This window comes from Rhinolophus ferrumequinum, chromosome 10 (assembly GCF_004115265.2).
Source record: "Rhinolophus ferrumequinum isolate MPI-CBG mRhiFer1 chromosome 10, mRhiFer1_v1.p, whole genome shotgun sequence".
NCBI lineage: Eukaryota > Metazoa > Chordata > Mammalia > Chiroptera > Rhinolophidae > Rhinolophus > Rhinolophus ferrumequinum.
In genome coordinates this window covers 10,212,642-10,283,317 of record NC_046293.1, presented here as the reverse complement: position 1 = coordinate 10,283,317, position 70,676 = coordinate 10,212,642, and the positions used below count along the sequence as shown (strand labels likewise).

The 70,676-nt window shown below is 49.4% G+C and overlaps 1 protein-coding gene and 2 long non-coding RNA genes across 5 annotated transcripts; all 3 read right to left on the bottom strand.

Moving 5' to 3' along the window:
• Positions 1–10,333: 10,333 nt before the first annotated feature.
• LOC117029301 (uncharacterized) lies at positions 10,334–28,555 on the bottom strand. The gene is made up of 3 exons (XR_004424203.1): positions 28,440–28,555; positions 11,459–11,565; positions 10,334–10,613 (listed from the first exon to the last, which is right to left on the bottom strand). It is a non-coding gene; the product is annotated as an uncharacterized LOC117029301 (long non-coding RNA).
• A 943-nt stretch (positions 28,556–29,498) lies between these two features.
• Positions 29,499–47,292, bottom strand: LOC117028049 (uncharacterized). 2 transcript variants are annotated; one of them, XR_004424060.1, is made up of 4 exons: positions 46,872–47,292; positions 44,803–45,067; positions 39,185–39,278; positions 29,499–30,691 (listed from the first exon to the last, which is right to left on the bottom strand). It is a non-coding gene; the product is annotated as an uncharacterized LOC117028049 (long non-coding RNA). The 2 variants fall into 2 exon arrangements; XR_004424059.1 differs by lacking the exons at positions 44,803–45,067; positions 46,872–47,292 and adding an exon at positions 39,898–40,007.
• A 10,290-nt stretch (positions 47,293–57,582) lies between these two features.
• TXN2 (thioredoxin 2) lies at positions 57,583–68,473 on the bottom strand. Of its 2 annotated transcripts, XM_033118358.1 has the most exons (5): positions 68,319–68,473; positions 67,264–67,551; positions 65,306–65,429; positions 58,346–58,466; positions 57,583–57,855 (listed from the first exon to the last, which is right to left on the bottom strand). In XM_033118358.1, the coding sequence occupies exons 2-4, from the start codon at positions 67,524–67,526 to the stop codon at positions 58,353–58,355; spliced, it is 501 nt and encodes a 166-aa protein (XP_032974249.1). In that variant the 5' UTR covers positions 67,527–67,551; positions 68,319–68,473; the 3' UTR covers positions 57,583–57,855; positions 58,346–58,352. The 2 variants fall into 2 exon arrangements, with proteins under 2 accessions (XP_032974249.1, XP_032974250.1); XM_033118359.1 differs by lacking the exons at positions 57,583–57,855; positions 68,319–68,473 and adding an exon at positions 68,178–68,312 and having other exon boundaries at positions 57,914–58,466.
• Positions 68,474–70,676: the final 2,203 nt, after the last annotated feature.

Sequence of the window (70,676 nt, the reverse complement as noted above, 5' to 3'; positions counted from 1 at the left end):
TCATTTCCATTTTCTTCAGGAGCCCCAGCCTCCTAGCACCACCCTCTTCCAGGGAAATGAGGTCACTAAGAAGATGGAAGTCCTCTGTTGCCCGGGCCCTGAATTCTCTCCTTGCCATCCACTAGCCTAGATGCATCCATAACTAAGAAAGCCCTCCTACTTGCTGTCCAGCCTCACCATTCCCCCATCTCCCAAGAACCTGCACCCTTGATAGTGTCTATTCTTGTAATAGTTTAAAAAATATTTCATCTATTTTGTCTGAGTGTTAAAATAGTATTATGGTTGGTATAGAAAATACTAAAAAGAAAGAAAATAAAAATCTCCCAAACCTTACCACCACAATATAAAAATTATTAACAGTTTGTTATTTCCTTCAAATCTTTATATAACCATATTTAAAATAAAATTATACAGTCACCTGATTTATTATAAAGGTGCCCCTGCAAATAAGTATGGAAAAGATGGGTTTTTTTTGTTTGTTTGTTTTTAAAGATTTTATTGGGGAAGGGGAACAGGACTTTATTGGGGAATAGTGTGTACTTCCAGGCCTGTTTTCCAAGTCAAGTTGTTGTCCTTTCAATCTTAGTTGTGGAGGGTGCCGTTCAGCTTCAAGTTGTTGTCCTTTCAGTCTTAGTTGTGGAGGGCGCAGCTCAGCTCCAGGTCCAGTTGCCGTTGCTAGTTGCAGGGGGCACAGCCCACCATCCTTTGTGGGAGTTGAACTGGCAACCTTGTGGTTGAGAGGATGCACTCCAACCAACTGAGCCATCAGGGAGCTCAGCGGCAGCTCAGCTCAAGGTGCCTTGTTTAATCTTAGTTGCAGGGGGCGGAGCCCACCATCCCTTGAGGGAGTCGATGAATTGAACTGGCAACCTTGTGGTTGAGAGCCTACTGGCCCATGTGGGAATCGAACCGGCAGCCTTCGGAGTTAGGAGCATGGAGCTCCACCCGCCTGAGCCACCGGGCCGGCCCAAGATGGTCTTTTTAATGAATGATGCTAGGTAAACTGCACAACCACATGTGGAAACATGAATCTTGACCTCTACCCTCATACCACTGACGGAAATAGTTTACGATGGATCAGAGATATAAATGTGAAAAGTAAACAATAAAACTTCTAGAAGAAAGCATAGGAGAATATTTTCATGACCTTGAAGTAGACAAAAAATTCTTAAACAAGACCCCAAAAGTGTAAACCATAAGAGACGATTGTTAAGTTGAACTTAATGAAAATTAAGAACTCTGCTCATCAGAAGGCACATTTTAAGCAAGTGAAAAATCAAACCGCAGCCTGGGAGAAAATGCTTATAATACATAGATATAACAAAGGACACATATCTAGAATTTATCAAGATCACCTACGTTAACAAAAAGACAATCCAATTGTTTTAATGCACAAAGATTTGAATGAGCACTGTATAAAATAGAATATCTAATTAGCCAGTAAGCAAAAGAAAAAAGTGCTAAACATCATTAGTTATTAGAGAATGCAAATTAAAACCACAAAGAGATAGCACTATCCCCAACCAGAATGACTAAAATTAAGATATTATGTGTTGGCAAGAATGGGGAGCTACTGGAACTTTCATAAATTGCTTTCTACAACCACTTTGGGAAAGTGTTAATCCGTGTGGCTACTAAAGTTGAATATACGTGTAATTCCCTATGATCCAGCAATTCTACTCTTTTTTTTTTTAAACTTTTATTTATTTGTGTTTTTCCAGGACCCATCAGCTCCAAGTCAAGTAGTTGTTTCAATCTAGTTGTGGAGGGCGCAGCTCACAGTGGCCCATGTGGGGATCCACTGACAACCCTGTTGTTGAGTATAGCGCTCTAACCAACGGAGCTAACACCCACCTCCTCCCACACACACACAGCAATTCTTCTCTTGAGTCTATACCCAACAGAAACGAGTGCTTAGGCCAACTAAGGCATATACCAAAATGTTCATAGCATCTTAACGTGGCCGAAAACGAGGAGGAGAAAAGTCTATGAAGAGTAAAATGGATAAATTGAGTACGTTCATTCAACCGACTATCACACAGAAATGAAAAGAACAAACTAGTGTTATGTGTGAAAAACAGGATGAGTCAACTTTCCTTGAACTGCTGAATGGATAAACAAAATGTGGCATATCCATACAATGGAATATTATTCAGCAAATAAACAGAACGAAGTACCAATACACGCGGCAACATGGATGACCTTTCAATAACATTACGCTAAGTGAAAGGAGCCAGTCACAAAAGCCCTCATGTTGTATCATTTCATGTATTAATATATGAAATGTCCAGGGGTGTCCAGTTAGCTCAGTTGGTTAGAGCGTGGTGCTGATAACACCAAGGTTGCCAGTTCGATCCCGACATGGACCACTGTGAGCTGTGCCCTCCTTAAAAAAAAACAAAAGAAATGTCCAGAATAGGCCAATCTATAGAGACAGAAAATAGATTAGTGGTTGCGAGAGGCTAGGGAGAGGAAAGAATGAGACGTTACTGCTAAAGGGTATAAGGGATATTTTTGAGACAATGAAAATGTTCTGAAATTAGACCACAGGGATGATTTCACAACTCTGTGAATATACTAAAACAACAAACAAAACACACTGAATTGTATGTATACTTTAAAAAGTCACTTTACTTACATCCAATAAAGCTGTTATTTTTTTTTAATGGATGAATCTCAGACATACTGTTGAGTGAGAGTTTAGATATTAAAAAAAAGCAAAAGTAAATACTATATGATTCCATTTTATGCGACGTTCTAGAACAGGCAAAATCAATCTCTAGTGATAGATATTGTGCTCCTTGGTATTTCCCCAAAGGAGTTGAAAACTTATGTCCATACAAAACCCGCACAGGGATATTAATAGCAGCTTTACTCATAATTGCCAAAACTTGGAAGCAACCAAGATGTCCTTCAGTGGGTGATGGATAAATAAACTGTGGGACAGCCAGACAATGGAATATTATTCAGTGCAAAAAGGAAATGAACTATCAAGCCATGAAAAGATTGGAGGAAATTTAACTGCATATGACTAAGTGAAAGAAGCCAGTCTGAAAAGGCGACATTCCATATGTTTCCAACTGTATGACATTCTGGAAACGGCAAAACCATGGAGACAGCAAAAAAAAAAAAAATCAGTGATTACAGGGGTTGGAGGGAGAGAAGGAGGGATGAATAGGCAGAGTACAGAGGCTTTTTAGGGCAGTGAAACTATTCTATATGATACTCTAATGGCAGATATTTTTCATATTCTCCCCTCCTCATCACTAGATTTCTCCAGAGAGTGAGCAGTCTGCATCAGGTTCTCAGATACTTCACTTTGTTCTCACTCACCTCCGGCCTCTAACTCTCCATGTCACTGCTGTTCAGAGATCAGCAAGCTAAATGCCTCACTCAGGCCTTGCGTTCCCAGGCTGTACTGAAACTGCTCAACACCGCTCCCCCCAACACAGGCTTTCCCAAAACCCCCCAGAGAGACCAGCCACCTTCCTTGTTCTCCCTCTGATGATTGCTCCCCAGCCCGGTGGCCAGGGTGGGCATATCCCTGGAATGCACAGGATTCTAAAGGCATTGTTTCTTCCAGTTGGTTAGTATATGTGTTATATCTGTTGTTAAATACTTTAAATATACCTTTCCCTGAGGCTCGCATTTATTGAGTGTTTTACCAGGTGGCCAGCACTGTGCTAAGTGTTTTTGTGTAAGCATTATCTCATTTAAGCCTCACAATGCCACTGTGAGGTTAGATATGAATATTATCCCCCATTTTACAGATGAGGAAGCTAAGGCACAGAGAAGTTAAGTGACTTGCCAAGTTCATACAGCTTGGAAGTGGCACAGCCAGATTGCAGCCCATGTCTGCGGACTTCAGAGCCTAGGTGCTAACCACACTATGGCACCCACACTTCTCAGCTCTCTTCTCTTCTCCCTTCTCGGTCTGTACCCTCTTTCTTGGGCTTCTAATCCAATCCCCCACTTTCAACTGCAACATCTATGGGAGTGACTTCCGAATCCTTATCTCCAACCCAGCCTCACCCTGACAGGGAGTCTTTTATTTTTTAATTGTGGTAAGATACACACATAACATAAAATTTACCATCATGAACCATTTTTAAGTGTCCAGTTCAGTGGCATCAAGTACATTCATTCTTGTGCAACCATCAGCACTAAAACTTTTTATCTTGCAAAACTGAAACTGTATACCCATCACACACTAACTTCCTACTCCTCCAACCCCACCCTAACCCAGCCCCTGGAAAACCACCATTTTACTTTCTGTTTCTATGCACTTGACTACTCCAGGTTCCTCACATCAGTGAAATCAGACAGTATTTGTCTTTTTGTGACTGGCTTACTTCACTTAGCATATTATCCTCAAGGTTCATCCATGTTGTAGCATGTGTCAGAATTTGCTTCTTTTGAAATGCTGAGTAATATGCCATTGTATGGTACACCACACTTTGCTAATCCATTCATCTTTTGATGGACACTTATGCTGCTTTCACGTTTTAGCTATTATGAATAATGCTATGAACATGAGTGTACAAATATCTCTTCCAGACCCTGTTTTCAATTATTTTGGTTATATATTATTTTGGATTTCCTGGGTTATACGTTTGCTCTATTTTTAATTTTTTGAGGAACTTCCATACCGTTTTCCACAATGGCTGCACCATTTTACATTCCCACCAACAGTGCACAAGGGTTCCAATTTCTTCACATCTTTCCTCACCAATCTTTGTTTCCTGGGTTTTGTTTTGTTTTTTTGATAGTAGACATGCTAATTGGTGTGAAGGGGTATCTAATTGTGGTTTTGACTTGCATTTCCCTAATGATTACTAATTGTTGAGCATCTTTTCATATGCTTATTAGTCATTTGTATATCTTCTTTGGAGAAATGTCTATTCAAGTCCTTTGCCCATTTTTGAATTGAGTTGTTTGAAAGAAGAAAAAAGAAAAAGAATTGAGTTGTTTGTCTTTTTGTTGTTGAATTTTAAGAGTTCTCTGTATATTCTGGATATTAACCTCTTATCAGATATATGACTTACAAAGCATTTTCTCCCATTCCGTGAGTTGCCTTTTTACTGTTTTGATAGTATATTCTGAGGCACAAAGTTTTTCATTTTCATGAAGTCCAGTTTGCCTATTTTTTCTTTTGTTGCATATGATTTTTATTCTTTTTTCTTACGCTGCATAATTTTTATGCTAAGACAATCCATCCTAGACTAGACATAGAATATCTTTGAAAGGATACCCAAGAAGTGAGTAACAGTGGTTTTTCTTAGAAGAACTGAGTGGCTAGGAAACGGGTAGAAGAGGGAGCATTTTCACTAAAAAAACAAAACAAAACCTTTATATCTCTTAAATGTAGACTCATATGAACATATTATCTATTTAAATAAATCAAATTTAAATATGAAAACATAGGCTACAAATTGAAATGTAGATATAAAATAATACTCATTTTTTAAGTTAGGAAATATAAGAAAAAGCATAAAGAAAAACATCGAAATCACCTATAGTTCTTTCTCCCAAGATTCTCGGTGTGTTTTCCTATTGTTCAGTGTCTAATGATGAACTCCCACCATTCCCATTCTTGCCAAACCTGTCTGCACGCCTGACTTCCAGGTCTGCTCAGGTTTCCAGCCTCTCCATGCCAACCAGACTCAAACCCAGAGGCCTCCCTTGTCCTCCCTCTTCCCCAGCTCTGGGAGCCTCTGGTCTTCTCACCACCATCTCACCCTGCCTTCCTTTCCTTCCACCTCCATCCCCCTCACACCCCCGCCCAACTCTGGTACTTGCCCTCACCTCCTCCCCTGCAGACCACGACCTTAGCTTCCCAGCAGAGCCCTCCCCCGTTGTCTCTTCCCACTTCCACTGGTATTTTCTACGTCTGGAGCTGGATCTTCCTGAAGGCCAGCTATAAACCTCAGCTCAGCACAGACTTACTGAGCTCTCGTTAGGTGCCAGGCATGGTGCTAAGCACCTGGCACGCGCGTTGTCCTATTACATCCTTATCTCAGTCCTTTGATGTGGGTACTATTATTCTCCCTCATTTCACAGATGAGGAAACTGAGGTTCAGAGACATGACGTCATTTACGCAAGACCATACTAGTTCTCTCAGGTGCTAATGAGAACACTGGGATTCTCATTGCTTCGGAACTCTCAACCACCCATTGTTGTCGTCACGTTTCTCTCCTTAGTCTACAGAGGAGAAAACTGAAGCACAGAATGTTATGTAACTTGATGGAGGTCATTTGGCTAATCCCGTGTTTCCCCGAAAATAAGACCGGGTCTTATATTAAGTTGTGCTCCAAAAGACGCATGAGGGCTTATGTTCAGGGGATGTCATCCCGAAAAATCATGCTAGGGCTTATTTTCCAATTAGATCTTACTTTCGGCAGGGTAGATGGTGAGGCTGGGATTTGAACCCAGATACGCTAGCTGCACAAAAACCAAAACCTCTCACTCGGTTACACTGTCTCAGTAAATTTGTCCCTGGCCCTCAAAGACCCAAGGGTACATCCTGACTTTCTTGTGCCCAAGAACCTTTCCAGTGCCTCACGTGTGAATCCCAAACTCCTAGCCTGGCATCCTGGGCCCCGTGCGATTGTCTTCTACCTCCTGTTAAGCCCTGTCTCTCCCTGGTCCTCCAGGGCGACAGCTCACCGTGTTCTCAGCCTGCCCGTTCTGCGAATGGGCCACTGCCACACCACAGCTTTCATACCTGCTCTGACAGTTCTGCTCACTGGACACTTCCCCACCCTGAGGACCTGATCCCCCACTAGAAAGTGACTTCTCCATCCACCCGACCTATGGCACAGTGGCATCTGTCTGACAGCACTTCTACCCTTCGGTCATGGTCTGCCTTGTGTTGCCGGGGTCAGAATTCACACTCTGCCACTTACTGAACCTGCCTGTGCCTCAGTGTCCTCATTTGTAAAATGGGGATGATGATAGTCCTTGCGCAATCAGGATGTTGTGAGGATGAAATGACTTCATATATGTCAAGCACCGACAACAGAATGTGCCCAAAAGCATTTGCTATGACAATGATGATGATGATGGTGCATCTTCCTCGTATCTCCTCTAGGAGGTTTATTTCTCAGTCCCCCAAAATCTAAGGGCTTATTATTTGCAGACCTTGTGCCAGTGCTAGTCTCTGCCCGGATGCTGCCCACACAGGTACTGGCAGGACAGCCTGGTGGGTGCTGCAAAGACCTAAGCAGTCTAGGGTGCTGTATGGGACAGAAGGGAGGCATCTAGGTGGACAGGCAGGAAAAGCTTACTCCAGGCAGGAATATGGGGTACAAGGCCCAGAGGGGAGAAGACACACTCAGTGTCCGGGTGGGAAGAGTCAAGGGGGCAAGAAGGGTAGGAAGGGGCAAGGAAGGACTTGATGCAGAAAGTGCTGTCCTGGGACCAGCAGCATGGTCGCCTCGGCCTCACCTGGGAACTGGTTAGAAATTCCGGGTCCCAGCCCAGACCCACTGAACTCAAATCTGTGCGTTAACAAGCCCCCCAGGTAGTTCGAATCATCTCAGTGTGACAATCCCTGGGCTTAATCAGGAGGTATTCTGTGGTCCTGATGACCAATTTCCACTCCAACAACATTAGAATCGCGGGAGAGATTTACATTAAATCAATATCTTAGACAGTGGGTCCCGAGCACCCAAGTTGTAGAAATTCATTATTCATTCAGCAAAAGATTTCTGAGCACAAGGACTATGCCTTCTCCTTCCCTAGAATGGCACTCAAGGCCTCTCTCTTAGGACGCACTCAACAAACACTCACGAATCTGGTGCAATGGCTCTGTGCCGAATTTACATTTTTCTGTCTAGAGCCCACCTTGGTCTCCATGCCAGCACTCAAAGATCCACACTACCCCCCCACCCCCACCCCACCTCTGCCTCTCAAGTCTTTGAGTGTGAGAGCTCCTTCAGGAGGCCTCTCACATCCGCCCCCCTGGTGGATCCCTCCTCCATGCTCCATAGCACCTGGGCCAGCTTCTGTCATAGCACCCTCATGCTGTCAGCTTGCCTGCCTCCAGACAAGCAGTCAGGAGCTTCCCAGGGACAGATCAGTGCTTTGTTTGTGCTTGCATCCCCACGACCTGGCATGGTTAAATGTTTGTAGAGTGAATGAACAAATAAATAAGCTAATAAAAATGAAAACAATATATGTGAAAGCACTACACCCAGGCTAATCAATACAATTATTCATTTGTTTTTGTCCCATGGTGTCTTACACAGGTGGGTGCTGGAGAAGAAATAAACATGCTTCTGGTTTTTGTTTTTGTCTTTAAGGGATTTATTGAGATGTAATTCACCCATTTTAAGTATATAAGTCAGTGGTTTTCAGCATATTCTCAGTTATGCAACCATCAACACTATCTAATTCCAGAACATTTTCATCACTCCAAAGAAAACCATATCCCTTAGTAGTCACTCCCATTTCTTCCCAAATTCCTTCCCCAAGCCTAGGCAACCGCTATCTACTGTCTCTTTCTACAGATTTGCCTTTTCTGGACATTGCATAGCAATGGAATCATACAACATGTGGTCTTTTGTGTCTGGCTTCTTTTGCTTAGCATGGGTTTTCAAGATTCATCTATGTGGTAGCATATGTCAGTACTTCACCCCTTTCTACAGCTGAATGATATTCAATTGCCTGGATATACCACATTTTCTTTATCCATTCATCAGATGACAATAACCCATCTTCATGCAGAAACATAGCATTTAGCTTTTGCAATAGCATTGTCATGCCATCTTGCTTAATGTTGACATTTGCTGTTTGAGGAGTATTGTGGTGTTTCTTCCCCCCATTTTGCAGATGAGGAAATGGAGGCTAGGGTGAACAGTTGTGATTTGCCAGAGATCATAGGCTATTAAATGGCAGTCATAACTTGAAGCACTTTTCTCTGCACCATTCTGCCTCCCTCCCCAATCCGATTTATGTCAGATGCCTCTTTTCCCCTCATAAATTCACTTTTCATGGCATCCACAGTACCCTGTAGCCACCAGGACTTGCATACACAGGTTTGAGTATGTGCTCAGGGAGGGTGCTAAGGCTTTATCTGATCTGGGTTTATAAGCCAAAGGTCTGCCCTCCTTCCAGCCTCAGTGCAGACAGGCCATTTCTGGGTCCTGGATGTGGGCGCGTGAGGGGATAGCTGAGACAAAACCCTCTTGCAGGAATCCTTGACCTTGCTGTCCACCTTGCAGGAAGGGGATCTCTCCCACCCGTCCTGGGCTGCTCAGACCTTCCCAGGACGACTTCCTTCAGTTTGCCACACCCCTTCCTCTTCAACCACAGAGAACTTTAAACAAACACACCTCTTTCATAGCGCTCATCCACCGTGACACAATTATGTGTTTATATGTCTGCTCCCCAAAACCTGGGAGCTGCGGATGTGAAAGGTCTTAATTAGCTTCATTATCACAGGAACTGACACTTCATAGGCAGTTGGTCAGTATTGGTAGAATGAATGGATCGGCCCGTGTTTTAATAGTAGTGCCTACTAGCTACTGTGTGCTTCCAGAAGACATTTTATCCTGACGACAGCCCTGCAATATGGTGTCTAATCTCCTTTTTGTAGAAGGAGAATTGGAGACTCAGAAAGGTAATATTTACAAGCCCAAGCCCTCATAGACAATAAGAGACAACCGGGATTTAAATCTAGAGACCTATTTGTCTCCTAATATGCTGCTTTTTACCACCAGTGGGGCCCTCTTAGGGCAAGTGTGAATTGAGAAGCAGGTATAGAATTGGGAATGGATGACTAAAAAGAAAAAAAAAAAGAAGGACAAAATTGCTCACGGCCTCTCAAACTTTATTTGCCTGTGATCTCTATAAATCCCACTTCAGATCTCAAGAGAGAAAACCAGCTCAGAGAGGTTGAGTAACTAGCAAAACACACAGCTTAGTGGGAGGCTCAGCCCTCGAGGCCAAGCCTGCTCGTTTCCAAGGGCAGGCTTGCTTCAGTACACCACAGCTGCTGTGTCTTTATTCCACTATGCATTGCTCAGGTGGAAGGCTCGGTTTCCACTGAAAAGCTTTAAAAGGAAATGAATAAATACAAATGGTATTGGAATACAATACAAATAGTATTGGAGAAATTGGAATCTTCATATATTGTTGGTGGGGTGGTCAAAAGGTACAGCCACTTTGGAAAACAGTGTGGCAGTTCCTCCAGGTACTAACCGTAGTTACCATCTGACCTAGACATTCCACTTCTAGGTACATACCAAATGAAAACATGTCCACACAAAAACTTGTACATGAATGTACGTGAATGTCCACAGTAGTATTATTTATAACAGCCACCCCCCACATGGAAACAACTGAAATGTCCATGAACCGCTGAATGAATAAACAAAACGGGGCATATTCATACAATGGGATGTTATTTAACAATAAAAAGGAATGAAGTTCTGATGCATGTTACAACATGAAAGAAGCCCGTGGTTTGAGTGTGAGAGCTCCTTCAGGAGGCCTCTCACATCCGCCCCCCTGGTATGATGCCCTCCTCCGTGCTCCATAGCACCTGGGCCAGCTTGTATGGCCAATAGTGTATGATTCCACTGATATGAAATGTCCAGAACAGGCAAATCTATGGAGACAGAAAGTAAATTAGTGGTTGCCAGGGACTGAAGGAAGGAGGGGATGGAGAGTGATGGCTAATGGGTATGGGATTTCTTTTTGGGATGATGAAAATATTCTGGAATTAGATAGTGGTGACAGTTGCACAACTCTGTAACCATACTAAAAACCACTCAACTGTATACTTTAAAAGGGTGTATTTTATGGTACGTGAATTATATGTCAATAAAGCTGCTGTAAAAAGAATAAAAATAAATAAAAATGGAATGAGTTTTGCCTTTTCCAGTTCCCCGGAAACAGGTATTTGAAGGTGAGAACCACCAGCCAGTGCGCTTGTCCCACACCCACGCTGTGACAGGGGCATGGACTCCTCTCAGCCTGCCCAGCACGGCACCCGCAGCCATGCTTGGCATGTTTGACTTGGTGTGGGAGAGTTTCTTGGCCTCTCTTCCCTTCAAGGGTGCATTTTTAATGTTTGGTCTCATATTACTTCTGTGTGGCAAAGGACTTTATGATCCTACTGTATCTCTTGCTGGGAGGTCAGGCCATGTGGTGTGATATCCATTCCAAGATGGGGAAGCCATCTTTGCAGCCCAGCCCAGCGCGTGGTGATGGAGTCAGGATGACATCACAGGATTTCAGGAATTTGGAGCAAATGTACCATAGACTCCCTCCCCCGCCTCCCCCCCAGTGCAAAGCAGCTGGGATGTAAAGGTGAGCACTCTGACTCTCATACTCAAACATCTGAGTTTGAATCTCAGCGCCATCACCTACTAGCTGGTGGTCCTGAGCAGTCTCTTAACTGCCTGGAGCTTCCATTTGCTCACCGGAAAAAATGAGGGTGATGATTCCTACCTTAAGGACAGTGACAGGATCCTGGACATTCAAACTGTAGTCCGTTGAGCCCAGCCACTTCAGCATCCCCTGGGAGCTTGTTAGAAATCGCAGGCCCTGCCGTTGACCTGCAGAATCACAATCTGCATCTTAACAGCATGTTCAGGGGATGTATATGCACACTAGTTTGAGAAGCACTGGTGAGAATGAAATGAGATGAAATGGATGTTACGGTGTTTGTTGTTACATAGAGAGAGGGCTAACCTGGGGTCTTAACTCTGCCACTTCTGGGCTGTGTGATCTTCAGCTAGACACCGGACCATTGGGGGCCTCCTCGGTGTTTCCATGCAAGATCGGTTTGATTAGGCTCATCTGATAAAATGTGCGTCAAACTGAATTACAAAGGCAAGAGGCCTAGGTGTGTACATGGTTTTCTTGACCCATGTGGAGAGAGAGTGACTGGCAAGGTTCTGGAGATCAGAGAAGGTTCAGAGCAATGCTGAGGCATCAGACAGAGGGGCAAAGAGCCTGGCAAGCAGAGAAGAGCGATTGAGGAAGCGCTGCTCCTGCTCAAAAGAAGCCCCTTCACCTAGAAGTCATTTAACCAAAGGAAGTGGTGACAAAACTACAAAGTGCTACTGGGCAAGGTAAGGAGGTGCCAGCAAACAGGGGGTGTAGGCTCATAGCAGGGTGCCTTCTTGTCCACAGAGGGCAAAGGTAACAAGCTGCTGGAAGCGTGAGTGCAGGGGGTGCCCATGTCCAGACTTAAGGTGGTTTCCAGGGGGTCTGGAACTTCTTCTCTGCTCACAGTCTTTCCATCCATGGTTTCCCACGGCCTTAGGAGGACAATGGCAGTTGACATTTATACAGCACTTAGGACGTGCCAGGCGTTTTCTGAGAACAGTTCCTTGTATTCATTCCTGTAATCCTCACTCTAGCCCTAGGAGGTAGGTCCCTTTAGAGTCCCCATATTACAAAGGAGGCCACTGAAGCCCAGAGAGGTTAGTAACTTGTCCAATATCACTGAGCCAGCTTCGAGCGCAGGACATCTGTCTCTAAGACCCCCTTCTTAGAAACCCTTCTACTGCTTTGTGGGTGGTGTTGCTGTTGTTTTTACCTAAGACTTTATTATTTAGAGCAGTATTAAGTTCACAGAAAAACTGAGGGGAAGGTACAGAGACTTCCCGTTTATCCTCTGCCCTCACCCGTGTCTAGCCTCCCCATAATCAACATCTCCCTCCAGAGTGGCCGTGATTTATAAGAAACATAGATATGGTCATTCAGATAACCAGAATATATTTCCCATATATATTTGATCCTCGTCCAGAGTTCCTGGCTCACAGCTCCTAAAACCCTTGGAATTTCCTAAGAGCTGAGAACATCAGACGTATCTTTTGTTATGTGAATACTGTGCCTTTTGGACCCCCACCTAAGGATGGGAACTGCTTGCCAGGGGAGCCAACTGTGTGACGAGAGGGTAGGAACTTTCAGTCCCACCCTTAGACCTCTGGGGAGGTGAGAAGGGCTGGAGGTTGAATCAATCACTAATGGCCCATGATTTAATCAAGCATGGCTTTGTAGTGAAGCTTTCATAAAAACCCAAAAGAATGGGGCTCAGAGAGCGTCCAGGTCAGTGAACAAACACACGGAGATTCAGTGAGGGTGGTGGACGCTCTGAACCCTTTCCCCGTGCCTTGCTCTATGCATCTCTTCCATTTGGCTGTTCCTGAGTTATATCCTTTGATAATAAACCAGTGATCTAGTAAATAAATGGGTTTCCTGAGTTCTGTGAGCAGCTCTAGCAAATTCATCAAAGCCAAGGAGGAGGTCGTAGGACCCTCCGATCTGTAGCTGATGGGTCAGAAGCACAAGTGACAACCTTGTGCCCCCAACTGGGCTCGGGTAGTCTTAGAGTACTGAGCCTTAACCCTGAGCTCTTCCCTCCAGGTAGATAGTGGCAGCATTGAGTTGAATTGTGGGGCACCCAGCTGGTATGTGGAGCATTGCTTGTCGATACGGTATTATAGAAACTGGGAGATGAAATGGCTCCTAAGATCACACAGACAAGAGCCTAAACCAAGACTGAACCCAGAATCAGGTTCAGTTTTCTGAGCTACCTCCCTAGAGAAGCCAAACTTGTTGGGTAAGCTTCCAAAGTTTGCTACTGGTTACAACTCAGTCCCCTAGGGAGAGGCCAGGTTCACCACTCCTGGAGAACATAAGAAGCTGCCCTCACTCTCTTCTGACCACTAACCATCTTCTCTGCCCGCCTGCATTGTCCCATTCAATTCAACGTCCACTTGCTAGGCACCAAAGGGACACACGGCTATGCCTTCTCCCTCCATCTGGCTGGCGTATGCCAGATATTGCATGGTGCCCTCCTTACGTCATTCAAGTTGCTCCTAAAATGTCACCTCCACACAACCATCCCTCAACTCCTAATACAGATGAGAACCAGCATCCCTCTCTAGGGTAGTCCCTTTCCCCTGCTTTAGTTTTCTTCATGAGTTTGTCACTGTTTAACAAATTATACATTGTGCTGGTTTATCCACGTACTCTTTGTCTTTCCTCAAATGTAAACTCCAGGAAAACAGGAACTTATAGGGTTGGTTCCCTGCTCTGTCCCCAGCGCCTAGAACAGTAGCTGGCATAGAGAAGGTGCTCAGCAAATATTTGTTAAATTAATAAGTGACACTGGGCCAAGGGTGTGGAGCTGGGCTGGTGAACCAGTGGGGACTAGCAGAAGCTGTGTTAGTGGACATTCTGACGCGGGCACTCGGATGAGTGCCAACCGGAAGCTCAGAGGAGGCAGAGATCAATTCTGACTGGGTCGGGGAGACAGCCTCTGAGTGCTCCCTGAAGGCTGGGTGGAACTTCAATGATGGAGGTGTAAGGAGAGAGAGCATCTGTGTGGAGGGAAAGGCAAGGGCAACCTTGCAGGGGCTGAAAGGTGGGTTGGGCACAGAGGCCGATCTGTGGGACTGTAGCTTTGGGTTCAGGTTGATGGGCGGGTGGGAAGGAGGCTGAGGCAGGTTGTAGAGGGCTTTGAATGCCAGGCAGAGGAGTTTAGAGTTTGTAAGTTTCTGACAGTGTCCTTAGAAGATCTATCCATCTACATATCTATATCTATTTAGCTACACACACATATGTGGAATGCACACATATATACATACACATAGGAACCTATTAATTTAAAATATATATGTAAAATTGAAAATTAAAAATAAACTATATTTTAAATTTATGTTTTAATAGGCTCCCAAGTTTCACAATTTGGGCATAACAGGTTTTCTGATGAAAATTTCCCTCCCACTCCTGCCTTCTGTATCCCACCCCACCCACCCCACGCCCAGGAAATGTGCCCTTCCCAGTAAGCGACCAATGTTACCGTGTTTTGTGTTTTGCTCCAGCAGATTCACGGTTACAGCGACACCTGACTTGTGGAGCAGGTGTGAGGGGGGTATAAGCAGTTCACGCCTCTGACCCCCGAGGAGGGCGGCCTCACTCACTGCTGATTGTCGGCCCTTCCTCAGGCCTCTACCGGGAAGTTTTGGAAAATTCTGCGCGCTCCACTCACTAACAGGTGGATGTGATTGAGCCCTCCCGCTTCTGTGGCATGAGCCAATCGAGCATAATATGCAAATTTCTTCAATTCCACGCCCCCTACAACAACCAATGATTGCGGAGGTGCAACAGGTCAGCCAGGTTCCCATTCTGACTGAGCTCGGAGAAGTCTGTAGAATTTCTGCCTTGGGCAAAAAGAACTGGGAAGCGGCGGGAGCTGGAGAAACTGGGACTGGCATTAAAGGAATGCTGATGGCACTGAATTTCAGAAACTGAGGCTTGAAGGATTGCTGGAGGTCATTTGCCTAACCTTGGGGCTGACCCTCTCCCTCCTTCCGCAGTCATTTCTGCCAGGTGCTCACTTAGGCTGCTGAAATCACTACCGTGTTTCCCGGAAAATAAGACCTAGCCGCACAATCAGCTCTAATGCATCTTTTGGAGCAAAAAATTAATATAAGACCTAGTCTTATATGTTACACAAGATCCGGTATTATATTATATTATATTATATTATATTATATTATATTATATTATATTATATTATACCTGGTATATATATTATATTATATTATATTATATTATATTATATTATACCCTTATTTTACTATAGTATAATATAAGACCTGGTCTTATTTTACTATAATATAAGACCGAGTCTTATATAAATTTTTGCTCCAAAAGACGCATTAGAGCTGATTGTCCGGCTAGGTCTTATTTTTGCGGAAACATGGTATCTGCAGACATGGACCAGCTGACAAAGCAGGACACAGCTTCATCAGAAGGAGCAGATCAAAGGTCTGCCTACTGAGTGTTGGGGAAAGACCCACAAAGATTCAGACGCAGGCTCAAATCCTGACTCTACCATTTGTTAGCTGTGTGACTTTGGGCAATCCGTGTCAACTTTCTAAGCCTCAGTTTCCTCAGCTGGAAAATGGGAGTAATCACACTACTACGTAGTCTCCCTGCTCCGATAGGAGGATTGATGGGCCTAGTCAAATGGAAAACGCAAGGGATTTCCATCTCTGCAAGCCATCGTGCCTGACAACTAAAAGAGCATTACTTTGAAGCTAAATAGACCAGGGTTTGAATCCTGATTTTCCCAGTTACTTGAGATATGACCTTGGGCAAGTCACCTTTAACTCTCTGACTCACTTTCTTTAACTCATAGAAAATTCCATGGGCTGTTGCTAGGATTAAATGAGTTAAGTTTTATAAGGCACTTACTTGGCAGAGGGCCAAGACACGTTTGATGGCTAGAACCATGCGAACTCTTGGAACTTCCGTTTCATCATCTGTCTGCTGGATACAACAATAATGTCTTCCCTGCCTGCCTCACAGGAGTGTCATATGCCTTAAATGTCTTGTGACACAGTTTATAAATAGAAAAATATTATACCCCTGTTAATTAGTGACATTGCAAGGCAGCCCGCACACTGGTAAAAGCATAATGTTGGCCCTGGCTCTGCCTTTTATTCTCTGTGTGGCCTTGGAAAAGTTATTTCACCTGTCAAAGTGTCAGTTTCCTCTCCTGTAATATACTACCTGTATATACTACCACTGCAGACATTACTAAGATGGTATATGGAAAGTACCTACTATATGTCTAGCACACAACACATTTTAATAGTCAATACCTATTACCAGCAAGTTTTTCTTTAAATTTCCCTAGTTTCTGATTCTGGAACTGGGAGACAAGTAGACTAAGACTTGCTTCTCACTGTACATCTTTCTGTATCTTTTGACTTGTACGATGGGAATGTATTTTTTTAATCAATAAAATTTAAATGTAAAAGGGAAATATAATAAATTAAGTAAATATAGTCAACCAAAATCAAAACATAGTCAATTAAAATTTAAAACTAATATTTAATCTCATGGGTAGAGGCCTTGTTGGGGGTGAGAAGCCCAAATGCAAAGCATAAGTCAGTGTCCACACACCAGAATTTGCCATGGAAAGGCAGAGTCGTGGTTTTTTTCTAAGATCAACGGGGAAATTTTCTAAACCCCAACCTGGGATCACCTCTGAAAGGAGTGACCATGCAGTGCTGTAAACATTCCCAAAGCCACTCTGAAGTCATGTTCCTTGGAAGGGAATGACCTCGATTTGGAAGCCCTCAGGATGGATTTCCCTCAGCATCAGAGGTATGTGAGACTCTGGGTGACTCACGCCTCCCCACTGGGCTTGCCCTCCAACCTTGATCAAGGATGAATTCCTCATTTAGGAGCAATAGCTCTCCACTCAGCACAGTGCCTTACATGGATATCAACTAGCCCTGAACCATGCGCCCACCCACACCCAGACTCCTCCCACATGCGTGGATGCCTCCGGCCTTGGACGGCCTACCTGCTCTTCCTCTCCTGGGGTCACAGTCTGAACTGAACCACTCTATTCGGGAGGCTCTCGTTCAGCTGGAGGAAGGAGGGAAGAAGAACATGAAGGCCCAAACCCGCTTTCTCTCCTAGGCCCACAGTCACATCTTTGCTGCATGGGGCAGCGACCCGGCAGATCAGGTTCTGCTTCACCAATGTCAAGGCCGGCAAGAGAGAGACGGATGGGTATGGGCTTTTAACTGCCTCACCCTGGAAGTGACACACGTCACTTTCACACATCTTGTTGGCCAGAAATAATCATGGGCCTCGCCCAAGCGAAAGGGTGCAGGCCGGTGCTGGGGAGTAAATGGAATATTTGGTGAGCATTGCTGCGCCTGTCAGAATCTCTCTGCACAGCCTTTCGGCTAATATTCACTGACTCTAGAATCAGAGGACATTAGAGGGGAAGGACCTCAGGGTCATCTCATCCAGTGAATTCCACAAGCAAGAACACATCAGAATTCCCTGAAGTTGTCAAAAACACGAAGTCCTTGGTTGTACCCCAGACCTACTGAATCACAACAGTCTAGGGGACCAGGAAGTCTACATTTTGAAAAGCTCACCAGGAGCAGCCAGGTTGGGGACCCACAAACGAAGTCAAACCCCCTTTTACAGATGAGGAAATTGACACTCAGAAAGGAATAATGACTTTCCCAAACCACACAGGGAGTGAATGATAGAACTTAAACCAGAATCTAGGCTTTCTGGCCAGGGCTCTTAACACCTATAGGTGTCACCTGTAGCTTCTACCTGCCCTGGCTTCTGATAACAGCACCTCAATTCTGCTTTGGGGAGCCACGAGTCCTCCATTCTCAGTCCCCGTGATTCAAGAGGGGCTGACCCACTTCCCAAGTCTGGAGTGGGCACATGGCTCAGACCTAACCAATCAGAATCCCAGGATGTGTTCTGAGAAGGTCTTGAAATCAAATCCGAAAGGAGGAAGGTCGCCAGGCCAGGATGTTTGCTGGAACTATTTAGAGAAAGAAGCTCTTTTTCCACTGAGGTTGCTAACTGGTTTGATGTGAGCCTCGAGCGGCTGGCTGTCTTTGCTATCATGTGGGGAGAGCCTGCCTGAAAATAAGCCCTGAGCAGAGGAAAGCAGAGTGAAGAGGCCCGCGTCCTCATAGCTTCATCCCATACCTGTTTCTTCACTTACACAATAAGGATAATAATAGCACCTAGCTCAACAGAATTATGGTGAGGTTGAAATGACTCATACAAAAAAAAAAAGTATAAGAATGCCAACAGCAACAACAACAGATAAATAAATGACTTCATACCAATAAAGTGCTCAGAACAAAGTAAGCACTCAATAAAGTTAGCTATTATTTTCATACTGGTTACTTTGGAGTGAGACTGGATGAGAGAAGGAAAATAATGATTCTTTCTTTTCTAAGTCTCAGTCTCTTTCCCTAAGTTCCACCAACCTAAAGACACACTGGACTGTCCATGTTTCAAGCCATAGGGTACTCTGGTAGAAAAGATAAGTGTCACAGCCAGCCAGCAGGGGGGCTTGAACCCATCCCCTCCAAGTGCTGCTGTGTGACTTTGGGCCAGTTCATTTACCTCTCTGTGCCAGATTTTCTTCATCCAAGAAATGGGTAAACTACCGCCTATCTTATGGGTGGAAGTAAGGATTAAGAGAAAGAACATAAGTACAAGAGCCTGGCCCACAACAGGCACCCCACACACATCCATCTCTTTTTCTATGAAGCCGCGCCCAGGGCCTGGGCAGTGTGTTCCCTCACTCCCCAGGCTGTCACTGATTTGTAAAGGACCAGAGAAATGTTGCCTCCAAGGACTGCTGCTTCAGCTCACATGACCAGGCCTTAACAAAAGGCCACCCACTCTTCAAGGTTTGCAGGAAAGCCTTTGCCTTCCTTTCAGGGCCTCCGATGGAGGTCAGGGAGATGCCCAGGGCGATAAATAAAGAGGGAGCAAAAATAAAACCCAAACAGTGTTTACTCGGAGATGAAAGTGCATTGCTAAATACTAACCGCAAGGACTTGTGGACAGAAACCACATGTTGGGGATGCTCTGGAATGTCACAAACGACAAGGGTAAGAATAAGCTTCTTGGGCCTGAGCAGGCTGGGTTGGCCCCTTCTGATGCACCCTGGCACCTTGTAGTCCCGGAGTCCATGATCAATCATACTCGACCTCACACAGCCAGAGCCATTTATGTTGCCCCATGTCCACTCACTGTTCCTGCCTCTGCCCCTCTCCTCTGGGGGGCCCCTCTGCCCACCTGGAGTGCCTTTGCACCCCGCCCACCTTAGTCTCCTTAACTCCAACTCATCCTTTAGCACCATTGAGACACCACCTCGGCTGGCAACCCTTTGCTGACCCCACCCCACACCCAGACTCCCATACCCCTATGTTTATCTCTATCACCGCGATTCTACAAACATCGCAATTAGCTGTGTACTTGCTTGTCTCCCTCCCTACTAAATTGCAAGCACTTAAGGGTAGTAGAGTATAATGGTTAAGCACGTGGACTTTGGAGCCGAACTGCTAAGCTCTGAATGCTGGTTTCCCAGCTGTTACGTTAATTACTCTCCTATGCCTCAGTATCCCTCTCTGTAAAATGGGGATGATCATAACAGTATCTGCCTTATGAGGCCTCTCCAGTCGCTATGTAGGTCTATTCCAATTGTGCATTCTGAAACTGGGGAAATAACCACAGGATGGTTGCAGGGACCCCACATGGCCAAGTGTGAGACAGACCTGAGCTGAAACTCCATTGATCACCTGACTTCCATAAGCCTTCACTCTGACTGGTGGACCATAGTGAACCATGGTGACCGTTTTGGATCTCCTGGAATTAGTATCAGTTCAGAGCCAGAAATGTATGATTATTTCCCTTTCTATAATGCACAGTCACCCATATAAATGGCTGGAAGTTCCTTTGAGGGAGGCTGGAAGATTAAGAGCATAACTTTTTTGCAGTGTAGCAGGGTCCCTCCTCTAGGGGGACCAGCCCCCCGCTTCATTAAGGTGTCTGTTTCTGTAAACTGGTTCAAGTCTCAGAATTGATTATTGTCCTAGAGTTCGTCCACTTACACAGATCAAGTAAGAATTTAGTAGACTGCTCACCCATTTATTTTCTAGGGACACCATGATCAATTAGCCAATGCCATAAGTCTCTGCGAGTTTAATGGATTTAAGTGGGTTGATAGAAAGCACTAGAATAGAGCGTGCCCTACTACACGCAAGATAGAAGTGCTTTTACATTGTCATTTCTCTTCATGCTCCCCGTGCCTGACAGCGAGCCGGCACTTACCAAATGATTACAAAATAGGGCGACGAATGGGCCCATGGTCTAAACGCAGCTGTACTCTCCTCTTGAGACGTAAGCAATGTTCACCTGTGATTCAGGTAAGCCTGGAGGTTCTGGGGCATCCAACATGGGCCTATCTGCATGTGTCTGGGGAGACTTCTGGGAAAGAACTTATTGGAAGGTAACAGAGTCCACACGTAGGTTGGTCTGAGGCCGTGAGGCCAACGCCAGAAGGGAGTATTATGAACACAGAGCAGAGCAGCCTGGGATGTGACCATCAGATTATCTCCGCTAGGCTTAGTTATTTGTTTGTGAGTATAGTTACATGTTTTTATTTTGCTTCGGAAAACCTCCAGCTCCATAGAGTTGAGTTGACATACTTTCAGGGTATGTCAATCCATCTTTGATAGTTTCTTACTTAGTATTTTATGTTTTCTTTCTTCCTTGATCCCCGCTCCCATTTACCTCCCTAAACATGAATGAATCTTGTCCATTTTCTTTGAAGGATTTTTTACATGTGTTTTAACTTTCAAAGATTAAACCTTGCTCTGTTTACTACTTGGAGGTCTACCTGTCCTCGTTGTTGTTCGTCTTATTTCTTGTTCCGTGCAGCTCCCTAGCACGCACCTGTTACCTTTGTCGCTAGCACCGCGGACTGACCATCCCTAAGTTCTCTCAGGGATTTTTATGAGAGTTTCTCCGAGATAATTACCCAGGAGTGGGATTTCTGGGTCACGAGGCGTGCCCATATTTAATTTTGCCAAATAATGCCTGGCTGCTTTCCAGAATGGCTGTGCCAAGTCACATATCCACAACTGTGCGTGGGGCCTCCCATCCCCCTTCACTTTCGCCAACACTTGAGAGTATTGACTTTTCTTATTTGTGATGAGTGTGAAGTTTTAATCATTGTTGACTTATCTGTCTTCCCTGCTGGACTGTGAGTCTGTGAGGGTGGCAGGCCCATGTGGAAGGTACACCTGTGTCCTTAGCATTCTGCCTGCCACAGAGCAGGTGTTTCAATTTATACTGATGGGCCACCCTGCCGAGCTCAAGGTTGACTCCAGGGGCGGGGAGATGCATCATGAGCGAGCAAACAGGAAGCGCTCTTCCACTAAAATCTCAGAAAGCCGCTGGCAAAGAGGAAATTCCCGAGGGACTCCCAGACGCAGCTGGAGGGAGTCAATGTTTCCACAGAGTCAAAGAAAAGCCACTGGGTTGCAGAGACTGGTATCTATATTCATCTAGAAAACATGGGCTCTGCTAAGATCAGGGAAGACTCTGGCAGGAGCCCCCAGGCAGAATCCCCAGATAGATTTGAAAATCCAAGGATAACAGAGCAGCTGCTGCCAGGTGCCCCCCACAAGCATCCACAAAAGGATCTTCCTCAGGTGTTGTTAGAATAATAAAAATTAGTATTAATAATCATTTTTATTATTATTGATAAAATTTGGGATTGAACAGAAGCCACACGATTTGGACCAAATCGTAAACGATTTGGACCAAAAGTCTCCCAGTGAGGCTTGCACAGAACCATTGACTATCAAGGGCCTGGAATATGCGTTTCTTCTGGAGATCTCAGTTTCTTCATCTGTAAAGTGGGCACAATAATGATGAGTGCCTCATTGCCCAACATGTAGGTAATAAGCACTCGGGGCACACTGGCTTTGAAAGACTTTCTCACAGGTTTGGCAACAATGAGTACCAGGAGTAAGGTAAGAGGCAGGCAGCATGGCTTTCTTCAGGCAGGAAAGATTGGTGACTCTTCCTATGGCCTCCCTTTGCTGGCTCCTGTGGGACCCTCTTGTGATTTAGTTACCCACGTACCCTCATTCATTCAGTTAGCAAACTCCTATAGGAGCACAGGAACAAACTAGACCGACCCCCACCCTCAAGGGACCCACATGCCTGTGGGGGACACACACACTGGGCAGAGCAATGAGGCTCACAACAACCCCCCAAACGGCCAAGAGCCTCTCCTCAGGGTCCCTTCCAGCTCTGTTTAAACCTCACTTTCCCTACCTTCAAAACGGGACTCACAGGATTGTTTTCAGGTTCAAGTGAGAAAATGGATTGGTGGAGAAGGACTTTCTAGACAGCCAAGAGCATCTAGACAGATGACCAGGACTACCGTACATTAGAAAAGCAGAGACCTACGTATAGAACGACGTTAATGGTTAGTTGGCTCTTTCTCCAGAGTAGTTTAAAATCCTATGGTTTTAAGAAGCTTTCAAGTGAAGGAATGATGTTCTTAGCAGCTCATTCATTGTGCAGGGTAAGGGATGGGGCAGGTGGGAAGGGGGGCATGGGGCTGAAATTTGGTTGCTTGTCCTGTTTTAATTTTGCCAAATAATGCCTGGCTGCTTTCCAGAATGGCTGTGCCAAGTCACGTATCCACAACTGTGCGTGGGGCCTCCCATCCCCCTGCACTTTCACCAACACTCGAGAGTATTGACTTTTCTTGTCTGAATGATGGGAAGGCCAGGAGCAGAAGCTGATGAAATCCAAGCACTGTGTTCCCCTCACCTAACGTCCCAGAGGTCAAGCTGCCGGGGGTGGGGCACAAAACTCACTGCAAAGAGACGGTATTGTTTAGGGGACAAGGCTGCTGTAACGTGTGGACAACATCGCTGTTTCAATAAGACACAGAAGAGTTTCTTTCTCATGTACCATTCCTAGGACGTGGTCCGTGGCTGGCACGGCCCCTTCCCAGTGCCGGGCACCTAGGCTCCTTCTATTCTGTTGCTCAGCCATCCCTAGGGGGTTGCCTTTATGCACATGCCCTCAAGGCACAAAATGGCGATTTGTTTATCATTCCAGGCAGAGGGAAGAGGGACAGAGAGAAGGGGCTGGCACACTCCTTTCCTATTAAGGGCATGTGGCAGCCAGCCTCCAAGATTGCTCCCAGGATCCCTGCCTCCTTGTATTCATGCCTTTGTTTTGTCACCTCCCACACCAAGCAGGGCAGATCTGTGCAACCAATAGGATATTTTGGAAAAGACAGCATGACAGTGAATATGACTTCCGAGGCTATGTCATAAAAGACAATGTTGCTTCCACCTTTCTCTCTTGGGTCAGTGGCTCTGGAGAAAGCCAGCTGCCATGTCATGAGGACACTCAAGTGGCCCTGTGGAGAGGTCCCGATGGGGAGGAACGGAGGCTTCCCGCCAACAGCCAGCATACACTTGCCCACCATGGGAGGGAGCCACCTTGGAAGAGGGTCCTCCAGCCCCGGTCCAGCCTGCAGGTGACTGCAGCCCAGCTGACATCCTGACTATGGCCTCATGAGAGACCCGAGCCAGAACCACTGAGCTAAGCCATTCCTAAATTCCAGACCCACTAGAACTGTGTGAGGTAATATCCATTGTTGTTTTAAGTTGCCACATTTGGGGGAAATTTGTTACTCAGTAATAAGTAATTATACAGGTCACCACTCAGAAGGTACACTCATCATTTTCACTTACATCTATTGGCCTTACTTAGTCACATGACCATATGTAGCTGCAAGGGAGTCTGAGAAAGGTAGTCTTTAGTTGGGCAGCGTTGTGACCAGCTAACAACACTTCAATGGTTTCACTTGCCTGAGGCAAATCCCCTGGCATCTCTAGGACTCTATCAGCCCACCTATGAAATGGGTGTTTTGGCATATGGCACTGGTTTTCAAAGTCAAACCTTTCTTCCAAAAAAAATCTTACACTGACACAGACACTGTTAGTACCCCAATATTGTGAACCCCAGTGGGACTTCAGCCATCATCTGTAACATTTTGCTAGAGGACTGTACATGAGCTCAGGGCCTGGAAATGCTGAGAAATGAATACCCTCTGAGGGGAATTTGTAATTAAATAGCCCAGTGCCCTCACACCTTGGGCGGGAAGACTGGGCATGCATGTTCTACTCTGGCTCCCAGAGGTCCGCCGTTTCCTGCAGTGGAAATCGGCTTGATAAGACAGCTTTCTCCATTGCCTTCCCTCCCTGTCTCACTTTCCCACTCCCTTACCTAAACTGCCTGGAAACACAATCCAAATAAACGACTTGTATTCAGATCCCTGTCTCAGGATCTACTTCTGCTTCCAATCAAGTTAGAATCCCAAAATGCAAAGCAACTAACAGCTGACCTTCCTGGAGGGGTGGGCCTGCACATGGACCTTGAGTGATAAGCAGATTTTGAAAAGGAAGGGAGTAAATAGAAAGACACAACTGGAGAGGGAACCTCATGAACCAAGACACCAAGAGATGGGACCCTGAGATGACAATTTGCTGTCCCCATCCTCTGTGCTGACCAAGTCACACAGTGGCAGTTCTCTCTGTATCTTTTCTCTTCACTCAAAACCATGTTCCTCTTTTGACCAAGAAAGTAACCCAAAAAGGATTGTGGTCACTTTCTTATCAGGCTTGTGGTGGAGGCAAAGGACACACATCAGGCCCTTTCCCCAGCTCCCATGGCCCCAAGCCATTTCTTCAATGAGGACGCCCAAGCCCCACTGGGGACTAGCCCAGGGCACTTCCCTGAGTCAGATGAAGGAGCCCCAGGCAGTGTCCTGAGGTTAGAGTCCAGTGCATGCTGAGCAGTGCGGTCCTAGGAGACAGTGCTCGGCAGGGAGTCCAGCTGCCCACTGTAGAGTGGCCTCACACTGTCTTTATCCTTCTGAACTTCTGTCTCTTCACCAGCATCCACATACCAGTATCACAGGACGGGATATGCGAAAGGGCTTCATAAACCACAACATAAACAGTCGCACTGTTCAGCTGCGAGTTATCATTTCAATGAGAGCAAAGCCCTGTCCTCGTCTACACTGTGTCCCAGCATCTGGCACAGGGCCTGACACATGGGAGGGGGTCAGTAAATGCTTGCTGAATGAATGAATGCGTGAACAAATGAATGAGAGTTTGGATCTGTTATCTAGCTCAACAATTCAACCCAACAAAGTATCGCTAAGGGCCTACTAGGTGCCAGGAGCTGGGCTGGGCACTGAGGAAAATCACAAATAATAAGGTGAGATTTCTGAACTTTAAAAGCTTAGCGCATAAGAGGGGAACAACCTCTTTTCAAGGCCCATGTAACGTACTCCCGAGTATCCTCTGCCCATCTAACTTGAATCTCTGCTCCAGGTCACTCCTCAGGCTGTGGTGGCCGAACTCTAGGGCAGCCCCGTGATCCCACCTCCCGGTGGTTACACCCTTGGGTAATAGCCTCCCCTTGGGTGTGGGGAGGGCCATGATTTGCTTCTAACCAACCAAACGTGGCAAAGGTGATAGCGATGTACATGAATGTGTGTATATGACTCCATCACAGAGCTTGTGACGTTCTTCTGGTGAGGAGGGTCTGTCTCCGTTGCTGGTGTTGATGAAGCCGGCAGCCATGTTGGGGAGCCCATGTGGCAAGGAACTGAGGGAGGCCTCCTGCTGACGACCAGCAAGAAGCTGATGCCCTCAGTCTGACAATAGCAATGAGCTTGGAAGTGGATCCTTCCCCAGTCTGGCCTCAGATGAGACTGCAGCCCCAGCCAACACTTTGTCACCTGGTGAGACCCTGAGAAGAGGATGGAACTAAGCCCTGCCCATATTCCCGACCCACAGAGACAGTGCGATCACAAATATTTGTTGTGTAAGCCTCTGAGTTTGTGGTAATTTGTTACACAGCAGTAGATGACTAATACATCCTTCCTTCCTCCTGAAATGCCCTCCTCCCTATTCACCAGCCGGCTGGTCAGTCTTCTTTGGAGTAGGCACATGTTGCTTTTGCCTTCCCAGCATCTCATTGTCTCCCTCAGGTAACACAACCCAGTTTCCATGTGGGGAACCTCTTCCCTCCCACTGTTGGTCCAATTCTTTCTTATGGGGCTGACTCCACCCTCTGGCTCCAGGGATTGCCCCGTGACCCTGGAGTCAGCCAATCAGAATTTTCCCTTCATCTGGCCATCAGCAATAGATTCAGGGATAAAGCTGTGGCCCAAACTGGTGTATCAGAATGAACACTGGGCTTTTTCTGAGTTTGCTAAACTGATGGAATACAATACTGTAGTTCTGAGGGCTATTTGTTCCACTGTGCAGAGGGGACCCACTTCGAAGAGGGGCCAATAAGTAGGAAAACAGAGTTGAGATATGGATGGAGACATACCCTCATGATATTGTTCGCTCGAGCACCTGGATCGAGCCTTGCCTGAACCAAGTCATCTATCTCTGGACATTCTGCTGATGTGAGTCAATGAATTCCATTGTTTCTTTAAGCCAGTTGAGTCAGATTTCCATAACTTGCAAAAGAGAAAGTCCTGATTCATACACTCATCTCTCTAGATATAACTCAATAAACTCCCTCCTCAAAGAAGTCTGCCCTGAACTCCCCCAGGGCTTCTCCCTGCTACAGCAATCTCCCCACTTAGCATTTCATTTTATCCTCTCCTGTTGTTCTTCAGCTTCCTGAGAGTGAGTTGTAACACTCCAACAAGATCTCAAGCAGTTTTAAAGATCTTCCCCTCGTGCCAAGCACACAGTAGGTACCCAAACCAAACCAAACCAAACAATATGTCCAGAGTCAAAAAGCAGTGTTGTAATGAGGTGGCTAAAATGCAAGAAAGTTCACAACCCTGCGCCGAGCACTGGAATGTGTCAGGAACTTTCAAATACGCTGTCCTAGCAATTCCCCAGAGCTTTAGAGGTAGTGGTGCAGTTGGGAGACTCAGGTGCAAACAGTGGAATTCATGCTATCTAGAAACTAGGAAAGGAATTTACTAGAACAGTGGTTCTCAGACTTGAACAAGCATCAGAACTCCCTGGAGGGCTTGTTACACACAGATAGCTGGGACCCACCTCCACGGTTTCTGATTGAGTAGGTTGGAGGTGGGCCCAAGAATTTGTATTTCAAACAAGTTCCCAGTATTGCTAAGGTTTCTAGCTGCATGCAGGTCCTGGGATCACACTTTGAGAAAAACCGGATTAAATGCTATTAAGAAGATTATAGGACCAGTAAGGGAAACCAAGAGTCAGGCATGAAGCCCACACAGAGCAAGCAACCCCAAGTCACACTATGGGACAGCTCCAGGGAAGAAGACCCACTATAGGAAGACCTACCAGACCCCAGGTGCTGGGCACTACCATTCCACCATTCATTGTTCTTGCTAGAAAATGGATTTGGAGACCCAAGTCTCCTGGATGTTGTCACTTCTGGCATCAAACTCCTGAGAACTCCTTCCAGCTGAGTGTAAGGATGAGAACAACAGCTATTTGGGAAGCTCAATCACATTTCGGAGCTACAAAGCTCAGAGAGGGGAGGTCATTTGCCTGAGGACACCCAGCAAGTAGATATTGGAGTTGGATTTGAATTCAGGTTGGCCTGCTATCAAAGCCAAGGCTTTTTCCACGATAAAGCCTGGTTATTTAAAGTCTTCCATGCCTCCTTGGGAAATTTCCCTGTCCCAGAGGCATATATTAAGACTCTTAAAAATTCTGGATGTGATTGGGGAAGGGTGGGCAGGGGCTTTCCTAAGCATCTGTCACAAGTCACGTTCCCAGGGGGAGCTGGCTACGCTCCCTTGCTGGGCCCAGCCAGCTTCCTCCAGGCTCTAGCACTAGCCCTGGCTGATAACAACCAAGTCATCAGTGGCCATGATGACAATATTTATTGGTCGTTTGACGTGGTGCTGACCCCAGGCCTACAGGCCTCACAGCACAAACATGTAGAAAACCTACAAGAAAATCTGCAAGGTTCGGGAGGCTCCAGCGTTCTCTGGGCCTCACCTGCCTGTTCTGTGTCTTTGTCTCTGTGTCTCTCCCTCTTTCCTGCACACTCTTACCATTTTGTCCGTGTCTTTCTTCTCCTGTTTTTCTGACTCTTGGCTCTTCCTCTATGCAGCTGATCCTCTGTACTCTTCTGTCACCTCTGGCTCTGGTTTTCCCGTCTCGGTCTCTGTCTCCCTGTCTCCTTTCCCCTTTGCCCTGTCCTTCCTCTTCTCCCTGCCCCCCTTCCTCTCTCCTTCACCTCCCTCTTTCCCTCCTCCCTCTCCTTGGAGCTCCCGCACAGAGACCCAGTGGCCTGAGAGACAAGGCTCCCCAGGGGCCCAGCAGGAAGTGCAGTTTCCCCTCTGACCCCATTAGCTGGACATGGGGGACGCAGCTTTCCTCCCACCCTGTCCACTCAGGCAGGATGTGCAGGCTCCCTGAGGGCTCAGGATAGCATGTCTCACTTTTGAGGGGCTCTGAGGACAGCCTTTACCAAGAGCTTAGAGAGTGAGGGGCTGGGCTGTGGCCAGGTGAGCAGGGGAGGAGAACCCCACTTTCACTGAGCCCCTCATGGGGGTTGGCACTAGACCAAGTCCAAGGGGTGGGGCATCAAAGGCTAGAACCCCTTTCCTGGAAGACAGATAAGGACAAGGAGCTGGGGGCGGCAACGGGAGTGGGTATTGTGCAGCAAGAACTGAAGCTTGGGAGGCAAGAGAGGTCTCTGCAGAGGCAGGGGCTTCTGGGCTGTCTGGGAGGATAAGCACCCCATGAATTTGCACAGCCCTTCATTTTCCTTTATCTTTTTTTTTATTTTTTTTTTTGGACTCAATATAGTTTTACATCCACTGGATGACCATTAGGACAAATGACATGGTATGTTAGACAGCGTTCAGGGGTCAGAGTCAGAGGTCTGCTCTCCAATTCCATTTCCACGTTGCTGTGGACACGACCTTGGAAGAGTCACATCACCTCCCCCAGCCTGTTTCCTCAGATATGAAGTAGGTGTAAAAGCCCTGCTTATTATCGTGATTGTAGAGAGATGGGGATTAAAGGAACTGGAGACAGGAAACTAACATTTACTGGTCTAGTGCTGCTGTAACAAATGAGCACGAACTTGACTTAAAGCACACACATTTATTATCTTACAGTTCTGCAGTTCTGAAGTTCAACACAGGTTTCACTGGGTTAAAGTCAGGGTGTTAGGGCTGCGCTCAGAGGCTCTGGGGAAATCCATTTCTTTGTCCTTTTCCAGCTTCTAGAGGCAGCCCACATTCATTGGTTTATGGCCCCTTCCTCCATTTTCAAAGGTGACAACGTTGTCCCTCTCTGATCATTCCATAGTCACATCTCCCTCTGACTTTTCTTCTGCCTCCCTTTTCCCCATTTAAGGATCCTTGTGATTACGTTGGGCCCACCCAAGTAATCCAGTATAATCTCCCTATTATTTTAATTGAGATATAATTGACATATAATATTGTATTAGTTTTAGGTATATAACATGATTTATGTATATTGCAAAATGAGGCCCATAAATCTAGTTAACACCCATCACCTCACAGTTACATTTTTTTCTTGTGATGAGAACTTTTAAGATCTACTCTCTGTCACTTTCCAATTTATGATACAGTATTGTTAACTACAGTCACCATGCTAATCTCCCTATAAACTAATAAACAACCTTAATCCCATCTGCAACTTGAATCCCTCTTTAACCAGAGACCTAACTATTCACAGGTTTCAGGGATTAGGACATGACCATCTTTGGGGGGCCATTTTTCTGCCTACCACATCTTGCTAAGGGGGAAGTTTTTACAGGCCCTAACTCATTTTCACCTTCCTCCAAGTCCTGGGGGGTGGGGTTAGTGTTAACCCATTTTACAGATGAGGACATCGAGGTAAAGATTATACCAACATTAAGTCGTGGAGCTGAAATTCCAATCCAGGTCTGTCTGACCTCACAGCCCACACTCTTTCCACCTCTCCATAATCTTCTCAAACGCTCAAGATACTGCAGAAGAGTGAGAAGTTATTTCATTCATTTAACCAATTTGTGAAGATCTTACTACACTACGTGCAAAGCAAAATGCTGAATTCTCTGGAGGGATGCGCAGGGGATTAAGATATAGGCTCTACCTCCAGAGGAATTTATAACCGGTTGAGAAGACATACCCACATGCAGGGAGGAGAACGGGGAGAACGGGGGAGGGGCACGAGAGGAATGGCCTCTTGGCTAATGATTAGAACCCTGGTGTGGGAGGCTGGTTTCAGGCTTCATGTCCAGCTCTGCTGCTTCCTGGATGTGTGTCCTGGAGTGAGCCAGCCCCATCTGTAAAGTGGAATAACGACAGTCACTGTTTCATGCATAGTATTGTCTGTTGTGAGGCCTAAGATAATGTTTGCAAAGCATTAAGCAGGTGCCCGGTGAAGTCGATAAAAGCAGCTGTTGTCATTATAATCAGGATTCTGACCAGGATTCAGGGATAAATCAGCAAGATAAATGGCACGGATGCTTGCAAATGTATTCTTTTGAGAGGAAGCTAAACAGAGCACTGAACAGGACTCTAAAGGCCAAGGCTGGAGTTCTTGGTTGCCCCCCAGTGACCAAGCAATGATGAGCTAGTGGCTTCTTTACTCAATGCCTTCGTTTCTTCGTCGTGAGACAGGATAATAAAGCCTGCCAGCCTCTGGGTTAGTGTGAGGCTCAAACAGGCTTAGGTCCAAGTGCATTTTGCAGGTTGTAAAAGGCCATCCAGATGTAGGAGGCTGTCTTCATCATTTTCCCAGGAGCCACTGCAGGATGGGGCAGCCAGCGCGTCTCCAGGATGAGGCACCGAGGTGTAATCCTCTAGCGAGCGCTGTATGAACAGTTCACGGTCCCAGGGACCCAGCAACACTCCAGGCATACAGCGGTATTGTTATCGAGGCTCAGAGAGCCTGGGTGACACGTCTGCAGAGTGGGGTTCGGGGTCTGGGGCAGGACTGGGTTTGCTGCTCCTCCACCTGCCCCCTCCCACCCACTTCAGGGGTAAACTTAGTAATTCTGGGGCAGGCCTGAGCACCCACTCAGCCCAGGCATATGTCATCCTGAAACCTTCCTGCCAGCAGGGCTGTAGTGGTAGGTTGGCTACTGTGGTTTTTCAATGTATCTATCACAAGCGAACCGTTTCTCCAAAGGACACCCTACCTGGAAGCCCAGTGGACATGACTTGTGAAAGGGGAAACTTGTCACTGTGGCCTGAGGCCCCTCCTGACCTGTCCAGCCTCACGTCTTCCTGTCCCCCACCCCATGCCCCACAGCCTTGGGAGGCAGAGCTTGTTTCCTTTAAGCAGGCCTCATTCACCCCCCTTTCCAGGCCCTCACTTCTCCTCCTCCCTCCCCTGAGGCTGCGTGCTACGGCTTAAAAGGCGTGGGAGGGGCCTGTGACGTCCCACTCCTGGCCCTGCACTTATCTGCTGGGTGCCCTCGGACCAGCTGCCTACCTTCCCTGGCTTCAGGCCTCACCTGTGGTGTGGGTGTGTGATGACAGTGTAATTGCAGGGCTGTGAGTAAATGCAGTCCGTGCGGTAGCCGGCTTCCGGCAGCACCGGCCCCCCAGGGCCTTCTCCACGTTCTCTCCTCACTTCACAGCACTGAGGCCGCAGCCCAGGTGCAGCCCCTCATAGCGCCCTCCTTCGCTGATGCCCCAGGTCTTACTCCCCTGACCTGCCCTCACGCACCCACTCAACAAATTCAGATGGAGAGACTCGCAGGAAGCAGGCAAGGCCGTCCTCTGGGCAGCTTTGCAGACAGCATCCCAGCCTCCAGGGTGGGAAGTCCCAGGAACTCACTCTATAACTCCCTGGGGCCTCCTGCCTCGGGGCTTGCAGGGCTCAGGCTTCAGCCCACCAGCCCCCAGTTGGCCCCCATGGACCTGAGCTTTTTGCCAGCACACCTGGTGGGCACTGGCTGCCCACCGAAGGAGGCGGGAGCCTGGGCAGGGTATCTGGGTCCAGACTTAATTTTGCTCCTCTGGGGCTGCCCAGTGCTGAGCGAGAATGGCCCTGGCCTCCTGACTCAGGAATGCAGAGCATTTCTTACCACCACTAAGAAGGAGGGGCCCAGGCCTCCTCTTCCAGCTCTGGAGGATCCAGATTGTTTGCTAAAACCACAGCCCTGGAGCGGTCTGAGGGGAAACGGAGGTCTGGGGCCTGAGGGCAGATCCTAGCTCTGATTACTCTGGGAGGGAGGAGGGACCTGTCCTTAAAAAGGACAGTTATCCTGGGGTGGGTGGGTGGATGGAAGGAGGGGAGGCAGGAAGTGAACTCTCTCCCCCCTTGCTGGGAGAGGTGTGGGCAGCTGCTCCTCCCCCTCCAGGCACCCCACCTCCCAGCCCAGGTCCCTTCTCATCCCAGCTCCCTATTCCCAGAGCTAAGCCAATCCTCGTCTCTCTTCCCAGACCTTGTTTGTCAAACGCCTCATCTTAGGGCCCCATTGGCTGGGCCTAGTCTCTGATAATTCATTCAGTAACTATTATGTGCCAGGCACTGCACTTACCAGGCAACCCCGGGAGGGGACAGTGAGCCCCACGAGGGCAGGGGCTGTGCCTTATATTCTGCTGTGTCCCCAGCGCCTAGCCCAGCTTTTCCAGCATGTCTAGGCCCTCTCTGTCCCCGAGAGCCCTGATCCTGTGTTCAGTGCTCCAGGCTTTACCACTCCTCTACCGGCCCCCCAATTCCCCAGCTGAGCTGCCTCCCTCCCCCAACTCCTGTGTTTGCTGAGCTGCCAGCAGGGCCTGCAGGCCACCTCCACCCCTCCCAGCCCCCAAAGCCAAGGTCAGTGGACCAGCCTCCCGGGAGACCTAGGCCGACAAAGGCCCCAAATGAGGGGCATCAGACCTTCTAGTTTATTCCTGGGCTGTCTCTCCTCTGCCTTCCACAACCCCCGTCTGAGTGGTCTCCCAAATACACACACGAGGGCCAATTTCCCTTGCGACTGGTCATTCAGGCTTCCACGAGAGAAACAGAACAAGGAAGATACATGTGAGTGTATATATACTATATTGAATGACTGATGGGTTGACTGATTGTAGGAAATTGCCTTAAGCAATTGTGGGGACTGGCTCCCGAGTCGGAAATCTACAAGGAAGGCCATCAGAAAAGGGCAGGTTGCATTCATTTTCAAACCCTTAATTTAATCACACCTGCAAAGTTCCTTTTGCCATATAAGGCAAGGTATTCACAGGTTTCAGGGATTAGGAAGTGGACATGCGGGGAGGCCATGACTCTGCCTACTCACAGCACCAAAATCCTGCCGCATTCACTCACTCACTCATTTTTGCAAGCTTGGCTCACCGGCCGTGTAGGGTAGGCCAGTGCTGACAGCGGCAGGCACTAAGTGAGGCAGCCTGCAGCCCTGGCCTGGAGGCAAGCCACTGTCCAGTGGCTCGGCAGCCACCCACAAGGATTGTGATACAGCAAGACGAGTGACATAATGGTAGTCGAGGTTCAAAGGACTTTGGTGACACGTGGTGGAAGTAAGATCTTAGAAGAGAGGAAGGAATGACAGGCTTGTGTAGTGGGAGGAGAATGCCTGGTGAGACCTTTCGTCCTGGGGATTGTCCCTCGAGGTCTGTGGGAACAAGAGTTGTGCTAGGGTGTGAGGGGAGCCATGGCTAGAAAGAGTTTGCTCTCTGAAGGCAGGTTTAGTCCAACACTTTATGGCAGGAGGGGAGGGAATGTGTTAGATTAAAACGAACAGATCTGCTAGGGAGTGGAATGCAAAATGCACACAATTGCTTAAGAAAACAAGGAGGACCTGAAGGCAGTGTGGACAGGCCTCCGGTTCAGTTCCCTGGCCTCCCCCTGCCCTTCCAGCTCCTTGCTCCCACCAGCACCTTTTACAATCAGCCACGTGGGTATTTAAGAAACTGGCGGGGGGGGGGGGGGGGGCGGAGAGCTCAGGCTGGCCTAGACAGACTGGGGTGAGTTTGCTCAGTCATTCAGCCCACAGATGGTGGCAGGAGAGAGGCCCAGCCAGGTACTCCCTGCCAAGGGGCACACCTGAGGGTGGGGCACTGCCAAGGGCCAGCTAGGCTGGGCCTCAGTGCGTGGGCGTGGGCGTGGGTGAGGGCCTATAAAGGCCTGTCCTTTCACCTGCCTTCTCTCAGGGCTCCCAACCGCTCTTTCACGAGCTTCCTCCAACTGCTAAGTGCTAGGGACTAGAGAGAACCAGGAGGGATGAGAAAGCAGACCACAGGTTCAAATTCAGGCTCCAAGCACTGAAAGCTGAGTGAGCTGGGGCAACTCTCCTTTCCTTTTCTGTCATATTAGGGTAATTCCCCACCCTCATTCCTGGCGGAAGTCCATGGCTCAAGAGAATTCCTGCCCACAGTTAGTTACAAAGCCCCAGTTACTTAACCTCTTGCTGTAATTAACCACATCCGCAGCCCTTCGAGAAATATCTCCAGGAAAGCAGTGACTGTATCTGCCTGTTCACCACAGTGTTCCCAGTGTCTCACAGGGTCTGGCACACAGTAGGGGCAAAAATAAATTCCTCCCCTCCTTCGTTCCTTCCCTCCCTCCTTCCTTCCAACAGTACATATTAATCAGTCTACAATGTGGAGGGCAGGTGCTAGGCTGAGATTTAGGCATACCTTTTTTAACTTTATAGCTGAGGAAAAGAAGACTCAGAGAGGTGAAGTGACTTGCCTGAGGTCACACAGCAGGTAACTGACCAAACCAATATTTGGACCTAGTTCTTCTACCTGACTTTTTCCACTTAACCCAAAGCGTGGAAGTATGGCGGCAAGGAAAGGGGGTGGCCTGGTGGGGAGACAGTCAGAGCAGCAGGCCATGAGCTGGGAGAAACGGGTGGAACAGAGTCACCATGAGTATTAAAGGTCAAGTGAGGGACCAGTGAAGGTTTGGCCTTCATTCCGGGGGCCACAGGGACGGGAAGTTTGCTCCTGCTTTGGGCCATTGTAAAATGAAAGCGCTCTCAGGTAGAGGGCTTGTCACAAGGACTCAGTTTTCTTACTTGAAAAATGGCCCAAATATATCGATACATGTTCAGAATCCCAGTGGAAAGAAGGGGTTTGAGCCCCTTGGAGTGAAACACATCTGGGTAAAAATCTCAGCACTGCCACTTCATGGTTGGGGGCTCTCGACAAATGAAATTATTTACCTTTTAGGAGCCTCAGTGTCCAGCGGGGGGCAATGGGGCTGATCTGACTGATTGTGCAGGGCCCTGGTGAATGGCAAAGGGGACAAGTTGTGTAAGCACCAGTGTAAGCACCACCACAAGCACAGTGGTAGCTGCTTTTATTATTATTAATATGTTGTTATTATTCCCATTAGCTGGGCCTTCTGGGGTCAGACCCAGCATTGAATAAATACCCCCTCCCGGCGGAGCAGGGCTCCCAGGTGTTCTGTGAGCCAGCCTCTGCCCACAGAACTTGGAGCTTTTTGCTTCTGGCTTCCTGAGTGTCTGTGCATGTTCCAAAAACGTAGGTTTAGCACCGTCACTATTGACCTCCGTGAGTATATCATACTGAGCAGCATGAGAAGAAAACAAAAGTGGCTGGGAGACAGGAGATTCAAGGCCTAGCCGGGACTTGCTGTGTGATCTTGAGTGAGTCATTCCCTTCTCCGGGACTCAAACGAGGGAAGTGGACTGAATGACTCTAAGAGCCTTTCATTTCTATCTGGGTAAGAGGCCCGGAGACGGAAATCCAGCACTGGGCCCAAAGCCTGGCACCAGCAGGGTCCAATTCAGAATAAGGTGGGGGAGCAGATGCCCACCAGGTCCAGGCACCCAATTCCTGAAGCCTCCAAACACTTAATTATAAGGAGTCCTATGTAATGTAGCGAGGGGGTCAGATTGAGCAAATAAAATTACAGGATGCCTGGTTAAATTTGAATTTCAGATAAATAACGAATAGATTTATTGTTTTAGTATAAGTATGTCCCAAATATTGAATGGGACAAACTTATACTAAAAAGTTGTTCTATTTCTGAAGTTCAAATAATTCACATTTAACTGGATGTCCTGTATTTTATTTGGCAACCCTGAATGCAGCCTCAGAAAAAGACCTGAGGAAGCTCTTTATGGGTTAAGATAAAAAGCTCACAAAGATCTGTGTTAAGGGAAAAAGCAAAGTGAATGAAGTGTAGGTAATATGCTTCCCTGTATTAAAAGGAGAAAAGAAAACAGGGAGGATACATGCAGAAGCAACGAAAACGCAGGCTGCTTCTCGGGAGGGGCCTGGGTGGCAGAAGCAGGAGGGTGGGAGACTTCACTGTACCCCCTTTGTACCTTTTGAATTTTGTACCATGTGAATATTTTATCCAGGCAAAAAAAATAAATAAGTAACACAATCAGGCAGTTTTGCCCTGACCCAGCTCCCGCACCCTTAACCTCCTGCATTCTAGAAATACTCCAGGGCTTGTGTTATCCTTATCAAAATTCCTTTAGGTCTTTGACTCCTGTCTCAGCCTGTCTGCAGCATCCCCCAGCCAGCAGGAGAGGGATGAGTCACCGTCACACACACACCCCCCAACAGCTGTTTGCCATCTGCAAGCCTTCCTGGGGAAGAACCCCTTCTAGCTGTGGCCCCCATCTCTGCAAAGACTCTGGTTCATTCTCTCTCTCTCTCTCTCTGTCTCCCTCTCTCTCCTCCACCCCCCTTAGACTGTAATTCAAGTGAATTCAACCCGTATTTATTGGTTGTGCCAGGCATTGTTCTAGAAACAATGAAAACCTCCTGACAAATCTTAAGGGAAGAATTACTAGAGCAAGAGGAGAAGTGTGGGGGTAGGTGGGGGAGTAATTCTGTGTATGGGTCTGTAGGGAGGGTGGCATCTGGGAAGGCTTCCTGGAGGAGGTGGTACCTCAAAAGAAAAGTGCTCTCCTGAGCAAAGCCAGGTTCTTTGGGAATTAATCCGCAGGTCTTTACTGAGTATAATGTGTAGAGTTCAGTGCTAAGTGAAGGGCTGAAGACAAAACAAGGAGCCACAAACGTTGGGGCCTTCCCTGGAAGAACTTAGTCATGCAGAGGAGAAAACAGCAGGTCTCACAGAAGGCTGTGGGAACAACTCTAGCAGGATGTGCTTCATTATCATAGCCAGGCGGCCAGGGCTGCTAAAGGGGTCCAGGGGATGGTTGCCAAGCTAGCGTGGGAAGGCCCTTATACATCTTTATATCTCACCCTCATTTTTCAGGTGAAGCTTCAGGCTCAGAGAGGGACAGAGAATTGTCCAGGTCACACAGTGAATCAGTGGCAAAGCCAGGACTAGACCCCGGGCCCCTGGCTCTGTACACAGTGCTCCCACTGCTTCCCATATGGCTCGAGTTGAGGCTGGCATCAGGGAAGACTTCCAGAAGCAGGGACTGCCAGGCACTCTGACCCTGGGCAGTCCTTTGGCAGGTGGCACAGATGCTGCCCCAGGAAAGGACCTACCTAATTTGTAACCTGGGGTGAGTCTGCCTGGTTGGGCTCAGCAGACTGCCATGGCAATTTGGGGAGGAAGGGACCACCTGATAAAGGCTATCTCATGTAATCCTCTTAATCCTCTGATGTAGGAATCAAGCCCTTTTACAGGTAAGCAAATGAAGGCTTAGAGAAATGAAGTGACTTGCCCAAGGTCTCTAGGCAGTGACAACCCAGTCAAGCAATGCCCTGTGCTGTTTCCATGAGACCATTCTGCCTGTACTCGGAAGTCCACAGCCCTCCTGTCAAAACATACAAATGTTTCCTCCTGACATTCCTGCCAAGGTGCCTGAAACCCCACCACGAGCTCCCTTTCCTGTAGTTACCACAAACATCCCCTTAAAGAGCAGGCAACACCTGAAGGCATTATCAGCCATTTATACTTGAGTGTAAATTAGTTATCAGAGCCTGAGACTGGATCTGAATACAGGGCGCTGCTCAAAACGACACACAATAGATGAGAAGGGAGAGGTCCCTGGGCAGGGCTGTGCCCTGGGAGTGGCTGAGGAGAGCTTCCCCTGATCACCTGGGCCCTGTGTCCAGGTGGCACTTTTACAGGTAGGTACCCAAGGGGGAGGCAGAGGGTGAAGTGGAAAGAGCACGGACTTTGCTCGCATTCCAACCCGGGCTCTACCACTTCCTACCCGCACGGCCTTAGCGGAGCCACTCACCTCCCTGAGACTTACAACCTCACCTAGGCCATGGGGGTTCTACTACTGTACCTGCCTTGCAGGTGGGGTGCTTGAGAAAATGCTCCCTCCACGGAGGGAGTATTAGAATCCCCTGTAGGGCTCCTTAAAACCTTAAGCCCCCAGCCCAGAGTTTCTGCTTTAGTTAGTCTGGGAAGGGACGAAGTGTTCTGACAAGTTCCCAGGTGGTTCTGATGCTGCTTCTGCTGGGACCACTTCTCTATACAAATCAGGGGAGTCTATAAAAGCTGAGAGATCTGAGGGGGGCAGTGCAAAGCCCATAGAAGATGCCAAATACAAACGTGATATTTTGCAGTGATTTTGCTCCCTTGTCACCAGGGTTGCACAGAGGGTGCCCAGAAGAAAGAGAAGAGGTGGCATACAGGGCCACGGGTCAGGGGTCACGGCTCTGAGCGCTCCCCAGTAACCACTCCCATGAACGCGGAAGCCTCCCACTAAATGCATGATGGCAAGTGCTTCCTTATGTGCCACGCACTCTCTTAGGGCTTCACACGAACCATCTCCCATGATCTTCCCCACAAGCCGATGAGGTAGGTTATCAATACCCCCATTTTATGGGTAAGGAACCTGTGGCAGAAAGGATAACGGCCCCCAAAGGTGTGTCCCTGTTCCAACCCCCAGAATCTATGGACGTTACCTCACCTGGCAAAAAGGTGAGGTATGAACTTGAGAAGGATCTCGAGATGGGGAGGTTGGCGTGGCTTATCCGGGTGGTCCTGATGTAATCAGAAAGGTCCTAGTAAGAGGGAGGCGGAGGGTGAGTATCTTAGTCTGTGCAGACCCCCGTAACAAAATGCTATAGGCCGGGTGGCTCATAAACAACAGCAATTTATTTCTCACAGTTGTGGAGGCTGAGAAGTTCAAGAGCAAGACACCGGCACTGTGATAAAAGTAACTATGGGGGGCCAGCCCGGTTAGGAGCTCTGTGCTCCTAACTCCGAAGGCTGCCAGTTCGATTCCCACATGGGCCAGTGGGCTCTCAACCACAAGGTTGCCTGTTCAACTCCTCGAGTCCTGCAAGGGATGGTGGGCAGCGCCCCCTGCAACTAAGATTGAACACGGCACCTTGAGCTGAGCTGCTGCTGAGCTCCCGGATGGCTCAGTTGGTTGGAGCGCATCCTCTCAACAACAAGGTTGCTGGTTCGACTCCCGCAAGGGATGGTGGGCTGCGCCCGCTGCAACTAAAAACAGCAACTGGACCTGGAGCTGAGCTGCACCCTCCACAACTAAGACTGAAAGGACAACAACTTGACTTGGAAAATGTCCTGGAAGTACACACTGTTCCCCCAATAAAGTCCTGTTCCCGTTCCCCAATGAAATCTTTAAAAGAAAAAAGAAAAAGTAACCATGGTTACCTTCTAGTGAGGGTCCTCCTCCTGGTTCCTAGGCAATACCTTCTTGCTGCAGGCAGAAGGGGCAAGGGATCTCCTGGAGCCTCTGATAAGGCACTAATCTCATTCATGAGGGCTCCTCCCTTGTGACTTAAGCACCTCCCAAAGGCCCTACCTCCTACTGCCTTCATCTTTGGGAGATAGGATTTCAACCTATGAATTTGGAAGGGAACACAAACATTCAAACCACAGCAGGCAGTCAGAAAGGAGATATGATGATGGAAGCAGAGGTTGGAGTGATGTGCTTCGAAGAGGGTGGGTGGGCTATCAGCTAAGGAATGTGGGCTGAAAAGGCCAGGAAACGGATTCTCACCAGGAACCTCCAGAAAGAACACCACCCTGATGACACCTCGATTATAACCCTGTAAGTCATTTTGGACTTCTGACCTCCAGAATTATAAGATAATAAACCCGTCTTATTTTAAGCCACTGAGTGTGTGGTAACATGTTACAGGAACGGTAGAAATTTCGTCCCCAACCCAAAGCTCAGAAGGATGCAGTGGTACGGATAGGACTCAGATGTAGTCTTTCTGTCTGCAGGAACTGTGCTCAGACATCTAACCATGAGGTTGACTCAACAGCCCACCAAGTTCAGGAGATGAAGGCACCAATGCCATTTTCCTCTAGGAGAAACAATGACCCCAAGGGTGAGCATAGGGGAATCCTGCTTTTGATGTCAGAATTGTTATGAGAAAGAGGATTACTTTTGGCTAGGCACAGCAAAGAGTTTCTCTATATTAGACCAATGCCAACTGATGAGACAGGCTGCCTGGAGTTCTGTGTAGAGCAGAATCTTAAGGCTGAGCCCAGGCTCCCAGGGAAGTGTGCTGTGATTGATTGGCAATGCCTGCCTTGGCCAGGTCATGACTGAGCAGTTACATATGCTGATCTGGATTAGATGAGTTTCCCAGGGCCGGCCCTGGGTCTGACTCACCTTTTTATTCCCAGGGCCTAGCTGTGTGCCTGAAACAGAGCAAGCAGTCAATAAATGTTGGAGGGAAGGAGGGAGTTGGGAAGGGAGGGAAAGAAGAGGAAAAGCAGGGAAAGAAATTTATTTTCAGGGAGGCCAGGACTAGGGCCAGAGAGTAGAATCTGAGGGTGGAGAGCTTCTGATTTGCCTCCCCAGCATCTCACCCCCTTGTTCTGATCATAGCAGTCCCTTCCCTTGGGGATCCACCCCTGCCCAGTTCCATTTGGTTTTGTAGGGGCTGCCAACTACAAGGTCCTGTCCCTCCTCTCCAGGGGCAGGCCTGTGACTCAAACCAGGCTACCCGGCTCTATTTCACAGAATCTGAACCTTGATGAAAGACACTCGGGGAGAGAATATCTGATGACCACATCCTGGAGAGGGGGTCACAAACTTGGCCAAGGCAGAGGAAGGGGTGGAGCTAGGGCTGGAACCCAGGTCCCTGCAACTCCTGAGGCAGAGCTCAGACCCTCCTGACCTTAAAAATCATCCCTTTCAGGATCAACAGCCAAAGGCACAGAGACCACAGGGGACAGAAACATGTCAGGGAAGTCCAACCATCTGGCTCTTCCTGCATTCCAGCAGCTCTGCCGGTTGTGTTCCAATAATTATGTCCCCTGTCATTTTTTTTTCCTGCTTAATTATTCAGAGTCAGTTTCCACAGCTTGAAACCAAAAAACCCCAATCAATATTATATAGTCTCTCTAGAAGGAGGAGCCAGGTGACAGCTGGAGCTGTTCAACTTTGGAAAATCTCTTTAGTCGGAGACCTGGGGACAGAGGATGCTATGGATTGAATGTTTGTATCCCCAAATTCCTGTGTTGAAGCCCTAATGGGATAGTCATTGGGAGGTGCACCCCATGATAGGATTAGTGCCCTTCAGAAAAGAAGGGGAGAGCTAAGCCTTCTCTCTCTCCCCACCTCATGAGAACACAGCAAGGAGACAGCCATCTGTAAACCCGGAAGAGGGCTCTCACCAGAAGCCCACCATGCTGGCGCCCTCATCTGGGACCTCCAGCCTCCAGAACTGTGAGGAATAAATGTCTGCTGTTTAAGCAAGAGCCCCGCGGCCAGTGAGTCATGCGTTGGATTCCTTCCCTTCTGGCTGTAGGACCTAGGCATGTCCCTTTGCTCTCTGAGCCTCAGTGTCTGTGAGAGGAGGCGATGAGCAGTTTCCCTCACAGGGTCCCTGTGAGGCACAGGGGGTAGTGGAGCTGAAGCACAGCTCAGGGCTTGGCTCCTGTCCAGGGTGTTTGCACCATGCAGACCGACACTAGGTTACTAGTCCCACACAGCACATCTTTGGGAGTGCCTGCTGGGTGCCATCCCCGCGCTAACAACTTTACCTCATTTAATCTTCCAAGTGGTGACAACTGTCCTCAATGCACCGAAGAGAATTCTGAGACAGAGAAGTTAAATAAGCTATCCTCCAGGCCACCCCTCAGGCCAGCAGGAGGCGGGGGCTTGAACTCCGTGCTTTGTGACAGAAGCCCCACATCTTCACCGAAACTCATGCCGCCTCCCCAGGGGAGAGGCCCACATCCCTCCCTGCTCTAAGATTCCCTGATTGAAGATACAGGGCCTTTGGCTGTCCCGGTGGCTCAGGCGGTTAGAGCTCCGGGCTCCTAACTCCGAAGGCTGCCGGTTCGATTCCCACATGGGCCAGTGGGCTCTCAACCACAAGGTTGCCAGTTCAATTCCTCGAGTCCCACAAGGGATGGTGGGCTCTGCCCCTGGCAACTAAGATTGAATACGGTACCTTGAGCTGAGCTGCCGCTGAGCTCCCGGAGGGCTCAGTTGGTTGGAGCGCGTCCTCTCAACCACAAGGTTGAGAGGGATGGTGGGCTGCGCCCCCTGCAACTAGCAACAGCAACTGGACCTACAGCTGAGCTGCATGCTCCACAACTAAGACTGAAAGGACAACTTGACTTGGAAAAAAGTCCTGGAAGTACACACTGTTCCCCTATCAAGTCCTGTTCCCCTTATCCAATAAAAATCTTAAAAAAAAAAAAAAAAAAGATATAGGGCCTCAAACTCTACCCCAAGAAGCTGTGGGGCCCATGAGAGAGGAGACACCCACGTGAGAAAGGAAAGCAAACGGAAGGCAGAGGCAACGAGGGCCCGAGGAGCCAAGAAGACTCTGGGGGAGGGGAGGGCCCCTCAGCCTGGCCTGGATGTCAGACCATATCCAGTGTCTCCAGAAAGAAAGTATTAGAAGCCACTACTGTAATTCTGAGGCCTCTGGAGAAGCAACAAGTTCTGGGGAGAAAACAGGTTCCCACAGGCTTCATCCTCTGCCTGTCACTCCTCCAGGTGCTCAGGCTCAGGACAGAGGAGGAAGAGAGGAGCTCCTCTTATCTTGGGGTAGGCGCCGCTCAGGCTCAGAGCCAGCTGGGCTCCAGGACTCATCTGGACCCACCCCTTCATTTTGCTGGGCAGACAGTGCAGTGTCTGCAGCAGGGTGACAGCCAGGACACAGGTCTCTCAGGCTGGGGTCCTGGCAAGCGCACGAGCCAGCCAGCTTCTCCCAGAGAGGACGCTCCTCGCCCCTTCCCTAGCCATCTCCCCGTTTCCACAACCCCCAACATGGAACAATGAAAAAAAAGCCCACTGGATTTTGAGCCAGGAGACTGAGTCTCCAGGACTCACTCTGAGACAAACTCCTATTGGGTGAGTTCCCTTCTCTCTCTGGGCCTCAGTTTCCACATCGATAAAATGAGGGGGTTGGCCTTCATTCCCAAGGTTCCCGCTGCCTCCAGTGTTCTGAGAGTCCTATCCCAGGTCTCCCAGCCATCTCCAGAGGCCACAGAGATCCCAGATGGAAGAGGAATTTGGTCAGAGGATGGGGTGAGGGGCTCTGACCCCTGTATTCACCCTCTGCTAAGCCAGAGTGCCAGCCTGCGGGCAAGGTGGTTGGCACAGGCAAGAGAACCTGGCCCCTCCTGATGACACAGAGGCCAGAACCCAGCTGAGGCCTCAGTCACCCCTCTTCTCCCTATCCTACCCCACTCCACTCCAGGGCTGGTGGCAGCCACAGCCAGCCTGGCAAGGAAACAATGCCAAACGGAGACTTCTCAGAGCAAGGGGGAATGGGGACGGGAGAAATGTCCTGAAGTTGTTCTCCCCTATTGTTTGGATCTCAGACCTCCCTGGGAGCTCCACCTAGGAGCACCCTGCAGCCATGCGGACCCCATGCGGTCCTGATGATGGGGGCTGGGCACCCAGATTGGGGGGAGACTAGTGGATCTGCCTCACCCTCTTAGGCTGCTTTACAAGTTAAAGTAGCTGTGGAGGGAAGGGCTGTTTCTAAAGGATCCTGACAGTTAAAATTCTCTATGAATCTCGAACCTCACAGCCCTTAGGTTTGGGACTAGAAGGACTCTTGAATCTATGTGTTTCAAACTTGCAGATTGTGACCCACTGGTGGAGCTTGAAATTAGTAAGTCACACTCAGAATTTAATAATAATAACAAAGTAGAGGAGGAAATAATTAGAGTGCGTCTTGGGTAGTAATAGTAAATTGTCTCATGAAACTCGTTTCAATTTTATGTGTTGTGCCAGGTTGTGATGCAATATACATCTTACTCCCGGTCAGTCAAAAAACCTGGAAAAGCCACTGCCTTCGATTATGCACCTAACCCTTGGTTCACCAGCAGGGGAAAGTGAGCTGGCATACAAGGCCCTTCTCAACAGTCCCAACCTACCCGCCCCAGCCCCTTGCTCCACCCCACCCCACCCCAGCACCGCACACATTCACACCTCTTTGCCCCCTTCAAATTCCCCTCTCTCAGGCTACTGCCCAATCCTACTGTCAGCCAAGGAGCCCTGTTCAAATGACACTCCCTAGTCCCCCAGGGGGCTGGGCAGGATGACCCCTTCACCTGCCACAGCACAGCACTCACCCTCTGTAAGTCAGCTGATCTCTATCAGGGGAGCTTGGCATACTCTTGAGTTAACGGGTGAATGAAATTGTTCATTTAAAATGAGTGAATGAATGACTGATTGAAGGTTGAATTGCTTTGGGGGTGCAGGTCATGATGCAAAAGCTTGCCGCTTTAATAGTCGTGCAACAGGGTGGCGGGTTGTCTCGGTTGGTTGGAGCGTGGTGCTGATAACACCAAAGTTGCTAGTTCAATCCCCACATGGGCCACTGTGAGCTGCACCCTCCTTAAAAAGAAAAGAAAAAAAAAGTCATTCAACAATCGCTGTGCACCTACTAGGCTCCATGTACCCCACAAGCTACTGGGACACTTGACCAGCCAGAGTAAGCTGACTTTCCTTGAGGAATGAATGGTCCGATGTGAGAGACAGGCAGGTACTATGTAAGTCAACCCCCTAGTGTGGTAAGAGCGTCAATGCATACGCAAAGGGTCCCCATGGAGCTGATGACACTGTACCGGCATCTAACAACCAGCAGGCAAAGGACTAAGGCAGGGTAGGGTGGGAAGGGGGTCCTTCCAGGCAAAAGGCAAAATGTTAGTCCTTTATAACATATGCTTTTTTTTTTTTTTACACTTATTTATTTAACTCCCCCATTAGACAGGAAACTCCAGGAGAGAGGCCAAAGACCACGCCTGCAGCGCTGCTCACCACTGCTGAGCACCACTTCTGGTAAGGAGGCATGCTAACGCATTAAATATTTGCTGAATGAATAGTCAGGAAACTGCAAATGGTTCAGGTTGGCCCGATTGTGAGGTGTAGGGAGGAAGTGGTAGGAAAGGAGACTGAGAGGTCTGCGGGCCCCAGACCCCGAAAGGCACGTATGCCGAGCCGAGGGTTGGGTCTTTTTCCTGTCGGTACTGGGGAGCTACGGAAGGGTTTAAATGGGAAAGAGACAGGAGGTAAGATTCATCGTTTAGAAAATTCCTCTGGCCGGATGGGTGCCTGGGGCCCAGGTGGGCAGCGGAGAAACCGAACGCAGAAGTAACCCAGGCGAGGAGACTTGAGTCTAGAGGCAGCGGAGTGGGGAGCCCTGGCGCGGAGGAATGCGTATTGCAGGTGTGCGCAACTGGGGCCCAGCCAGGCTGTGGGGGCGATAGCGGCTCAGATCTCCGTCCTCCCGCCACAGGTGGGAAGGCGGGGCCCGGCATTCACTCCTCCGCCCAGCGCAGCCCCGGGCGGTGCAGGCAAACCTCAGGTTCTGTGAGCACGCTGGGAAGTTTTGTCTTTGCCTTCCTGCTGCTGTTCTTCTTCTCTTTTTAAAGCTCACCTTTTAATACATTTCTTCTATCTTTTAAAAGTGAATATTAGATGGATATATGAAGGGTCATTGTACTTTCTCCATGCCTCTGTATGTCTGAACATTTTCATACTCAGACATTAAGTGAAATGTTATGTCACAACCATGGATGAAAAGCCAAGTGCCATAAATAGTAAGCCTAAACTCCATGGAAACTCAAAAGTCATCAAAAACAAAGTCATGTTATTAAATTTACCTATCTCCTATCTCCTGCCCACGTCTCCTGCCCGAGGCCTGTCTTTTCTTTGCTAAAAAGGGACATTGCTAAGGAGGTGTTCTAGTATATTCTAGTACAACACATTTCCCTAGACCCTAATCAGGATTTACTCGAACGAACGTGACAATAAGTACCTCGCTGTTTTTGAAAACCACCTATGTCGCCTCCCTAACACTGGCAAACAAGACGAGGGACTAAAGCTGAACTGGGTCACAGACACGGGGGTTTGCGTCTCACCTCTGACCCTTGGGGACGCAAGTCTTCAGGGATCAACTACTTATCAAAGACCCGCAATCAACTCTACCGAAAACTTCTGAAAAGTGCTCACTTGTATTAACACATTTCACGCTCACAACCCTGACGCATCAGCCATCAGCATCCCCATTTCACAGATGGGTAATGAGGCACATAAAACCCCCACAGCTTGCCCACAGTTCTCAAAGTCAGTAAGCAGCCCAGCTAGATTCGAATTCAGGTCGTGTGGGTCTAGAGCGTTGGCTCTTACTAAAGCATACCTTGCAAGTTGGCGCAGGCAATTAACTTTTTTAAAAGTTGAGTTCAGTGCCAGGCATTTAGCAGGCACCGGGTGGGCTGGGACGTCCGGGAGGGAGGCTGATTTTCCGCCCCACCCGTTCCCTTTCGGGTATCCCAGCGCTCCTCCCCTCCTCATTGTCTGGCCCAACAACCCCGTCTGCTCGCGCCGCGGGTCCAGGGCTCCCGGGCAGAGGGACGGGACGGGGCGCAGGTGCGCAAGACCCGGCCGGGGTAGTGGTCTGGGGTCGTGCGCCCTGAACCGAGCCGACACCCCAGAGTAGCCCTCGGGGATGGTGGGGGAGCGCGGCGCTTCCGGGTAGGAAGGCGATGGGGGCAACAGCCTTGGAAATAAGCCCCCGGCTCGCCGGCGCAGGTGACGACACGCGCTCCTCAACGGCGCGCGGCGCGGCGCTCACCGAATAAGGGCAGGCGCGGTGCGGAAGGGGAGGGGCCCAGTGTGGGCGGGGCGTGGGAGAGGGGTCCCACCCCTCGGCCCCGCCCGGAGGCCGGACAGAACCTCTGGGGGTGAATTCTCAGCAAGGACGGGGCCTCCCCAGTGTTGCCCCCAAGTTCCCCGAGGCTCCCTGCAGGCTGAGACCTGCACCAGAGCCTGCCCTACAGAAGCTGAACGTGACTGATTCAACTTGTGACTTTGCGGGTTTTTTCCTTCACCCCACCGCAACCCCAGGTCCAAACTAGATAGCCCGGGGAAGGAAACCTTTAGTGACTGCACTTTGGAGCACTCAGTGACCGAGCCTTGTGGTCAGGTGGTGAGCTTTCTTGGGCCCTTTTTCTAACTGGCTCTAAGGAGTGTCTGTAACCTCAGGGTCAGTCAGTGCAGGGCCTGGGGAAACATTAGCCATTGATCCCTGGGAAGTGTTTGGTTGACCCAACCCTTTCTGGTAGGACAAGACTTTAAAGAGGAAGACTCCAGCGTGAGTCTGCCCACTGGTCACCTGGCCTCCAGTCTTCTTTCTCCAAGCTCTTCTCACAGCCCAGATTCTTTTAAAACTCTCCTCTGTCCAATTACTCTTCTTCAACCTCCACCCCACTCCTTAAAGCCCTTCACAGTCTCCCACTCACCTACAGGATAAGTGTCAACCCTCAGTTCGGTACACAGACCTCTGTGAACTTGCAGTTCCCTGGAGGCTTCATGCTTCCCAACCTTTGCACCTGTTGCTTCCTCCTGGAAAGCCCGCCCCTTGCACATACTCAGGCATATGCTCATCCATCAAAAGGATATACCTTAGAGTCCTCTCCCTGACTTTTCTACTGATTATTTAACTTTTCCAAGCCTCAATGTCTTCATCTGCAAAATGGGAATAAAATAATCCCTACCTCACTGTGTTATTATGAGGGTCCAATGAGTTCATGTCCATGTTTGAGACAGTGCTTGGCACACAGTAGCTACTCATGAAAATTTGTTGTTGGACAAATTCAGCATATTATGTACTCTAATTAACCATTCCATGCACTGAGTTCCCTGAAGGCTGGGCTCTTCCTTCTCTGCATGTGCAAATCTGGTGCCTGGCACATAGTAGGTGCTGATTAGTGTTTGTTGGTGAATGAATGAATTTCAGGCATTGGAGGGAAGGGAAGGGAAGGAGGAGAGGTTCCTTCACCAGCATGGCCACCACTAACAGTGAGAAAATACACCTCTCTCACGTCCGCTGAGATGTAGCACACTATAACTTTCCTTTCACAGTCTCCTGGGAGCTTCATGGCAACCCAGAAGGACATAGGATAGATATCAACGCCATTTTCCAGGGAAACCCGTGAGGCATGGAAGTGACCTACACACAGTTAGACAGTGAGTGGAAGAGTCAAGACTTGTCTCCCTTTTAGCCCTCAAAGTCCCATGTCCTGGGAACCCCTTTAACTTTCAGTCAAACCAGGATGGTTGGTGACCTTAGATCAAGTTCTTAGTCCCTGAAGATCCCCACCCTCCATCCTCCTCTGGTCTTGTGCCATTGCCCCGGAGTTTTCAGTGAGTTTCCAGAAGAAAAGACAGTGCTCTCCAGCCTAGAGGGTCTGGGTGGCTGAAAAGTCACTTTCTTACTCTTTAAAAGTCAGACTCACAGCACATGGTGGGAGGGGGAAGGAGGGACAGGAGCATCAGAAGGACACAGCTAGGAGTTCAGGTCACTTTGACACAGACTCATGGGCCACTCCTGTGCCTGGAGAAGAAGTCCAGCTCTGCCCTGTAGGGCTCTAAGTTTGGTCAGGGAGACAAACGTGTGGACACCAGGCAAGAAAAGGGAGTGATAAAGGCGAACTGGAACTTTAAGCAAACATAATCAAAATAAAAAAATCAAAGCTATTTCCACACCAAAAAAACAAACAAACAAACCCATAATCAGTCAGGAGGGTCTATGGGAGGAGCTACGGTTTAAGGAAATTCTCGAACTCTACGTAATCGTGAGAACCCTACAGGAAGAACTCTATATGTTTATAATAAAGCTCTAAGGTTCTAACTTCCCCTTCCATTAACTTCCTTTTCCCTTCTATAAATACCCTTCCATCTTGGCACACAGACCAGAGTATGCGTATGGCTTGCCATGTCTGCATGCGCTGCAGACAGGGTTGCAACCCTTTCTTTTTCTCTGAATAAATCCTTTTTGGTGACGAAACACCAGTCAATATTATTTTTCAGTGGACAAGGGCAATCTCAACGGAGTTCTCAAGAACCACCTCCTGAGGTAGCCACGCCCCAGCTGGCTGCAGGCTCACCGCCCCGCCCCTCCTCCTAGCCCCTCCCCTCCCTGGGCCTGCTTTCCTCTGTAAACCTGGCAGTGGAAGCTGGTCTCTGAGGGCCTTCCTGCCCTGAGGTTCATGACATGGGGAGAGCAGAGTTCTGGGAAATGCAGCCTCTGGAGAGGAGACATCAGAGGCCAAGCATGCCGGCCCAGGCCTCACGTGCACAAACAGCCTCATCTTCCCAGGCTGCCCCAGCCTGAGCAGATTTAGCTCTCACCCTGCCTGTCTCATCCTCCAGGGAAGCCAGCTTCTCTGCCTGTTCCTGGAGCCCATGGGGTCAGTGCCGGGATAGGGAGGGCCTGGGCCTGGCTCAGCCAGAGCCTGCGTCCTTCCCTTTGCTGAGGAGGCGATTCCCACTCTGTGGCCTGAGAGCTGCAGCCCTGGAGTTGGACTGGCTGTGGCTGAATGGTCAGGGTCAAGTGCTGAGCAAACACCAGGCCCACTGGGCAGCCGGTCCCTCACCTCTGGTCACTGCAAAGACATTCCCAGGCTGCGTGGGGTGCTCACCTGGGCAATCAAGTGCAGGCATGGAAGGGAGGCCTTTCCTGGGTTCAGCGTCCTTGCAGGGGGAAGGGAACAGAGGGGAACTAGTTCCTGTCCCACACCCCTCCTTCAGAATAATCTCTTCCCCTCAACCTTTCTGCTAGCTTCAATCAAGAACAACCCCAACACAGGCAGTGGGGGCCCGAGCCACCTCTGGATTCTCTCCTCTTGCTTGCTGGTTGACCCCAAGCAAGTTCCCTACCCTCTCTGGGTATCCATTTCCCTCTCCTTGTCCAGACTTGGTAGCTCCCCTCCCTTATCTCAGCATCATAGGGACCCCGTGATATGGAATGACTAATATGGGAACAGCAAATATGTCCATTTCACAGGGCGGGAGGACACACGACGGCTCGGACACAGTGATGCTCAGAGTCACATGGGAGATGGCAGAGGTACTGGGGCCCAGCCAGGCCTCCATGGTGGGGTCTTATAATGGGCAGTGGGAAAAGGGTTCGGACCAGACCAGGTAGGTACAGGGCCTGGTACAGAACAACTCCTTGGTAAGGTTATACTTGTATACTTCATTCATTCATTCATTCATTCATTCACCTTGCAGATTCCTTTGCATTTGGCCCTCTGTTTAGGGAAATGGAAGGGTGTTCACGGAAGAGCTGCTATAGCATGGATTTGGAGAGGGCTGTGGTCTCAGGAGCTGTGTTTTCTCAAAGTATAGTTCAGGATCCCCTGCAACTGAGGCAGTAGGGCCTTAAAATGCACATTCCTAGGTCCCACCTCAGACCTATCACCATAACCAGATCCTATGTGAACAGTTCCTTTGAGCTCAGGGCCTCAGAAATGCCAGAATTTAGGGCCTGGAACTTTCTAAGGCAGAGGTGGCTGGAGGTGGGCCAGGTCTGATGACATTCCGGCTGCTCAACCTTCCCTCCCCCAAAGTAAACCCGCAGGTGGAAGGTGCAGGTGCTCAGAGGGAACAGGCTCCAGTTTCATGCCTGGGGACACTCCTTCCAGGCTCTCTCTGACAATAAAATGCTCCCTTTGCCCTGGGAATTTCAATCTATAAAATCCGAAAAAGGAAATAATAAGCTCTATGTCCAAACCTGTCCATTCCAACCTCATTCGTAATGGACAAAAATATTAACTGAAAAATCCTAAATATTGGACAATGGGGGAAAGGTTAAGGGTGGGACCATAGCTGAGTGACTTCCCCAGTCTCAGATGGAATAAAGGGTGGTTGTGGAAATGCAGGGAGCTGGTTCTATGGGGTAGTGATAAGGCAATAAGGGAGGGAGAAGAGCGGGGACCCTGGAGGCAGACTGTCTGGTTTACACCCTGGCTCCGCCCCTTCCCTGCTGCAGAGTCAGGCCCAGACTAAGGCCCTCTGTGCCTGGATTTCCTCGTCCATAAACTGGAGCTGATAATAGGCTCCATCTCCTAGGGTTATTGAGCATTGAAGGATTTAACATACGGAGTGTTTAGAACAGTGCCTGAAGCTTCTGTGTGTTAGCCATTATTATTCAACTATGTCACAGGCTTTCATGGGCTGAGTTGTATCCCCCCTGCACCTGCCAAAATTCGTATGTTGAAGCCCTAATTCTTAGTACCTCAGAATGTGACTGTATTTGGAGACAGGGCCTTGACAGAAGTGATAAGGTTAAAATTAGACCATTCGGATGGGCCCTAATCCAATATGACTGATGTCCCTATAAAAAAAGGAAATTTGGACAAAGAGCCATGAGGGATGTGTGGAAAGACCCTGTGAGGACACAGTGAGGAGGAGGCCACCTGCAAGCGAAGGAGAGAGGCCTCAGGAGAAACTAAACCTGCTGGCACCTTGACCTTGGACTTCTAGCCTCCAGAACTGTGAGAAATAAATATCTGTTGTTTAATCCACCCCGTCTGTGGTACTTTATTATGGCAGCCCCAGCAAACTAATGCACAAGCCTGGAAACTTTTAATAGGATGCTTAGCACATAACAGCTCTGTGCTCTGACATCACATTGATTATCTCATGTCAATCTCTCAACCATGAGGAGGGTCCTAGCCTCCCATTTCAGAGATGAAGAAAACTGAGGCTTGGCTAGTAATGGGGAGGGCTTGGATTAGAACCAGGTCTGTGTAACTCCAAGGCCCCATTCAAAACATGCCTCCATCCCCCGCCGTGAGGCACCACTCAGGCCCCTGCCTCCCACCCTCCCTCCTTGCAGATAGCATGTACCTCTGTGTCTTTGCACATACTGTTCTCTCTGCCTGGAATGCTCTTCCCACTGCTGACCTCTCAGACTAGCTTCTGTTCAGTGATTCAAGACAAAACTCGTCTTTATTTTTCCTTTAATTTCTCTCATTCATATTTATTTTTTATTAAATTTACTGGGGTAACATGGGGGTGGGTGAAAAAGGGGAAGGGATTAAGGAGTACAAATTGATAATTTCAAAATAATCATGTGGATGTAAAGTATAGCATAAGGAATATAGTCAATAATATTGTAATAACTATATATGGTGTCCGATGGGTACTAGATTTATTGGGGTGATCACTTCGTAAGTTATATGTACGTCTAATCACTATGTTGTACACCTGAAACTAACATAATATTGTACGTCAACAGTAATTGAAAGTAAAAAATTATTTTAAATAACAAAATAAATTCATTGGGGTAACATTAGATAATAACATTATATAAATTTGAGGTGTACAGAACGACACCTGTATGTTCTATTGTGTGCTCTCCACCCAAAGTCTAATCTCCCATCATCCTTGTATTTGACTTCCTTTACCTTTTTTGTCCTCCCTCCATCCCCAAGACAAAACCCTTCTTGAATGTCACCTTCTCCCATGGTTTACCCGACAGTCCTTGCAGATTTGCTCCTCTTGAGAACTTGCAATCATTGTGTGCTTTACCTTTATGATGGTAAATGTTATTTGTTTCGACAGTGGCATTTATGCTTTAGATTGTATCAGTGTGTTTACTGTGAGTCCCTTGAGGATGAGAGCTGTGTCCTCTGCTTTGAATTCCTAATTCCTAGCACCAGACAGCCCCAGAGAGGCACTCACTCACCAGCTGGCTGAGGTTAGGACGTGAGGTTGCCATGTGGGGACTGGAGAGAATATTCCAGCCTTAGGAGTAGATACTGAGCAGAGGGAATCTCCTGCTTCCTGCCAGCGATCAGGGTGGGGGAAGCAGATAAAAGAGAGGGCCCTAAAGTCCCCACTCTTGGCACGAGAAGAGGGATCCTTTGACTGTCCTGGGGGTAGCAATGTAGCAAAAGGGGAGGGATGAAGGATTGGGCCAGGCCCCCTGGAGCCCATTTCCCAGTGTGTGTGTATCTTGGGCATATCACACCACCTCTCGGGCCTCCATTTCCTCATATGTGAAATGGGAACGATGGTTCCCTCCAGTGGGTGTTGGGAGGGTTACATGTGGGTGAAGCATTGGGCAGTGAGGGGATCAAAGGGATGGGTGCTGGACTGCGTCCCTGCTGGGACGCCAAGGAAGGCAGTCCACCAAAGAGACAGCTACTTGCCAATGGTCACCCAGTAAGCTGGCCGAAGGTGGGGAATCAGCTGGCCCCCAATGAATCATTAGCAGTTGTATAACAGGGGTGGCCTGTTCCCGAGAAGCGCCCCCATCAGCAGCTGTGTGTGGCGAGCTGGCTGAGAGTTGGGAGCTCGAGTGATGGTGGACATGGCAGGACACATGGAGAACAGAGGACCCGACTCGCTGAATTCCAGTGGGCATTCTCCAAGGGTGAGGTCACCACCTCTGAATCCCTGGGGCTGCCTGAGTTCACAGGCACCACTGAACCAGCTCTAGAGCAGAAGGGGGTGGTGGCAGGGCCAGGACACAGAGCCAAATTTAAGGCCTTCAGCCTGGTACAATGATGGGCCCCTTTTATGGTGGGTGTTTTGGTCCTTATCTCGGGAAGCCTGGTGTTTCCTGTTTAAAATATTGCTTAGAGTAGGGGAAGCTTAGGGGAGGAGGCAAGCAAAGTGATGGCCACTCCTTGAGCTCCCACTGGGTACCAGAAGGCTTCTACATCCTTCGCCATTTCATCCTCACCATGACCTCATTAATTAGCGATTGGGATCAGCCCCAATTTGCAGATGGTGCCATTGAGGCTCAAACTGGTGAAAAACCTTGCGCCCGAGGGAAAGCTGTGTGGCTCACGGGTAAGAACAGAGACTGTGGAATCAAATACAACTGAGTTCCAATCTGAGCTCCAAAACATGTTAATGCCGACTTACTTCAACGTCCTGGGCCTCAGTTTCCTCGTCTGTAAAATGGGGATAATGACAGTCCCTGCCGCTTGGGGTTGTTGTGAAGACTCAGGGAGATGACACATATAATACGCACCCAGCAAGTGCAAGCCATCGCCGTCCCCATTTTACTGATGTGAGAACTGAGCCTCAGAATGGTAAGGCAACTTGCTCAAGGCCACACACGGTTAGGTGGCAAAGTCAGGACTTGAACCCAGATCTGGTTCTTCCTGCCCTACTTACACCACTATGAAAGGCCCGGTGGTGGCTCCCAGCTTCCAAAAGGCTGTCAGGAGGCAGACAGAGAGGCGAGGTTTCTGGGAACAACCAGTGGCCCACATTTCCGATGGAGCCGTGGAAGCCAGTCCTGGGGTCCAGGGCTCAGGGTCACGCCTGCAGCTGCTGTTCCGGGCAGCAGAGAGGAATTGTGGCAGCATGCCTGGAAGCCTTGCTCGTTCCACAGGGTCCTTATCCCAACATTGTCCCCTGGACCCTCCCAGCCCAGCGCCCACACATTAGGGATTTCCGGCGGCCTGGCCAGAACTACCTTCCCTTCCCGGAGAGGCTTTCCCCAGGCGGCTGGGGTTGGGGCTGAACTGGACTGGCCAGGGACTGCTGGGAAGGGCACTGGCTGCAGCACTGTCAACATGCCCTTGACTGCACAGGTCCTGGCCCCAGAGACTGCCCTCCTCACTCACCTCTCCTGAAGCCAAGGGGAGAAAAGGCCATGACTCATTTTCACTTTAGGGCTGGCTGAAGTCAGGGCACTTGGCTTCAAGTCCCTGTCACACACGGTGACCTGGACACGGCACCCCTCCGCGTGCCCTTTTGGGGGAGACTGGAAGATACGTGAGGTCCCTTCAGGCTCTGACATTAGTTGGGGAGTGACCTGCAGCCTCTGGCTCTGCAGTCTTAGAGCGTAAGCTCCTTGACACGGTCAGTTTCCCTCCTGTATTCTGTACGTGTAGAAGGAACCCACGTTAGTGACCACCATTCATTCATCCAAATGCTTCTAAGAACTGCTAATACTCTTCGATGATGAGTGGTTCTATTTGAAGTGGCTTCTCAGCCGTTCCACTGCCACCCCGCTGTGCTCAGTCTGCTCATCTGTGAAGTGGCGAGAACTCTGGCCTGGCAGGGGTGTTAGAAATGACAGTCAGGGAGCCAGCACAGCCGCCCCAAGCTTCCCTCCCCTACTCCTGCCTCAACGCCAACTGCATTGACTTGGTATCAGGAGAGTAAGTGTCCACAAGTCACATGCCAGGACATCTTGAGGCTGAGGGGGTACCTGTGGCTGTGCCCCCTACCCCCGGCTTTCAGCAGGTGTCTATGCTTTAGTGGGGCTGGGGCTGGCCCCCTGCTCCACGGAGGGGCCTCCAGGCCCTGAGGCTGCACTGCCAAGTCCCTTTCCCACAGGCAGGAGGGCAACAGTGGGGCCAACGATGCAGAACCAGCAGAGTCCCAGTGAGGTCAGCGCTGTGGAATTAGTCAAACAGGATTACCCTGAGGATTCTGTGTCCACAGTGACTCATGCCAGGAGCAGCCTCCCGGGCAGTGACTGCCAACCTGGGAGGGCACGGACACCAGCTCCCCTCGGACCACAGCACACCTTTTAAGGAGAGGGAGCTGGGGGCAGTGCAGAGGCCCTGCCTCTGGCCCTGAGGCCTTTGCGGGCCCTTCTCCACACCTGCCTAGGACAGAGGCTAGACCCCCACCTACGTTAAATCTACGTTTAATTCACTTTTTAGACGTGACCTTGGGCAAGTCAATTTCTCTGAACCAGTTTCTTCACCTGTAATATGGAAATAATACTTGCCTCACAAGAGAGGAATTAAATGAGGTAATGTGTGTGAAAACTGCTTGGCAAAGGGTGCCTTTTAAGGAGTGGCAGTGGGGTATAGTGGGAAGGGCCCCGGTTCCAAAGTCAGGGTGCCTGGCTCTGAATTCCGGCCCCACCCCTTACTCTCTGGGTGTCTCTGAAAGCTCGGCATCAGTGCCTCTTCTGTAAAATGAGCTGACACTACCTGCCCTGTCAGCTTGCTGTGGGATTAAGAGCATACATACACTCCATTTTACAAGATGACGGGGGAGGCTTAGGAGCAGGGGCTAGCCTGCCTGGCCTCGATACCTGTGGGCTTCACGATCTTGGACAAGGCCCTTAACCTCTCCGAGTGGGTCTCCCATGATGATAACGCTCACCTAGTGGCCTGCTGCTGGGTGAGGTGCTTGGAACAATGCCTGGCACCCAGGAAGTGCTCTGAGACCGGCTGCTCTGCTGTCATTCGTCTGACGCACGGCTCATGGTCTTTCCTCACTAATGCCAGTGCTGGTTTATTTCCCCTCCATCTGCCTTTGACAGACCCTGGGCCTGGAGTCTTTCAGAGGCTACAGGCCCCATTTCTGAGGCAACTCTGCTCTCCTGCTTCAGTCAGCAGCCTTCCCAAGGCAGCGCTGGAGCGGTGAGCGGTTGCACCCCTCAAAGACCCCAGAGTAACTCAGGCAGTTCCAACGGGAACAGGCAAACCACTGAGAACAATACACACAGCAATGAACATAGCACCCCAGGGCCAAGGAGAAGGGTGCCAGGATACCCCTGCTGTTGAATGCCCACAGCTCCCAGGAAGCTGGCACCTCAGCTGGGCAACCCAGCCAAAGGGCAGCTCACCCCCAGGAGGGAGATGGCTGGCAGGCCTGCTGATGTGCCTGGCCCCTCCTCCATGGGCCAAGGGGAGCTGGGAACGAGGAGTGGAGAGGCTGGCCCCAAGGCTGGGCCTGTGGGTCCTGTGGCATCCACAGGGAGGATGGCAGGCCGGCTCCCTCAGGGGTCAGGCTTCCCATGGCAGTGGCCATGTGCCAGTCAGCAGAGGACGCCCCAGAAGGATCAAGGGGGCCAGCTGTAAGAGCCCGGGCTTCCGAGGAAACCACGTCTGGGTAGAATCCCTGGCTCTGTGCCCCATAAGCCTCAGTGTCCTCAACTGCATAATGGGGACAATGAACACCCTTTTGTTTTACTTGCACGGGAAGGTGTCCCCAGAACAGTGGCCAGTGCTGACAAGTGTTAGTTACAGGAAGGGTTAAGAGCAAGCGGGTGGTAGAGCGTCAGAGGAAACGGGGAGCAGCCCAGCCTGCGAAGGGGTCACGAGGGCTCCCAGAGCCCAGACAGAATGGAAGCTGTCGACAGTGCCAACCCTCCTTTTATTGGTTTGGTTTGTTCCCAGCGAAGCCTTCTGCTCAGAGAACCAAAGGCCAGCTATTGGTGAGGGAGGGTGGTGTCTGGAGACTCCCAGAATCAGTCTGCAGGACTCCCCCGCCCAATGCGAATCCACTGCTTTTGTGCCTGAGAGGAAAGAAGGGGGCTGGGGGCTGTAGGGTAATTTAGCACGGGGGCCCAGGGTCTGTTCTTCACAGCAGGAGGTAGAAAGGATCACATAAAGTCCTTTATTACAGACCTACAAAAAAATGAGAGAATTATATATTACTCTCACTTGTTTAAGTTTCTTTTTTCCTTGTTTTTCTTTTTACAAAACAACAGCAGGAAAGAAAAACGCAGGAGCCGGCTCCAGATGAGCCGGCACCAGGGTTGGGATCAAGAGGGGCCAGGGAGCCGAGCAGCAAGCTGTTGCTGCCAGAACAGTTAACGCCGTGGCTGCCCAGGGTCTCTCTCCAAGCATCCTGGGAGGACTGCGACAGCCCTGAGGGAGCAGCCAAAAAGAGTGGGTGGGAGGACAGCTGTCCCCAGACCAGCAGCAGCACCACTCTGGCGGCCACCCTGGCAGTCAGCCGGGTTAGAAGCACTCGAGGCTCGTGTTTGGAGGCCTGGTCCTCAGGGGCCAGAGAGAAGGGAGGAGGCGGGAAGGGCCGACACAGGACTGTGAGTTCTATCGGGGCCCCTCTTGGGACCATCGGGCCCCAGTGGCCAAGGGCAGTCAGGGCTCTTCCCTGCTTGTCAGCCAATCAGCTTCTTCAGGAAAGCCTCCAGCTGGTCCTCGTCCTTGATGCCCACAAACTTGTCCACCACGTCCCCGTTCTTGATGGCTAGGACAGTGGGCACAGCTGACACCTAGATGGACGGGACAAGAGATGTCAAGTCATTCAGGGCTGAACTCTTCGATCGCCATTCCCAAAGCTTTGCGGGGAAGGCTGGTGGCTTATGCAGGACAGTCACTGCGCAAAGTGTGGGTGGGGCCCCTTCCCTTGGTGCAGGGGTACTGCAGGGCTGGGAGGTCCACCCACTGGAGAAACTTTTCCATGTGGGCTCCCAGCAATACCCTTCCTCCCCCAACCGCATGACTGACTCATTGGCCCAGTGGTTTGGCTGGAATGACAGGAGAGATTAAAATAACCCATGCAGCTGCAGGCCAGAGTTAGGGGCGGGGCGGAGCTGAGGGGCTAAGAGAACTTTCCTGAGGGGCAACCTGGCACGGGGGAGACCAGGAGATGGGAAGAGTCTGAATCCTGGCTTTGCCATTCATTTCTTGGCCACGTCATGCCACCTTCGGGGCCTCGATGCCCTCTTCCATAAAATGGGGACGGCAGTATCTACCTTGAGGGTTTAGCATAAAGATGAAAGGTTCACATATAAAGTTGATTGGTTAGGAGCTTGGGCTCTGGAGCCGGATGACCCCATCTTGGGCCTCTCTGAGCGAGTCACTTCATGACTCTTAGGTCTCAGTGTTATCAGCAAATCAGACACTAACGGTACTTATATCAAAGGGTGTAGGGGCTGAACAAAACCACGTGAGCAAACTCAGCACAGTGCCCTGCACCTGGCAGGGCCATCAACAGTGTTAAAACCTGGCATGGGGCCTGGTACACAGTGAGCATTCAGCAAATGGTGGCTGCAGAGGGCAGGTCAGAGAAGTCTGCCACAGGGCTTCATGCGCCACATTACTCAGTGCCGTGGTTAGCAGGGTCCAGACTCTACTGGGCAGTGTGTGTGTGGGGCTCGGCCGTGTAGGGTCCCATGTTTGTTTATTACGGGGCTTGGGAGCCGCATTCCTGGCCTCTGAAGCATTTTCTCAAGCTCCCTCAGGGGACCTGTATAGATTACATGGTATGTAAACAGGGCCCACGGCGCGCTGGCATTGAGAATTTTCTGTTCCCTGGGCGCCCTGCCTGGCATTTGTGGCCCTTTGAAAACAAATATAAACAGAACAAGATAAACACAGGCTTTCTTACACACAAGTTAACTACAAAGTAACAATAGTGATTTACACAAACATACCAGGTAGTCACACATCCTGAGTGCTGTCCTGCCCTTGAGTCATTGTGGGAACCGGACTTAAGATTTGCAATGTCCCCACTGTACATGTCAGTTACAAAGAGAGAACTGGGGACCAGGCTGGTGCGCCATCACCCACGGACATCATGTGCCAGGGCTGGCCCCCCTCTCCTAATGGGCTTTGGGGACAAATGCAGCAGGTAAGACAACGGTCCCTGTCCTTTGCTAATCTTCAGGCCCCTTTTAAGTACTGTCCTGGGGCTGATATGGGTGGCAGCTGACACACTTCCCAGAGGTTATGTGTGGGTAGAACACATGTCACTGGTTCCTGTCCTTGTCATTCTAGGCTCTGGTATGGGGGTGGCATGAGGCTCACGCTGTCGCCAGTCTCGGGCAGGGCCCAGCGACTTGTTCCAGGATGCACCGCGAGTCACAGGCGCACGGTTTGAGGGCAAGGTTACAGGGCCGGTGCTTTGTTCTTCCGCGCCCTCTAGTGGTCCGTGAAGGAGCGGCCTCAAGTCTGGCTACTCTCCACTGAGGCACCAGGCTCAAGCACTCAGCCGTTGAGCTTTGGCCTTACTGGGTCCCATCCTGTCCTGTTTCTTAACGGAGATAAAAGCCGTATGCCGCTGTGTGAGAAGTGGCCTGTTTTGACGTGTCCTCTAAGCAGGACTCTACACCCTCCGAGGTGGCTTGGGGTGGATTCATTTTTTCTGAAGGACTCCACGAGTCCCGCTACAATCGTACTCGGGTAAACTCACAGACCACGCTGCAGTCGGGTGTACAGCAGACACCCCGCGACTGTTTTCATGACAACCAAGGCCTAGTCATCACTGATCAAGGGTGTTCTCTGAAGTTTGAACCCCCGCCCCCCGCACACTCACACAGCCGTGGGCTTGCCTGACACTGGATTTTCTGGAACGCTGCAGGGGTACCTGGCTGTGACTGGACTTCCGTCACCCCCAAGGAGGAGGATGTGGCTTTGCTGATCCTGACTTTGGCTCACCAATCAGGAGGGGGTGGTGCCTATAAACACTGCCTTAAATGGAAGTGCACAGGTCCTCAGCACATTCTTCTGGAACAGTGATCTGAGTGTAAGAGGGGCAGTGGTGACGCCAGAATGCAGCATCCCTCAGGGAACTGAGGAGCTGGAGAAAAGATGAAAAGATGTGCTGCCTCTCCTCATGCGCCATGAAGCGCCTGGAGCCTCCCGTGCTTGGCGGGAAGCCCCTGAGAACTCGGGTGGGGCTGGGTGGGTGGGTGGTGTGTGTGCGTGCGTGTGTGTGTGTGTGGTCTCTTCTCAGGAATCCGCAGCCCAAGCCCTGCACTGCCACTGAGCTCAATGTCCCTGCCATGTCTTCTCCCATCTCACCCCAATTTCCTCCATTTGTGAACTGTTAAGGATTTGCCCAGGGACAGGTCCAGGGCTAGGTGCTACAGGGGCCTGGAGACCTCGTCCCCAGCTAATTGCACGACTAATGCAAAGGGAAAGATCACTGTCACCCCGGCTGCCACACACTGGGTGCTTTTTAAGTGTCAGGGACGACACGAACCACTTCTGCATGCTCGCTCATAAATTCTTGCTTCAAGTTGGGGTCATTTTCGAGATGAGAAGCCTGAGGCCCCAAAACTGAGTGACTAAGTGGTAGAGCTGGCATCTGAAACGAGATGCTTGGCTTTGTTCCCTGTGAAGTAGTGATCACAGAGTGCACTGTACCTCGGCCCATTAGAAAGGAATTGGAGATAAATACTGGGCCCCAGCACGTAGAGAAGCATTAAAAGGACGTCGGGTTTCCAAAGAGGAACACCAAATGTTTTGTAAAGCTTTTGGATACAGGAGGGTTCTTGGAAAAACTATTATTGGAAACATCATATCCAACTGTATGACATTCTGGAAGAGGCAATACTCTGGCGCCAGTAAAAAGGTCAGTGGTTGCCAGGGGTTCACTCCTGCCAGGGAGGCGGGAGGTAAAGGTGGAGCACGGGGGACTTTTAGGGCAGTGAAGCTATTCCGTCTGGTCCTGGAATGGTGGGGACACATCATCATACATTTGCCCACACCCAGGAGAGCACATGGCCAAGAGGGAGCCCTCCCTCTGACGGGTGCCCTGCGCTGCGAGGGGAGGTGAGGAGGCCTTCAGGAGAACTCTGTGGCCCCGGCAAGGCCAGCCCCCCAGCTTTATAACTTTTGTTGCTTGATGTTTGGTCCCAGACTCCCTGCAGTGGCATCACCTGGAAGCTTGTTCGAAATACAGAATCTTGGACCCTTCCTGAACCTACTGAACCATTATCTGCTTTTCAACATCCCAGGTCGTATTCACGTTTGAGAAGCATAGATTTAGAAGACTTTCAAAACAGGGGGATATGGTGATGAGGAAGTATAGTACATTCCAGCGATGAAGTATTATTATTCAATGAACTATGAGGTTATATGGACCATTAAAAAGAATTCAAACAAAAAACCCAAACAAGGTACCCCAAATGTTGGCAGTAGCTGTGTCTGGCTGGTAAGATTGCAGGTAACTTTTTTTCCCTTTATAGTTACTTGGCTGTTTTCCTAATGTTTTTAAAGGGCATTCTCTGTAAGATGAGGAAATAAAAGGCTAAAACTCCAAGTATGAGGTGAGAAGCAGAAGCCCTAGAGGAAAGCATAAAGGCTCAAGGGTCCTCACCCACACCCACAAATTTGCTCCTGGCTGGCAAGGTCTGAATGATCTGGGAAAGCCCAGCCACTCAGCAGGACCCTGAGGAGCTGGGAGAGCAGAGAGCGCCTCACTTCCCCAAGCCAGGGCAGTGAAGACTTGGGGAGAGCGGTGGCTACAGACAGCGGAACCCCAACACTCCGAGTGCCTTTCCCTTCCATTTCCTTTGGAAGACAGGGAAATTCTAGGGTGGGCAGTTGACTGAAGCATAAAAAGTATGGTGTGAGGGAAGAGGCATTTGTGAGGAAGGAGACCCACCCTGAGGCTGTGCTGCACATAGAGGGGCTATCAGGAGAGCTGGGGAGACGCACCCGATTCCCTAAATATAATTTAAAGCAGTTTCTCCAACAAGTTATCCAACATTTGGAAAAGCACTTTCAGGCCTCGGGAGAAGCTGTCCCCAGAGATACTATGGATTTCTTAGCTGAAACTCCTTTCTTTGGCTCTCTTCCAGAGACCAGGTGTGCCGGAAGGAAGGAAGGCAGGCAGGAAAGGGCTGGGGGAGGGGAGAGGAGGCATCCCAAGCCTGCAATGACATCCGCCCAGGGCCTGACAAACAAGGAAGTGGGGATCAGGTGACTGGGCCCCTTCTGTGTGACCCACATGCTATCTGGTCAGTGGACAGAGGGGGGAAGAGAGAAGATCCTGTAAGGGGGCCCCCCACACACTTTCCAGGCTTAAGCACAGGACTTGGGCATTCAGCTCTATACCACCAGGCTCAGTGGAACGGGGTGGTCACGGGAATTCTCACCACCCGTGGGACCAGCTGACAGGAACTGGATGATTGTTCTCTGCATCTGTACCGTTACCGCAGTTCCTGGCACACGGTTGGCGCTCAGGCTGCGTCTGCTGAAGTTCCACTGGCTGAGGCTGGAGCTGTGGTGTTGGGCAGTGCCAGGAGACAGCCCAAGACATCGTCCGCCTGCCCATCACCCTGCGGATGCCCAGGAGCTCCAGCCCCAAGCGCAGTCAGAAGGTCACACCTTCCTTCTCACAGCTGCCGGGGGATTCTGGGGGAGTAAGGAAAGCTAGGGGCATCTAAATGGTCAGACAAGTGCCCCTTTGACTGAGTGATCAGTAGCAGAGCTTTGAAAAAAACAGCTAAGCTCCGGAGGCAGCCAGCCTTGGTTCCCCAGTGCCATGGATGGGCTCACGTTGGTAACATAGCCCCAGCCAGCTTTGCCTGCCTGGCATCTACTTCCTTTGCCTCTGGTATGGCAGCCTGGTTAGCCTTCGGGTGAGCCCTCCAGCCCCAGCCCAAAGGGCAGCCAGCTGATTCTCACCCCTGCTCCCACCCATTGCCTGCCACAAGGACAGGCTGGTCTAGTAAGAGTTGATCCTGGACTTCCAAATTCTGGGAAAGAAAGAGGCCCCCTCTTTCAGTCTCTTGTTACCCGAAGAAGGGAGGCATGAAGGTTCACTCTGGCCAGATCCATAGTTCTTCAAGAGAACCAGAAATCTGGATTTTCCCATGAAATCTTCTGAGTTTTAAATATCAGCATCCGGCTTGGTATTTTATAAAAGCACTTCAAGACCCTACCAAACCTGTCACAGAGCTGGATTTGGCCCACCGGCCACCAGGTGCGACCATGGCTCTGTAACGCTTTCCTCAGCATGGCTATGCAAGTGCCTTCCATGACGGGTGCAGATGACTTTCTCAGCTGCCTGTCCTTTCACTCCTTGCTCCACCCTTCACTCTGGCCATCCAGCCATAAGGGATCTCTCCCCTTTCTCAAGGCCCAGAGAATGTCCTCACTTCCCATGCATTTCCTGTTCCTCTTCCCCCAGCATGCTTTGCTCAGGCACACAGGCCCTGCTCTTCCGTGAGCAAACCTGTGAGACCCTGCCTTTAGGGCCTTTGCATTTGATGTCTGCTTTGCCTGGCTCACTCTTCCAGAGCTGCGTGCTTCACCCCTTACTCCCTTCAGTCCTAGTGCAGATGTCAGCTTCTCATCGAGGCCTTTCCTAACCCACCCTTTTAAAAACGAATCCCTCCCCAGTCCCAGCTCAGCACTCCCACCCCTTCTTCCTGATTTATTTTTCCCCATAGCACTTATGATCGAAAACAGGAATCAGGGAACTACAGTCCTAGACCAAACCCAACCCACTGCCTGTTTTTATAAATAAAGTTTTATTGACACACAACCATGCCCATTTGTTTATATACTGTCTGTGGCTGCTGTAGTGCTACAATGACAGTTGAGTCTTTGCAACAGAGACCAATGCCCTACGAAGCCTCAACTATGTACCACCTGGTCCTTTAGAGAACAAGCCTGCCAAGCCCAATCTAAAATGCTGGAATGTGGGTTCCATGAAGGCAGGGGTTTACTGCCCCATCTTCACCACCAAGTATAGCACCTGGAGTGTAAGGGACTCTGAATACGTATCTGTTTAATGAAGGCACCTGCCCCATGTCCTGGTGCACGCTGCGCCCTAGGCCCCTCCTTCCCCATGCATCTTCAGGGCTCCGCTCAGAGGGTCCCTCTAATGTGATGCCTCCCTGTCCCCTCTCGTCCCCCCCAGTAACAATCGGTCCCTTCCTTTGTGCATCTCTGCTCAGCACTTCTCATCCTACGCTGAAATGATCTGATACCTGTTCTCCCACTAGACTCAGAGCTGCTTGGGGACAACGAGCTCCACTGATCTGACCAGAGTTTGGAATGCCTGGCACACTGGAGGGCTCACAAATGACTGCTGACTGCACATGTGGCTGGATGGATTCCGGAAGGAAGGAATCACCAATGTCCCAAGACACAGGGTCATACATCCCACCTCATGAAGGTGGTGACGAGAGACAAGTGGCTCAGAGATCAATGGAGTCATGTCTGCAAAGTGCTCTGAACTGACAGCTAGAAAAACCAAGACACCTCCCCTTCCTGGCTGCCTGGTGGTCCCCAAGACATCGCCCGGCCCAGCTATCCTGTGGCCCCAAGCATGCCCCACACCAGCTGCCCTGTGGCAACCCCCCATGCATACCTCATACTCTATGGCGAGGTCTGTGTGGTCGTCAATATCCACCTTGGCCATCACCACCTTTCCGCGCTGCTTGGCCACCACCTTCTCTAACCTTGGCCCCAGGATCTTGCAGGGACCACACCACCTTGGAAGGGGAGAAAGGAAGCATCCCATCACAAACGTGCTCACCAACCGACGTACGGGCCCCCAGAACCTTCTCTTGACACATATCTTACTGAAGGACTTTTGTCCTTATTACCTCTGTTTACAGTGTTTGAATATTAACCTGTGATGTTGACATCCCAAACGGTAACGTCAGCAGACTCTGCAACTGGAGAAGTCTCACAGGTCCCTAACTTCTAAGACACAGGCCTGATCTCAAGACTCTGATAAAGGTTCTTTCACTTATTTCGGTACGTCTAAAAGAAACACACTGTCATGCAGACGAACATGGGATTTGAAGCAAAAAGGTTTGGATGCAAAGAGAGGCTCCTGACGCACCAGCTGACCGTTCTAGGGCCCGTTTCCCCATTTGAAAAAGAGAGACTATACCTCTCAAAGCTGTAATGAGAAATCCACTAAGTAAGATCATGTGGATAAATATGCTTTGTCAGCTGAATAATTACTTCACACACCTCATTGACTCGGAACTAAAAGGAGGAGAAACCAGGGGTTAGGGAGTGTCTAATACGCCAGGACCTTCTCAGCTTTCACTTCATAGAACCCTCAACCATGAGAAGGACAAGAAAACATCTAAGAAACCGAGGCCCATACAAGTTAAGAAACTTGTGCAAGGTTACAGAGCTAGTAAGAAGCACAGCTGCGACTAGAACCCAAGGTTGCGTTCTAAGTGTCTTCTTTTAGCCCCGGCCCTGTGTCAATGGCTAGTGCTGCACTAAACACAGGTGTTCCCCTCTAGGTGTTGATTCTTTGAGAACAGGCTCTCATCCCTAGGTATGTGGCACCCAGGACAGTGCCTGGCACTGAATAAACAAACTCACACCTTGCTTCCTTGTTGGAGAAGAAAATGAAGCATCTCACCCCACTTATCGTTCATTTTGGAAACCCTGGAGTGCTCACTGTACCAGGAGGGCAGAACATGGAGTCCTGGCTGATGACTCCTATTTTATTCTTAGCCTTCAAAACCCTTTCCATTCAGATTTCAATTCATGAACTTACAACACCAAAAAAACCCAGGCTGCGAGACCTTATCTCCTATCACAAGTGAAGAAAGGGAGGGACAAGGACATCAAATGGCCTTCCCAAGGCGACATGGTGAGTCAGAGAAAGAACAGGAAAGAAAGAACAGAAAGAATCTGTCAGAAATTTGCCCCACAAGCCTCCCAACCTGTAACTGATGCTCCACGGGCTCCTTCCAGAATATCTCATTCGGAGGGGGCTTGTCCAGTTTTCTAATAGCCTAACCAGGCCCCAAGGGCCTGGAAATGAAGGCCAGGCTAAAAAAACCAGTAGGCCGTAGGCATTTCAATATCCCGAAAACAAACTCTCACAGCACTGAAAAGAAACTCATCTTTTCCCCCGCCCATCCCCCACACCTCGGGCACCACTGCAGTGGCACTGGTCTCTTTTTGCCATCCCTTCCCAGTTTTGGTGGTTAAGATGTTAAAATAAAATCAGCGTTCTCGGCAGGGCCAGAAACTGACATATGCTAAAGCCAAATGCTGCTGTAGTCATATTTTTCGTGCTTTGGTCCAAGCTGAAGATGATTCTGGACCATTCAGGCAGTGAGATACACCACACAAGCGATTCCCAGCACTAACCACAGGGAACTTTGAAGACTGTTTACTAGTCCGTTTCCTATCAGACTGCACTCAATTTTAGGGAGCAGGGATTGGGTCTCCCAGTGTTTGTAGTGAGTATGTATGAGAAGCACCAACCATGGTCCTTGAGACATAGCAGGCACTCAAAAATATCCGAACAAGTGACACCCCAGTCTTCTCTTGACTCCCAGGACTCACTGTGCATGGAAATCCACAACCACTGGTGTGTCACTGTTGACAACTCGGTCTTGAAAGTCAGGTCCATCCTGGATGTTAAAGGTTGTTGAACAGACTCTGGTGCTGAATATTGAACGTGCTTGGCTGGGTGTTATTGTCAGGTTACCAGGACTGCATCGTGGGGTCTGCAGGGCCCTGGAGGTGAGGGGTTCCCGCCAACCTTGAGGCGGCTTCCTGGAGATGACAGAGGCCAGGAACCTCCTCAGGAGAAGTCGCTGAGCCATACGTCAGGGGAAGAGGCAGGAAGAGCTGTTGAAGACAACAGGAAGTCAAAACACCAGAAAAAGACAGGTATCTGGGAGTACTGGGGCTCAAGATGCAGGGCTGGAAGCAAAATACCAAGAAATAATATATAACATTTTTGCAGTAGAGGTGAGCAAATAACTAGAATTAAAGGGAAGGAATTGCAAACGAGGACAAAACTGGGTTGACAATAAAAACGAAATCAGATATTGATGGGATTATAACAGAAGGGAAGGGAGAAACCCTTATTTACGGAGCACCTGCTAAAGGCTAAATGCCTTACATACATTATAGTCCTCCCAGATCAACTCTAAGAAAGTTTCTAGAGTATTGCCCGTATTACAGATAAGGAATCCGAGGCTCAGTTAAGCTGTGACACTCCCAAAGTAGCCCAACTGTAAAATGAGAGTCAACACTGGAACCCAAGGCTGTCTGCAAAATCCTTACTCTGTCGATTACTTTTTTAAAAAGTGTTTTAATGGGAAATTAAGGAAAAAGGGGGCTTGTCAAAGGATCAGGAAAGAGGAACCACAACAATTCCAGGAGGAACTAAAAGGCACAGAAACAGGAGTCTGGGGGAGAACTAAAAAAGGAACGCGCGTGTGGAGGGAACGGGGGAAAGCGGACGTCACCAGGGACCCCGGCTCTCCGGAGGGCAGGTCCTCCGGCCCGGGGCCTCCGCCCACTCAGCCATCGGACGCCATAGGAACGCGCCCGCAGCGTGCTTCAGCCGGGGCACCACCTCGAGCCACCCGCGTCCCCGGGCCTCCTACCTCCCCGCAGCACGAACGGAGAGACGCACAGCCCGGCCCACCCCGCCTGTCAAGGGCACTCCTGCCGTCACTTCCTTAGAGGAGGGCCTTTGATCGTCACTTCCGGGCAGGCAACCTGGAGGGGCAGCTGGGATTTTCCGCCAATGGGGATGGCGGAGGAAGGAACACTTAAAGGGGCGGAACCTCAGTTAGGGATCGGAAGAGAGGGACTCTAGTAGGGAGAGACCGGAAAATGGGGGGCGGGATTTTGGGGAGGGACCGGAAAAGGCGGTTGCTGTCGGGGGAGGGACCGGAAGAAGTGGGCGGGCCATATACGAGGGTCCGGAAGAGGAGGTGAAAGGAAGCAGGAACTGGAGGGAGGTACGAGAGGAAGAAATAGGATGGGGATGGCGGGTAAGAGAGGTGTAGTTCTGGAGTTTGCAAAGTCAGGCTGCTTTAACTTCAACCAGCGCTGCCTACCCCTGTGCCTCATTCATTGTCTTCCAAAAACTTCTAGGTGCTGGAAGGTTCTTTCATTTTACCCATGAGGAAGCTAAGCTCCTAAAAGGTGTAGTGCGGATTAATGGAAAGACCCTGACTGGGAGTCAAGAGGCCGCTTTTTGGCCCTTGTCTGTAACTCACAACTGTATGACCTCGGGCTTTGGAGCAAGTCAGCCAGCCCCAGGGGACTTCAGTGTCCCAGTATGTGACATGAAGGGCTGGGCTTGTCATTGACCTCTTTGGAGTTGCTGGGGGAACTGGTTACCCGCAAGGCGCCAGACGGTGGTGATACTTGGAGGGTCTGCCTTTGAAGCTAGGTCAAGTGTGGTGACCTGTGAACCGGCTTGGGCCTGGGCCTTAGTTGCACACTGAGGGTTTAGAGCTAGTCGCCCCAAGATGTACGTCTGTGGTATGTGGATTATATTGAGCTAAGGGCAGTTTTAGCTTCAGGCTCAAGAGAAACTTCTGCCCCTCCCATTAACTAACTCCCTACAGAGCTTGAATTAGGGGGCTTTGCCCATAATAAGAGATTATCAGCAATAATCTCTTTTTGACCCGCCTGTTGGGCAAACGTCTATTTACGAAACATCTGCTCCTAATCGTTTTGCAGTGACTCTGTAAGCCACCAGCACATCTTATTTCATCCCTAGCTCAGGATGCCTGATATACCCACATGGGTTCCCTTTCTGTCTCTGAACCTCTTGTGCATGTGTGTGTCTGTGGGGTTCCCATACATATTTACGTATTCAATTTGGTTCTTTTCTCTCGCTAATCTGTCTCTTGTCTATTTGGTTATTAGACCAGTTGAAAAAACCCTCATCTATTTTATTAGACCGAAAGAGCCTTGAGGTAGAAGAAAGTTTGTTCCTTCCCCACAACACCCATCATCACTGTCAGTGGACACAGGGATCTACGCACCTGTGTGTCCCCGACGTGTCACAGCTACCTCTTGTCTCCCCTGCACCCTGTACCTTACATGACAACCACTCCTGGCCTCTCACGGTTCTATGACGACATCAGTCTTTTTCTTCCTGCCTGCCTTTGCTTCACATGAAATGCTTTTTTTCTCTCTCCGTTTGGTAGATTTGGTACACGACTCATCACCTTTGAGCAGCATCAGTTGCTTCCTTCTCTCTAGTGCTTCGTTCATCACTCTTACAGAACACATCACAGTGTCGCTTTCCTAGAGCATATGCTTTCTGAAAGTAGGGATGCGTAGCTTTTAGATGACTATGTCCAGTACCAACATGGTCCAGTGCCCGATCACAGAGGACGTTCAATAGATGCTCAGTAAGCTGACCGTCTTTGGATCTCTTAGGGAGTGGCTTACAGTCAGAGGTTACGTGACTTGTCCAAGGTCATGAAGGAGGTAACTTGGCAGTCCATCTCACACCTCCATGTCAGTCTACACTCCAGCCAGTGGGAATCACAGTTCCAGAGTTTGTGTGTTTCTCCCATCCCTGTACTTTGTAGTTGCTACTCTATGACTGGAAGATTTTTCCCTCTGCCTGAGAAAATGCTACCAGATAAATGCAGATTAGGCCTCATCTCTGGAGCCCCTTCCCTGAGCCTCCTTGAATGGGAGTAGGTGCCTTCCTCTGAGCTTCCACAGCCCCTGTGCATCTGTCAGTGGCTTCTGGGGGTCTGTCTGTCTCTCCATTGCTTACCTCAGGGCTTGGCGCATCATAGAAGGTACTCGGTGATTTTTCCATGAACAGAGAGCAGGGACCCACATCAAATCTTTCCACCCTAAATTTCATTTTCCCCACCACATTGCATAGCCTCATTTTGCCTCCAAAACAATGGCCATGTTTTTTTTTTTTTCCAGTTCATCTTGACTGCATCGTGCTATGATGTGTCCGAATGGCAGGTTCACTC

Coding starts and splice junctions, on each gene's coding strand:
- TXN2 (XM_033118358.1), bottom strand. CDS start 67,526: ATGGCTCAGCGACTTCTCCTGAGGAGGTTCCTGGCCTCTGTCATCTCC. Junction 65,430..67,263: donor GTTGTGGATTTCCATGCACA/GTGAGTCCTGGG, acceptor TCCCCTTCCAAG/GTGGTGTGGTCCCTGCAAGA. Junction 58,467..65,305: donor ACCTCGCCATAGAGTATGAG/GTATGCATGGGG, acceptor CCGTCCATCTAG/GTGTCAGCTGTGCCCACTGT.